At 34.5% G+C, this 72,089-nt stretch overlaps 2 protein-coding genes, 2 non-coding genes and 3 pseudogenes across 17 annotated transcripts; 2 read left to right on the top strand and 5 right to left on the bottom strand.

Annotated features, from left to right (window-relative positions):
* Nucleotides 1-3,357: 3,357 nt before the first annotated feature.
* On the bottom strand, nucleotides 3,358-3,464 carry LOC146955357 (small nucleolar RNA R71). Its single transcript, XR_015025117.1, has one exon. It is a non-coding gene; the product is annotated as a small nucleolar RNA R71 (small nucleolar RNA).
* Nucleotides 3,465-34,693: 31,229 nt separating this feature from the next.
* On the bottom strand, nucleotides 34,694-40,390 carry LOC146955356 (uncharacterized). 2 transcript variants are annotated; one of them, XM_085721257.1, is made up of 4 exons: nucleotides 39,914-40,390; nucleotides 39,563-39,694; nucleotides 35,687-36,794; nucleotides 34,694-35,160 (listed from the first exon to the last, which is right to left on the bottom strand). In XM_085721257.1, exons 3-4 carry the CDS (start codon nucleotides 36,134-36,136, stop codon nucleotides 35,158-35,160), a joined length of 453 nt encoding a protein of 150 aa, XP_085577383.1. In that variant the 5' UTR covers nucleotides 36,137-36,794; nucleotides 39,563-39,694; nucleotides 39,914-40,390; the 3' UTR covers nucleotides 34,694-35,157. The 2 variants fall into 2 exon arrangements, 1 of the variants encoding a protein (XP_085577383.1); XR_015016598.1 differs by having other exon boundaries at nucleotides 34,986-35,160.
* A 1,363-nt stretch (nucleotides 40,391-41,753) lies between these two features.
* LOC146955355 (uncharacterized) lies at nucleotides 41,754-43,331 on the bottom strand (annotated as a pseudogene).
* Nucleotides 43,332-45,518: 2,187 nt separating this feature from the next.
* Nucleotides 45,519-45,625, bottom strand: LOC146955354 (small nucleolar RNA R71). Its single transcript, XR_015025258.1, has one exon. It is a non-coding gene; the product is annotated as a small nucleolar RNA R71 (small nucleolar RNA).
* Nucleotides 45,626-55,725: 10,100 nt separating this feature from the next.
* On the top strand, nucleotides 55,726-59,276 carry LOC146955353 (helicase-like transcription factor CHR28). Of its 12 annotated transcripts, none has more exons than XM_085721217.1 (6): nucleotides 55,726-56,197; nucleotides 57,389-57,629; nucleotides 58,043-58,104; nucleotides 58,217-58,343; nucleotides 58,507-58,716; nucleotides 59,030-59,276. In XM_085721217.1, the coding sequence occupies exons 4-6, from the start codon at nucleotides 58,224-58,226 to the stop codon at nucleotides 59,036-59,038; spliced, it is 339 nt and encodes a 112-aa protein (XP_085577343.1). In that variant the 5' UTR covers nucleotides 55,726-56,197; nucleotides 57,389-57,629; nucleotides 58,043-58,104; nucleotides 58,217-58,223; the 3' UTR covers nucleotides 59,039-59,276. The 12 variants fall into 12 exon arrangements, with proteins under 12 accessions (XP_085577343.1, XP_085577360.1, XP_085577339.1 ...); XM_085721213.1 differs by having other exon boundaries at nucleotides 55,727-56,197; nucleotides 58,222-58,343; XM_085721194.1 differs by having other exon boundaries at nucleotides 55,730-56,197; nucleotides 57,389-57,463; nucleotides 57,558-57,629; nucleotides 58,043-58,343.
* Nucleotides 59,277-59,695: 419 nt separating this feature from the next.
* On the bottom strand, nucleotides 59,696-63,039 carry LOC146955352 (peroxidase 12 pseudogene; annotated as a pseudogene). The gene is made up of 3 exons (XR_015028058.1): nucleotides 62,724-63,039; nucleotides 61,770-61,964; nucleotides 59,696-60,302 (listed from the first exon to the last, which is right to left on the bottom strand). The product of XR_015028058.1 is annotated as a peroxidase 12 pseudogene (transcript).
* A 6,416-nt stretch (nucleotides 63,040-69,455) lies between these two features.
* On the top strand, nucleotides 69,456-71,053 carry LOC146955351 (uncharacterized; annotated as a pseudogene).
* The last annotated feature ends 1,036 nt before the right edge of the window (nucleotides 71,054-72,089 follow it).

Genomic DNA, 72,089 nt, shown 5'->3' with positions numbered 1-72,089 from the left:
CATTCTCATACTTCCAGTTTACCGATATTCAAACAAACTCGGCTTAAAAATCATGTTTCGCATCAAGGGACATCAAGGTACAAATTCAACCTTCTCATTTATCATTTTTGTAACCATAAATGCTAAAATATCATTTTCGGTACAAGAGTCATCGAGACACAATATGATAGTAGAGAAAATGCATGTGTTGAATTTACCAAATTTAAAACAAAAGAAGTTCAAATATCATGTTTCGCAAAAAGGGACGTTAAGGGACAAGTTCAAACTTCCCATTTATCAAACTTGTAACCATATAAGCTAAAATCTCATTTTCGCAACAAGGGTCATTTCAATAGTTTCATTTTACCGAATTTAAAACCAAATAGGTTCAAATATCATGTTTTAAATCAAGAGACATCGAGGGACAAGTTCAACCTTCATATTTATCAAAATTGTAACCATATAGGCTCAAATCTCGTTTTCACGACAAGGGACATTTCAATACTTTCATTTTACCGAATACGAAACCAAAAAGGTTCACATATCATGTTTCGCATCAAGGAACATCGAGGGACGTGTTCAGCCTTCGTATTTATCAAACTTGTAACCATATAAGCAAAAATCTCGTTTTTGCGACAAGGGTCATCTCATTACTCTCTGTTTACCAAATTTAAAGCCAAATAGGTTCAAATATTATGTTATGCATCAAAGGACATCGAGGGACAAATTCAACATTTATATTTATCAAGCTTTTAACCATATAGGCTAAAATCTCATTTTCCTGACATAGTCATTCCAATACTTTCATTTTACCGAATACAAAACCAAATAGGTTCTCATATCATGTTTCGCATCAAGGGATAAGTTCAAACATCCCATTCATCAAACTTGTAGGCATATATACCAAAATCTCATTTTCGCGACAAGGGTCATTCCAATACTTTCATTTTACCGAATACAAAACCAAATAGGTTCACATATCATGTTTGCATCCAGGGACATCAAGGGACAAGTTCAAACTTCCCATTTATCGAACTTGTAGGCATATAGACCAAAATCTCATTTTCGCGACAAGAGACATTCCAATACTTTCATTTTACCGAATACAAAACCAAATAGGTTCACATATCATGTTTTAAATCAAGGGACATCGAGGAACAAGTTCAACCTTCATATTTATCAAAATTGTAACCATATAGGCTCAAATCTCGTTTTCACGACAAGGGACATTTCAATACTTTCATTTTACCGAATACGAAACCGAAAAGGTTCACATATCATGTTTCGCATCAAGGAACATCGAGGGACATGTTCAGCCTTCGTATTTATCAAACTTGTAACCATATAAGCGAAAATCTCGTTTTTACGACAAGGGTCATCTTATTACTCTCTGTTTACCAAATTTAGAGCCAAATAGGTTCAAATATTATGTTATGCATCAAAGGACATCGAGGGACAAATTCAACATTTATATTTATCAAGCTTTTAACCATATAGGTTAAAATCTCATTTTTGCGATAAGGATCATTCCAATACTTCCATTTTACCGAATACATGATGAGTCATAGATAGTATTATTTATTGCCTTATTTAGTTTAGTTTTATTTTAGATTTGATTTTATTTTATTGCATTTTATTTTAGTTTAGAATATTTTACTTCAAATTGTGTTTTATTTTATTTTAGGAATAAATATATGGTGGAAGGTGCCTTGGAGCAAAAGAAAGAGGACTGGAGCAAAATACAGCGCAAGAATACGAAGATACGGGGCAAAAATACATTTCCCCTTACCAGAAGCTTGGCACGGCCCGTGCCAACATGTGGCACGGCCGTGCCCGTCCCCAGAACCACTTTTGCTGCTTTTTCTTCAAGGCCAAGTTACCCTGTTGCAGCTTTACCGTTTTATCCTTTTAGTTGCTTAGTTTCTAAGTCGAATGTAAAGCTATAAATAGAGTAGCTCTCCACCATAAACAATCATCCTTTACTTTGTTTATTTCAATTGCAATTTTAATAAAAGTCTTTTATTTCTCTTTTACTTTCTTTGCAATTTATTTTACCGTATTTCTCTCTTCTTCCTCCATGTCTACGATGAACATGAGTGAGTAGACTTCTTAGTCTTAGGATTATTGGGGAGTCTAATGACTCAGTCCTAAACAAAACATGTCTAAACCCTAATTTCTATGTAACCCTAATTTCTAATCTAGATTCACCGTCTTAACGTGGATTAACAATTATCAAACTGTGGAAGCGAAAGCGGAGGGTTTGATAATCGTTAATCCATCATCCCAAACATCAATTCATAAAGCGAGAGCGGAGTCTTGATGTTGGAACAAGTGAATCTAGACAATAGTTGCAAAACAGTGAAATAGTCTTTGCAACTATTGAGACAAAGAGTAGTTTCAATCCTCTATGCATCTTCTAGTAATCATGTCAGTGAAATAGGCTTGGTTGCTAGAAGTAAACTCTCACCGGACTTTCATCGGAAAGGTGAGGGGCTAAGGGAAACCGGTCTTTAGAAATTAGTGTGTAAACCATGAAATTAGAAGTTTAGGTTTTGTCTAGTGAAGGATTAGTTATTAAGATGAACCAATGATCCTAAGGCCCCTTTATTATTATTGTTTTTACCTTCAGCAATCAAACCCTTTCTAATCAACTTTCTCTCCTCTAATCATTCATTAAAAGTTAATTAAATTGACCAACTCCCTAGCGGAACGATACTCTACTTACTACTATTACTTCGATAGGCCGTGCGCTTGCGGTTTGGCTCTATCAAGTTTTTGGCGCCGTTGCCGGGGAGTTAACTAATTTGATTAGCTTTTTCTTAGTGATTAGAATTCTCTCTTCTTCTTTCTCTTTTCTTTTTCTTTTTATTTTTTTAAACTTTTTATTTTTCTGTTATCGTTAACTTCTTGGGTTCTCAACCTTGTATGCGAAGAACTAGAAATCAAGCGGTATTCATACCCGAGATCGAAAGGTTCTTACATAGAAGGAGGAGAGCAGCACAAAATAACACCGCCATGGCCAATCGCACTCTCAAAGAGTATGCAACGCCGTCTACGGCTGAGCCACAAGCTGTTATTGTGTACCCAACGGTTGAGGATGACAACTTTGAAATCAAGCCTGCCCTACTTAACTTGGTGCAGCAAAACCAATTCTCGGGATCCCCCATAGAGGATCCCAATCTTCACATCTCTGTTTTCCTACGAATTAGTGGAACCATGAAGGAGAACCAAGAGGCCGTAAGACTTCATCTCTTTCCCTTTTCCTTAAGGGATAGAGCTAGCGCTTGGTTCCATTCCCTCGAAGTCGGTTCCATTACTTCATGGGATCAGATGAGGCAAGCATTCCTTGCCCGTTTCTTTCCACCATCTAAAACCGCTAAACTTAGAGACCAAATCACACGGTTCAATCAAAAAGATGGGGAATCTCTCTATGAGGCGTGGGAGCGTTTCAAAGAAATGCTAAGACTTTGTCCCCACCATGGCCTAGAGAAGTGGCTTATAGTCCACACTTTTTATAATGGCTTGTCTTATACCACTAAGATGTCTGTTGATGCAGCTGCAGGTGGAGCACTTATGAACAAAAACTACACGGAGGCGTATGCCCTAATTGAAGACATGGCTCAAAATCATTACAAATGGACCGACGAGAGAGCCATCTCTAGTTCTTCATCCTCCAAAAAGGAGGCAGGTATACACGAAGTCTCTAACTATGATCACCTTGCCTCTAAAATTGATACACTAACTGAAAAACTTGAAAAATTCAATGTTAGTGCTATCAATTCTGCATCTACTCCTTCTTGTGAAATATGTGGTATAGCTGGTCATGCTGGTGTTGATTGCCAACTAGGTAGTGCTACTAATGGTGTTGAGCAAATGAATTATGCTCAATACAACCAAGGGATGCGACAAAATCAAAATTTTTATAAAAACCAAAATCTCTATGGACAAGTAGCACCACCCGGTTATGCAAACAACCAAAGATTCACTCAAAAATCCAATTTGGAAATTTTGTTGGAAAATTCTATTGCCAACCAAAACAAACAACTCCAAGAACTTAAAAACCAAACTGGATTTCTGAATGATTCTCTTTCCAAGCTCAATACCAAGGTTGATTCTATTGCTACTCACTCTAAAATGCTTGAAACACAAATCGCCCAAATAGCCCAACAAGTGGCTACATCTTCCCAAACACCGGGAATCTTTCCTGGTCAAACCGAAGCCAACCCCAAAGCCCAAGTTAATGTCATATCTTTTAGGGGTAGTAAGTTAGGTGAAACTTTTGCTAAGGTTAAAAACATTGGGAAAGAAAATGTCAAGCCCTTAGGTGATAAAGTTGTGATAGAAGAAGCTAAACCACTTGAAGAAAACAAAACTCCATCCCCCTTAAATCCCGAAAAGCTTAAACTAGAGGGTAAATTTGAAAAATTTGTTAACATACTTAGGAAGATTTGCATTAAACTTCCCTTTGCTGAAGCTTTGTCTAGGATGCCTCTTTATGCCAAGTTTTTAAAGGAAATTTTTTCAAAGAAAAGGGCTATAGAGCATAATGAGACAATAGCCTTGGCTAAGGAAACTAGTGCAATCATCCAAGAAGCACCCCCTAAGCTTAGAGATCCAGGTAGCTTTGCCATACCATGTGAAATTGGGAATGAATCCATAAACAAAGCCTTATGTGACTTAGGAGCTAGTGTTAGTTTGCTGCCTTTGTCCCTGCTTAAAAGGATAGGGATAGGAGAGTTGAAACCTACCGAGATGGAATTAAAAATAGCTGATCGTTCTACCATGAAACTTGGTAGGATCGTCTTTCAAGTGAGTGATAAGATGGTAGGATTTGAGTTGGAAAACGTTATGAAAGGTCCCGCTCTTTACTCTTGTTGCATGCTTAACGATCATGTTGTGAAAGAACGTTTTATAGCGCCATCTACACAACATGATATCTTTGATCCATTCTAAGGACTCTTTCTAACCGTCAAGCTAATGACATTAAAAGAGCGCTTCGTGGGAGGCAACCCACGCATTTAATTGTTTTTGTTTTGTTTTTCTTTGTTTTAATTTGTTTTGTAGGTAATTGTCCAAGTATGATTCGAGAAAAATCAAGAAAATGAAAAATTTTGAAGTCCCTCTGACCAGAGTGTTGGCACGGCCCGTGCTGGATCTGGCACGGCCGTGCCAGTGTATTTGAAGAAAAGAAGGTTGGGAGCCACAGAAAGTTGGCACGGCCCGTGCCAAGGTTGGCACGGCCGTGCCCGTGTTCTGGCCTTTTTAAACCAAATTTTTCTTCTTCTTCTCCATTCATTCTCAAACCACAAACCTCTCTCTACCTTCAAACTTCTCTCTAAACCTCCATAACCTTCAAACCTTCAAACCTCCATATCTCACTCAATTCTTCATCAATCTACTCCATTCTTTCACCAATCAATCACAAACTTCATCCAAAACAAAAATCACCAATCAAAAACAACTTTCATCCACCCAAACCCATAATTCACCAAAACCCTAATCCTTCAAAACCTAACCCAATCACCACAAAACCTCAACCAATCTCCATAACTAAACCCATAAACCTTACTCAAACATCAACCCCATTCCAAAACCAACCCTTTCCACTCAAATTCTCATCAAAACCCTAACCTTCACCAAAACCCCAAAGTCAAACCAAGGTCAAAGTTCTAATGGCTTCACGAAGGAGCGGCAAGGAACCGGCAACATCCTCCGGAGGACCACCGTCAAAGAAAAGAGCACCGGCAAAGAATCATGGCATCACCTTCAAGGATAACAACCAAAAAGAAAGGTATAAAATCCTTATCTCTAAACCTTTGCATCCTTGTAGGTACCCTCATCCTCCTACTATGAATACTTTAGGGATTAGGGACAATGCTTTTGAATTGCTGAATAGATTAGGATGGGGTGAGCTGCTTAGTCCTATGAGAGGGTATGAAAATTTTACTTATGAGTTTTTAAGTTCTATACAATTCACGAAAGATAAGTTGAATTTAGATGACCCCGATCATAGAGTCTCCTTCCGGCTTTTGAATATTGATTACGAGATGTCCCTTGAAAATTTTTGCAATGAAATGGGCTTCGCAAATGCGGGGTTCATCCATGACTCTTGGAATCAAGCTCTAAAGCCGGAAGACTATAACCCTGCTAGCTTTTGGACACGCATCACCGGTAGAAACCAATATGTTCCACGATCCAACAAGGCTAGTAACATCCACAACCCAGTCCTTAGGTACCTTCAGTGAGTAATGGCTTGTACCATTTGGGGTAGGAAAGAAGTAGGAACATGTAGGACGGATGAAATCTTTATGCTTTGGGCTATGCTTACTAATAATCCCGTGAATACTTGTTTTTACATACTTGACTACCTCGCATCAATAGGAACTAAGCCTAATCTTGTAGCTGACATAGTGGTGGGAGGTGTTATTACGTTCATTGCTAGGAAGTTTGGAGTAAGCGAGGAGGAGGGGATAAATGAAATTCAGGGCAACAATAGGCTTAACATAGAGACATTAATCTCTATGAAATTTATCACACATCATCCACCCATGCAATATGCCCTTAAACTCAATGTGCCTATTCTATTTTTGCTTCCTAACCCATCTCGGACTAACACCGCGGTGGAGGAGAATTTGTTGTATGTTGATAATGAACAGGTACCTGAGCAACATGATGAAGGAGAAGGTGCTAACTTGCACCATGAGGAGGAGCACCATGACCATAATGCCGGAGAACTTAATAATGATGAAAGATGGGCATGGATGCAAACTGAGGTGGAGAGGATAAGCACCGAGCAACAAAGGCAAGGTGTGGAACTTTTGGGGCTACGAAATGATGTCCAAAGAGGCAACCGCTTGTCGGAAGAAAACAATGAAATGCTCCGAAGGATGATGCACCAATTCAACCTCCAAGGTCCTCCTTACGGACCTCAATAAAATGTGAGCTTTCCTCTTCCCTCTCTTCTTTTCTCTTCACTCTTTCTCCCCCTCTTCTTCTACCTCTTCTACTCCATCTTCTTCTTACTTCTTCTTCTTCTTTTAATTTCTTTTTCTTTTGAATCATTGAGGACAATGCTTCCCCTAAGTGTGGGGGGGGCCTAATAAAGTGTCTAGAGTCGTAGTGTCCAAACTCCCTTGAACTTTATTCTTTTGTTTTGTTTTTATAGCAAGAGGCATGACTAAGTAGCTTGTTTTTAATATAAATATGGCATGAAAATTTTTGTTTTGTCTCTTCTCTAAAGGTTGCTTCTTGTACATGAAAATAGTTTCTTGTGTTTCTTATGTTCTTGCTATACCCATATCATGTTTTATTGTGAAAATTCTCCAATGAGAAAAGCACCCAGTTGCAATCCTTGAGTAAATGTATGAATAGGTATTTTAAGGAACACGTTCTATCTTTAGTGTTAACTTAGACCCTTTAAAGTCTTAAGAGTAAAAGTAGTATAAGTTTGTGTGGGAAAATTAATCAAATTGTTCTTAATTGTTATATTCTTATTAATTTGTTAATGTTAAATGGGGCGGGAGAATGGCACCAACATATGGGGGAAAGGACAATTACATCCTAACTTCCTAATTGTGGTGGTGACTCCTTAATTTGAACTTAAAGTGAAACAAATTCATCAATGCTAGGGGGAAAGGACAATTACATCCAAAAAGACTTCCTACGCGGAGATGAAACAAATAAATAATTTTGCAGCACTGCTTAGGGTGATTTTGAATCTAGGGGGAAAGGACAATTACATCCGAGAAGACTTCCTACGAGGATAGATAGCCCCTAAGCATCTGCAGCCCCTTTGTGCTTAATTGTTATATCTAATTTTAACTCAAATTCCCATCACTCTTATATGAAATCAAGAAAGGACTTTTCTCGGTTACTTTAGCACTAGGGATAGAACCTATTCCTCATAATATCTGTCTTATACAGGAGCAAGAAAAGGGTTGGACTGCACACACACACTCACTTGAGACTTGATGTTGGGTAGAATAGGTTCATGAGAAGTGTTTGAAATTGAAATTAGTGTACTTGAGGCAAAACCTTTCTTTGAGACTTATGTTCTTAATATTGCCATAAATCAATCTTCGTTGCTGCTATGCTTGCTGCCTTTTGCTTGAGGACAAGCAAAGATTCAAGTGTGGGGGAGTTTGATGAGTCATAGATAGTATTATTTATTGCCTTATTTAGTTTAGTTTTATTTTAGATTTGATTTTATTTTATTGCATTTTATTTTAGTTTAGAATATTTTACTTCAAATTGTGTTTTATTTTATTTTAGGAATAAATATATGGTGGAAGGTGCCTTGGAGCAAAAGAAAGAGGACTGGAGCAAAATACAGCGCAAGAATACGAAGATACGGGGCAAAAATACATTTCCCCTTACCAGAAGCTTGGCACGGCCCGTGCCAACATGTGGCACGGCCGTGCCCGTCCCCAGAACCACTTTTGCTGCTTTTTCTTCAAGGCCAAGTTACCCTGTTGCAGCTTTACCGTTTTATCCTTTTAGTTGCTTAGTTTCTAAGTCGAATGTAAAGCTATAAATAGAGTAGCTCTCCACCATAAACAATCATCCTTTACTTTGTTTATTTCAATTGCAATTTTAATAAAAGTCTTTTATTTCTCTTTTACTTTCTTTGCAATTTATTTTACCGTATTTCTCTCTTCTTCCTCCATGTCTACGATGAACATGAGTGAGTAGACTTCTTAGTCTTAGGATTATTGGGGAGTCTAATGACTCAGTCCTAAACAAAACATGTCTAAACCCTAATTTCTATGTAACCCTAATTTCTAATCTAGATTCACCGTCTTAACGTGGATTAACAATTATCAAACTGTGGAAGCGAAAGCGGAGGGTTTGATAATCGTTAATCCATCATCCCAAACATCAATTCATAAAGCGAGAGCGGAGTCTTGATGTTGGAACAAGTGAATCTAGACAATAGTTGCAAAACAGTGAAATAGTCTTTGCAACTATTGAGACAAAGAGTAGTTTCAATCCTCTATGCATCTTCTAGTAATCATGTCAGTGAAATAGGCTTGGTTGCTAGAAGTAAACTCTCACCGGACTTTCATCGGAAAGGTGAGGGGCTAAGGGAAACCGGTCTTTAGAAATTAGTGTGTAAACCATGAAATTAGAAGTTTAGGTTTTGTCTAGTGAAGGATTAGTTATTAAGATGAACCAATGATCCTAAGGCCCCTTTATTATTATTGTTTTTACCTTCAGCAATCAAACCCTTTCTAATCAACTTTCTCTCCTCTAATCATTCATTAAAAGTTAATTAAATTGACCAACTCCCTAGCGGAACGATACTCTACTTACTACTATTACTTCGATAGGCCGTGCGCTTGCGGTTTGGCTCTATCAATACAAAACAAAATAGGTTCACATATCATGTTTCATACTAAGGAACATCAAGGGACAAGTTCAAACTATATCAAACTTCTAACCATATAGGCTAAAATCTCATTTTCCTGACATAGTCATTCCAATACTTTCATTTTACCGAATATAAAACCAAATAGGTTCTCATATCATGTTTCGCATCAAGGGATAAGTTCAAACATCCCATTCATTAAACTTGTAGGCATATATACCAAAATCCCATTTTCGCAACAAGGGTCATTCCAATACTCTCATTTTACCGAATACTAAACTAAATAGGTTCACATATCACGTTTGCATCCAGGGACATCAAGGGACAAGTTCAAACTTCCCATTTATCGAACTTGTAGGCATATAGACCAAAATCTCATTTTTGCGACAAGGGTCATTCCAATACTTTCATTTTACCGAATACAAAACCAAATAGGTTCACATATCACGTTTGCATTCAGGGACATCAAGAGACAAGTTCAAACTTCCCATTTATCAAACTTGTAGGCATATATATAGACGAAAATCTCATTTTCGCGACAAGAGTCATTCCAATACTTTCATTTTACCGAATACAAAACCAAATAGCTTCACATATCATGTTTGCATCCAGGGACATCAAGGGACAAGTTCAAACTTCCCATTTATCAAACTTGTAGGCATATAGACCAAAAACTCATTTTCGCGACATGGGTCATTCCAATACTTTCATTTTACCGAATATGAAACCAAATAGGTTCACATATCATGTTTCGCATCAAAGGATATCGAGGGACATGGTCAACATTCATATTTATCAAACTTGTAACCATATAAGCTAAAATCTCGTTTTCGCGACAAGGGTCATCTCATTACTTTCAGTTTACCGAATTTAAAACCAAATATCATGTTTCGCATCAAAGGACATCGAAGGACAAGTTCAACCTTCAAATTCATCAAACTTGTAACCATATAGAACAAAATCTCATTTTCGCGACAAAGGTCATTCCAATACTTGGATTTAACAGAATACAAAACCAAATAGGTTCACATCGTGTTTTAAATCAAGGGACACGTTCAACCTTCCCATTTATCAAACTTGTAACCATAAAGGATAAAATCGCGTTTTCGCGACAACGGGTCATCCCAATACTTTATATTTACCGAATTTACAACCAAATAGGTTCAAATATTATGTTACGCATCAAGGGACTTCTAGGGACAAGTTCAAACTTCCAATTTATCAAACATGTAACCATAAAAGCTAAAATCTCATTTTCGCGGCAAATAGAAGACATAAATCAATAAAATAAAAAGAAAAAACTACAAAGTTATAAACCCAAAAGACAATCAATAAAAAATAAAAATAATAAGCATACGAAAGAGATTATATTTTGACGACAAAATTCAATATCTCGAAAACTAAAAAACAAATGGTAAAAGATGAATAGAGAGAGATGTTGCGGTGATTAAAGAAATTAAATTTACAAGAGTGACACGACTAACCTTGAGAAGACTGCATATTGAATGATTGATCCATCAATCAAGAAGCTTCATATTTCTTCCCATTTGTTGCATTGTCTTCATACATTGTTTGATCCAGACGATTAACAGGAAAGCCAAGAAAATACTTTGCTGCAGAGGGTGTCCCATTTTTTACACAACCTTACTACATCACTAATAATTAACGACAGATGATGTTCAGATTTCAAAAAATGAAAAAATAATGTATGTATTAAATAGTAACAAGAGAGTCACTAACATTCAAGGACTTCACATTACATTAGACATATTTCCTTAGTTGAAAAAAAACACAACGTGTTCACACAGAGGAGAAAATGATGTATACCTGGAGTGCAACAGTTGCGCCACGTTTTCTTCATGGTCGAAATATAATAACTGTGGAAAGATGATTATTCAACACCATTAAAAAAATATCATTTATAAATCTAACATACTTATAATTGCAGGACATTGTATTCCTTTCAGATACAAGGAGTTAAAAACCATAGCAGGAAAGAATTGGAAAGAACAAAAATTCTATACTAAGCAGACAAAAAGAAAAAAGGGTATAGATGCAAATGGGAAGAGAGGCAAATTAAGCATTCTTACCTAAAAACTGCAGCAATCATTGTAGCATCCAAACTTGAAAGATCCAAGTCTAACTCTTGACTATCAAATTCAAAGGCCTACAGGCAAGCTGAAATATTTAACCACTATCGATCGATTTTCGAAACAAGGGTCATTAAGGCACATTCTTATGCTTTCAATTTACCGAATTTAAAACCAACTAGCCTTAAATATCAAGTTTCGTATCAACTGACAAGTTCAACCTTCGTTATCAAACTTCAAAACAAGGGTCATAAACGCACATTGTCATACTTCCAAATTACCGAATTTAGAATTAACTATGCTTAAAAATCAAGTTTCACATCAACTGACATAGAGGGACAAGTTCAACCTTCCCATTTATCAAACTTATAATAAAGTTTTCAATTTTCGCGTCAAGGGTCATCAAAAAACATTATAATAGAAGACAAAACTCATACTTCCAAATTAAAGTTTAAAAATGTTTATGCTCAAATATCGCATTTTCGCGTCAAGTGTCATCGAAACAAAATATTATCTTTCCTATTTATCAAATTTATAATAAACTAGGTTCAAATAATTTTCGGATTGAGCATCTTTGAGCCACATTCTCATACTTCCAGTTTACCGATATCCAAACAAACTCGGCTTAAAAATCATGTTTCGCATCAAGGGACATCAAGGTACAAATTCAACCTTCTCATTTATCATTTTTGTAACCATAAATGCTAAAATATCATTTTCGGTACAAGAGTCATCGAGACACAATATGATAGTAGCGAAAACGCATGTGTTGAATTTACCAAATTTAAAACAAAATAAGTTCAAATATCTTGTTTCGCAAAAAGGGACGTTAAGGGACAAGTTCAAACTTCCCATTTATCAAACTTGTAACCATATAAGCTAAAATCTCATTTTTGCAACAAGGGTCATTTCAATAGTTTCATTTTACCGAATTTAAAACCAAATAGGTTCAAATATCATGTTTTAAATCAAGGGACATCGAGGGACAAGTTCAACCTTCATATTTATCAAAATTGTAACCATATAGGCTCAAATCTCGTTTTCACGACAAGGGACATTTCAATACTTTCATTTTACCGAATACGAAACCAAAAAGGTTCACATATCATGTTTCGCATCAAGGAACATCGAGGGACGTGTTCAGCCTTCGTATTTATCAAACTTGTAACCATATAAGCAAAAATCTCGTTTTTGCGACAAGGGTCATCTCATTACTCTCTGTTTACCAAATTTAAAGCCAAATAGGTTCAAATATTATGTTATGCACCAAAGGACATCGAGGGACAAATTCAACATTTATATTTATCAAGCTTTTAACCATATAGGCTAAAATCTCATTTTCCTGACATAGTCATTCCAATACTTTCATTTTACCGAATACAAAACCAAATAGGTTCTCATATCATGTTTCGCATCAAGGGATAAGTTCAAACATCCCATTCATCAAACTTGTAGTCATATATACCAAAATATCATTTTCGCGACAAGGGTCATTCCAATACTTTCATTTTACCGAATACAAAACCAAATAGGTTCACATATCATGTTTGCATCCAGGGACATCAAGGGACAAGTTCAAACTTCCCATTTATCGAACTTGTAGGCATATAGACCAAAATCTCATTTTCGCGACAAAGGTCATTCCAATACTTTCATTTTACCGAATACAAAACCAAATAGGTTCACATATCACGTTTGCATCCAGGGACATCAAGGGACAAGTTCAAACTTCCCATTTATCAAACTTGTAGGCATATAGACCAAAATCTCATTTTCGCGACAAGAGACATTCCAATACTTTCATTTTACCGAATACAAAACCAAATAGCTTCACATATCATGTTTTAAATCAAGGGACATCGAGGAACAAGTTCAACCTTCATATTTATCAAAATTGTAACCATATAGGCTCAAATCTCGTTTTCACGACAAGGGACATTTCAATACTTTCATTTTACCGAATACGAAACTGAAAAGGTTCACATATCATGTTTCGCATCAAGGAACATCGAGGGACATGTTCAGCCTTCGTATTTATCAAACTTGTAACCATATAAGCGAAAATCTCGTTTTTGCGACAAGGGTCATCTTATTACTCTCTGTTTACCAAATTTAGAGCCAAATAGGTTCAAATATTATGTTATGCATCAAAGGACATCGAGGGACAAATTCAACATTTATATTTATCAAGCTTTTAACCATATAGGTTAAAATCTCATTTTTGCGATAAGGATCATTCCAATACTTCCATTTTACCGAATACAAAACCAAATAGGTTCACATATCATGTTTCATACTAAGGAACATCAAGGGACAAGTTCAAACTATATCAAACTTCTAACCATATAGGCTAAAATCTCATTTTCCTGACATAGTCATTCCAATACTTTCATTTTACCGAATATAAAACCAAATAGGTTCTCATATCATGTTTCGCATCAAGGGATAAGTTCAAACATCCCATTCATTAAACTTGTAGGCATATATACCAAAATCCCATTTTCGCAACAAGGGTCATTCCAATACTCTCATTTTACCGAATACTAAACTAAATAGGTTCACATATCACGTTTGCATCCAGGGACATCAAGGGACAAGTTCAAACTTCCCATTTATCGAACTTGTAGGCATATAGACCAAAATCTCATTTTTGCGACAAGGGTCATTCCAATACTTTCATTTTACCGAATACAAAACCAAATAGGTTCACATATCACGTTTGCATTCAGGGACATCAAGAGACAAGTTCAAACTTCCCATTTATCAAACTTGTAGGCATATATATAGACGAAAATCTCATTTTCGCGCCAAGAGTCATGCCAATACTTTCATTTTACCGAATACAAAACCAAATAGCTTCACATATCATGTTTGCATCCAGGGACATCAAGGGACAAGTTCAAACTTCCCATTTATCAAACTTGTAGGCATATAGACCAAAAACTCATTTTCGCGACATGGGTCATTCCAATACTTTCATTTTACCGAATATGAAACCAAATAGGTTCACATATCATGTTTCGCATCAAAGGATATCGAGGGACATGGTCAACATTCATATTTATCAAACTTGTAACCATATAAGCTAAAATCTCGTTTTCGCGACAAGGGTCATCTCATTACTTTCAGTTTACCGAATTTAAAACCAAATATCATGTTTCGCATCAAAGGACATCGAAGGACAAGTTCAACCTTCAAATTCATCAAACTTGTAACCATATAGAACAAAATCTCATTTTCGCGACAAAGGTCATTCCAATACTTGGATTTAACAGAATACAAAACCAAATAGGTTCACATCGTGTTTTAAATCAAGGGACACGTTCAACCTTCCCATTTATCAAACTTGTAACCATAAAGGATAAAATCGCGTTTTCGCGACAACGGGTCATCCCAATACTTTATATTTACCGAATTTACAACCAAATAGGTTCAAATATTATGTTACGCATCAAGGGACTTCTAGGGACAAGTTCAAACTTCCAATTTATCAAACATGTAACCATAAAAGCTAAAATCTCATTTTCGCGGCAAATAGAAGACATAAATCAATAAAATAAAAAGAAAAAACTACAAAGTTATAAACCCAAAAGACAATCAATAAAAAATAAAAATAATAAGCATACGAAAGAGATTATATTTTGACGACAAAATTCAATATCTCGAAAACTAAAAAACAAATGGTAAAAGATGAATAGAGAGAGATGTTGCGGTGATTAAAGAAATTAAATTTACAAGAGTGACACGACTAACCTTGAGAAGACTGCATATTGAATGATTGATCCATCAATCAAGAAGCTTCATATTTCTTCCCATTTGTTGCATTGTCTTCATACATTGTTTGATCCAGACGATTAACAGGAAAGCCAAGAAAATACTTTGCTGCAGAGGGTGTCCCATTTTTTACACAACCTTACTACATCACTAATAATTAACGACAGATGATGTTCAGATTTCAAAAAATGAAAAAATAATGTATGTATTAAATAGTAACAAGAGAGTCACTAACATTCAAGGACTTCACATTACATTAGACATATTTCCTTAGTTGAAAAAAAACACAACGTGTTCACACAGAGGAGAAAATGATGTATACCTGGAGTGCAACAGTTGCGCCACGTTTTCTTCATGGTCGAAATATAATAACTGTGGAAAGATGATTATTCAACACCATTAAAAAAATATCATTTATAAATCTAACATACTTATAATTGCAGGACATTGTATTCCTTTCAGATACAAGGAGTTAAAAACCATAGCAGGAAAGAAATTGAAAGAACAAAAATTCTATACTAAGCAGACAAAAAGAAAAAAGGGTATAGATGCAAATGGGAAGAGAGGCAAATTAAGCATTCTTACCTAAAAACAGCAGCAATCATTGTAGCATCCAAACTTGAAAGATCCAAGTCTAACTCTTGACTATCAAATTCAAAGGCCTACAGGCAAGCTGAAATATTTAACCACTATCGATCGATTTTCGAAACAAGGGTCATTAAGGCACATTCTTATGCTTTCAATTTACCGAATTTAAAACCAACTAGCCTTAAATATCAAGTTTCGTATCAACTGACAAGTTCAACCTTCGTTATCAAACTTCAAAACAAGGGTCATAAACGCACATTGTCATACTTCCAAATTACCGAATTTAGAATTAACTATGCTTAAAAATCAAGTTTCACATCAACTGACATAGAGGGACAAGTTCAACCTTCCCATTTATCAAACTTATAATAAAGTTTTCAATTTTCGCGTCAAGGGTCATCAAAAAACATTATAATAGAAGACAAAACTCATACTTCCAAATTAAAGTTTAAAAATGTTTATGCTCAAATATCGCATTTTCGCGTCAAGTGTCATCGAAACAAAATATTATCTTTCCTATTTATCAAATTTATAATAAACTAGGTTCAAATAATTTTCGGATTGAGCATCTTTGAGCCACATTCTCATACTTCCAGTTTACCGATATCCAAACAAACTCGGCTTAAAAATCATGTTTCGCATCAAGGGACATCAAGGTACAAATTCAACCTTCTCATTTATCATTTTTGTAACCATAAATGCTAAAATATCATTTTCGGTACAAGAGTCATCGAGACACAATATGATAGTAGCGAAAACGCATGTGTTGAATTTACCAAATTTAAAACAAAATAAGTTCAAATATCTTGTTTCGCAAAAAGGGACGTTAAGGGACAAGTTCAAACTTCCCATTTATCAAACTTGTAACCATATAAGCTAAAATCTCATTTTCGCAACAAGGGTCATTTCAATAGTTTCATTTTACCGAATTTAAAACCAAATAGGTTCAAATATCATGTTTTAAATCAAGGGACATCGAGGGACAAGTTCAACCTTCATATTTATCAAAATTGTAACCATATAGGCTCAAATCTCGTTTTCACGACAAGGGACATTTCAATACTTTCATTTTACCGAATACGAAACCAAAAAGGTTCACATATCATGTTTCGCATCAAGGAACATCGAGGGACGTGTTCAGCCTTCGTATTTATCAAACTTGTAACCATATAAGCAAAAATCTCGTTTTTGCGACAAGGGTCATCTCATTACTCTCTGTTTACCAAATTTAAAGCCAAATAGGTTCAAATATTATGTTATGCACCAAAGGACATCGAGGGACAAATTCAACATTTATATTTATCAAGCTTTTAACCATATAGGCTAAAATCTCATTTTCCTGACATAGTCATTCCAATACTTTCATTTTACCGAATACAAAACCAAATAGGTTCTCATATCATGTTTCGCATCAAGGGATAAGTTCAAACATCCCATTCATCAAACTTGTAGGCATATATACCAAAATATCATTTTCGCGACAAGGGTCATTCCAATACTTTCATTTTACCGAATACAAAACCAAATAGGTTCACATATCATGTTTGCATCCAGGGACATCAAGGGACAAGTTCAAACTTCCCATTTATCGAACTTGTAGGCATATAGACCAAAATCTCATTTTCGCGACAAAGGTCATTCCAATACTTTCATTTTACCGAATACAAAACCAAATAGGTTCACATATCACGTTTGCATCCAGGGACATCAAGGGACAAGTTCAAACTTCCCATTTATCAAACTTGTAGGCATATAGACCAAAATCTCATTTTCGCGACAAGAGACATTCCAATACTTTCATTTTACCGAATACAAAACCAAATAGCTTCACATATCATGTTTTAAATCAAGGGACATCGAGGAACAAGTTCAACCTTCATATTTATCAAAATTGTAACCATATAGGCTCAAATCTCGTTTTCACGACAAGGGACATTTCAATACTTTCATTTTACCGAATACGAAACTGAAAAGGTTCACATATCATGTTTCGCATCAAGGAACATCGAGGGACATGTTCAGCCTTCGTATTTATCAAACTTGTAACCATATAAGCGAAAATCTCGTTTTTGCGACAAGGGTCATCTTATTACTCTCTGTTTACCAAATTTAGAGCCAAATAGGTTCAAATATTATGTTATGCATCAAAGGACATCGAGGGACAAATTCAACATTTATATTTATCAAGCTTTTAACCATATAGGTTAAAATCTCATTTTTGCGATAAGGATCATTCCAATACTTCCATTTTACCGAATACAAAACCAAATAGGTTCACATATCATGTTTCATACTAAGGAACATCAAGGGACAAGTTCAAACTATATCAAACTTCTAACCATATAGGCTAAAATCTCATTTTCCTGACATAGTCATTCCAATACTTTCATTTTACCGAATATAAAACCAAATAGGTTCTCATATCATGTTTCGCATCAAGGGATAAGTTCAAACATCCCATTCATCAAACTTGTAGGCATATATACCAAAATCCCATTTTCGCAACAAGGGTCATTCCAATACTCTCATTTTACCGAATACTAAACTAAATAGGTTCACATATCACGTTTGCATCCAGGGACATCAAGGGACAAGTTCAAACTTCCCATTTATCGAACTTGTAGGCATATAGACCAAAATCTCATTTTTGCGACAAGGGTCATTCCAATACTTTCATTTTACCGAATACAAAACCAAATAGGTTCACATATCACGTTTGCATTCAGGGACATCAAGAGACAAGTTCAAACTTCCCATTTATCAAACTTGTAGGCATATATATAGACCAAAATCTCATTTTCGCGACAAGAGTCATTCCAATACTTTCATTTTACCGTATACAAAACCAAATAGCTTCACATATCATGTTTGCATCCAGGGACATCAAGGGACAAGTTCAAACTTCCCATTTATCAAACTTGTAGGCATATAGACCAAAAACTCATTTTCGCGACATGGGTCATTCCAATACTTTCATTTTACCGAATATGAAACCAAATAGGTTCACATATCATGTTTCGCATCAAAGGATATCGAGGGACAAGGTCAACATTCATATTTATCAAACTTGTAACCATATAAGCTAAAATCTCGTTTTCGCGACAAGGGTCATCTCATTACTTTCAGTTTACCGAATTTAAAACCAAATATCATGTTTCGCATCAAAGGACATCGAAGGACAAGTTCAACCTTCAAATTCATCAAACTTGTAACCATATAGAACAAAATCTCATTTTCGCGACAAAGGTCATTCCAATACTTGGATTTAACAGAATACAAAACCAAATAGGTTCACATCGTGTTTTAAATCAAGGGACACGTTCAACCTTCCCATTTATCAAACTTGTAACCATAAAGGATAAAATCGCGTTTTCGCGACAACGGGTCATCCCAATACTTTATATTTACCGAATTTACAACCAAATAGGTTCAAATATTATGTTACGCATCAAGGGACTTCTAGGGACAAGTTCAAACTTCCAATTTATCAAACATGTAACCATAAAAGCTAAAATCTCATTTTCGCGGCAAATAGAAGACATAAATCAATAAAATAAAAAGAAAAAACTACAAAGTTATAAACCCAAAAGACAATCAATAAAAAATAAAAATAATAAGCATACGAAAGAGATTATATTTTGACGACAAAATTCAATATCTCGAAAACTAAAAAACAAATGGTAAAAGATGAATAAAGAGAGATGTTGCGGTGATTAAAGAAATTAAATTTACAAGAGTGACACGACTAACCTTGAGAAGACTGCATATTGAATGATTGATCCATCAATCAAGAAGCTTCATATTTCTTCCCATTTGTTGCATTGTCTTCATACATTGTTTGATCCAGACGATTAACAGGAAAGCCAAGAAAATACTTTGCTGCAGAGGGTGTCCCATTTTTTACACAACCTTACTACATCACTAATAATTAACGACAGATGATGTTCAGATTTCAAAAAATGAAAAAATAATGTATGTATTAAATAGTAACAAGAGAGTCACTAACATTCAAGGACTTCACATTACATTAGACATATTTCCTTAGTTGAAAAAAAACACAACGTGTTCACACAGAGGAGAAAATGATGTATACCTGGAGTGCAACAGTTGCGCCACGTTTTCTTCATGGTCGAAATATAATAACTGTGGAAAGATGATTATTCAACACCATTAAAAAAATATCATTTATAAATCTAACATACTTATAATTGCAGGACATTGTATTCCTTTCAGATACAAGGAGTTAAAAACCATAGCAGGAAAGAATTGGAAAGAACAAAAATTCTATACTAAGCAGACAAAAAGAAAAAAGGGTATAGATGCAAATGGGAAGAGAGGCAAATTAAGCATTCTTACCTAAAAACTGCAGCAATCATTGTAGCATCCAAACTTGAAAGATCCAAGTCTAACTCTTGACTATCAAATTCAAAGGCCTACAGGCAAGCTGAAATATTTAACCACTATCGATCGATTTTCGAAACAAGGGTCATTAAGGCACATTCTTATGCTTTCAATTTACCGAATTTAAAACCAACTAGCCTTAAATATCAAGTTTCGTATCAACTGACAAGTTCAACCTTCGTTATCAAACTTCAAAACAAGGGTCATAAACGCACATTGTCATACTTCCAAATTACCGAATTTAGAATTAACTATGCTTAAAAATCAAGTTTCACATCAACTGACATAGAGGGACAAGTTCAACCTTCCCATTTATCAAACTTATAATAAAGTTTTCAATTTTCGCGTCAAGGGTCATCAAAAATCATTATAATAGAAGACAAAACTCATACTTCCAAATTAAAGTTTAAAAATGTTTATGCTCAAATATCGCATTTTCGCGTCAAGTGTCATCGAAACAAAATATTATCTTTCCTATTTATCAAATTTATAATAAACTAGGTTCAAATAATTTTCGGATTGAGCATCTTTGAGCCACATTCTCATACTTCCAGTTTACCGATATCCAAACAAACTCGGCTTAAAAATCATGTTTCGCATCAAGGGACATCAAGGTACAAATTCAACCTTCTCATTTATCATTTTTGTAACCATAAATGCTAAAATATCATTTTCGGTACAAGAGTCATCGAGACACAATATGATAGTAGCGAAAACGCATGTGTTGAATTTACCAAATTTAAAACAAAATAAGTTCAAATATCTTGTTTCGCAAAAAGGGACGTTAAGGGACAAGTTCAAACTTCCCATTTATCAAACTTGTAACCATATAAGCTAAAATCTCATTTTCGCAACAAGGGTCATTTCAATAGTTTCATTTTACCGAATTTAAAACCAAATAGGTTCAAATATCATGTTTTAAATCAAGGGACATCGAGGGACAAGTTCAACCTTCATATTTATCAAAATTGTAACCATATAGGCTCAAATCTCGTTTTCACGACAAGGGACATTTCAATACTTTCATTTTACCGAATACGAAACCAAAAAGGTTCACATATCATGTTTCGCATCAAGGAACATCGAGGGACGTGTTCAGCCTTCGTATTTATCAAACTTGTAACCATATAAGCAAAAATCTCGTTTTTGCGACAAGGGTCATCTCATTACTCTCTGTTTACCAAATTTAAAGCCAAATAGGTTCAAATATTATGTTATGCACCAAAGGACATCGAGGGACAAATTCAACATTTATATTTATCAAGCTTTTAACCATATAGGCTAAAATCTCATTTTCCTGACATAGTCATTCCAATACTTTCATTTTACCGAATACAAAACCAAATAGGTTCTCATATCATGTTTCGCATCAAGGGATAAGTTCAAACATCCCATTCATCAAACTTGTAGGCATATATACCAAAATATCATTTTCGCGACAAGGGTCATTCCAAGACTTTCATTTTACCGAATACAAAACCAAATAGGTTCACATATCATGTTTGCATCCAGGGACATCAAGGGACAAGTTCAAACTTCCCATTTATCGAACTTGTAGGCATATAGACCAAAATCTCATTTTCGCGACAAAGGTCATTCCAATACTTTCATTTTACCGAATACAAAACCAAATAGGTTCACATATCACGTTTGCATCCAGGGACATCAAGGGACAAGTTCAAACTTCCCATTTATCAAACTTGTAGGCATATAGACCAAAATCTCATTTTCGCGACAAGAGACATTCCAATACTTTCATTTTACCGAATACAAAACCAAATAGCTTCACATATCATGTTTTAAATCAAGGGACATCGAGGAACAAGTTCAACCTTCATATTTATCAAAATTGTAACCATATAGGCTCAAATCTCGTTTTCACGACAAGGGACATTTCAATACTTTCATTTTACCGAATACGAAACTGAAAAGGTTCACATATCATGTTTCGCATCAAGGAACATCGAGGGACATGTTCAGCCTTCGTACTTATCAAACTTGTAACCATATAAGCGAAAATCTCGTTTTTGCGACAAGGGTCATCTTATTACTCTCTGTTTACCAAATTTAGAGCCAAATAGGTTCAAATATTATGTTATGCATCAAAGGACATCGAGGGACAAATTCAACATTTATATTTATCAAGCTTTTAACCATATAGGTTAAAATCTCATTTTTGCGATAAGGATCATTCCAATACTTCCATTTTACCGAATACAAAACCAAATAGGTTCACATATCATGTTTCATACTAAGGAACATCAAGGGACAAGTTCAAACTATATCAAACTTCTAACCATATAGGCTAAAATCTCATTTTCCTGACATAGTCATTCCAATACTTTCATTTTACCGAATATAAAACCAAATAGGTTCTCATATCATGTTTCGCATCAAGGGATAAGTTCAAACATCCCATTCATCAAACTTGTAGGCATATATACCAAAATCCCATTTTCGCAACAAGGGTCATTCCAATACTCTCATTTTACCGAATACTAAACTAAATAGGTTCACATATCACGTTTGCATCCAGGGACATCAAGGGACAAGTTCAAACTTCCCATTTATCGAACTTGTAGGCATATAGACCAAAATCTCATTTTTGCGACAAGGGTCATTCCAATACTTTCATTTTACCGAATACAAAACCAAATAGGTTCACATATCACGTTTGCATTCAGGGACATCAAGAGACAAGTTCAAACTTCCCATTTATCAAACTTGTAGGCATATATATAGACCAAAATCTCATTTTCGCGACAAGAGTCATTCCAATACTTTCATTTTACCGTATACAAAACCAAATAGCTTCACATATCATGTTTGCATCCAGGGACATCAAGGGACAAGTTCAAACTTCCCATTTATCAAACTTGTAGGCATATAGACCAAAAACTCATTTTCGCGACATGGGTCATTCCAATACTTTCATTTTACCGAATATGAAACCAAATAGGTTCACATATCATGTTTCGCATCAAAGGATATCGAGGGACATGGTCAACATTCATATTTATCAAACTTGTAACCATATAAGCTAAAATCTCGTTTTCACGACAAGGGTCATCTCATTACTTTCAGTTTACCGAATTTAAAACCAAATATCATGTTTCGCATCAAAGGACATCGAAGGACAAGTTCAACCTTCAAATTCATCAAACTTGTAACCATATAGAACAAAATCTCATTTTCGCGACAAAGGTCATTCCAATACTTGGATTTAACAGAATACAAAACCAAATAGGTTCACATCGTGTTTTAAATCAAGGGACACGTTCAACCTTCCCATTTATCAAACTTGTAACCATAAAGGATAAAATCGCGTTTTCGCGACAACGGGTCATCCCAATACTTTATATTTACCGAATTTACAACCAAATAGGTTCAAATATTATGTTACGCATCAAGGGACTTCTAGGGACAAGTTCAAACTTCTAATTTATCAAACATGTAACCATAAAAGCTAAAATCTCATTTTCGCGGCAAATAGAAGACATAAATCAATAAAATAAAAAGAAAAAACTACAAAGTTATAAACCCAAAAGACAATCGATAAAAAATAAAAATAATAAGCATACGAAAGAGATTATATTTTGACGACAAAATTCAATATCTCGAAAACTAAAAAATAAATGGTAAAAGATGAATAAAGAGAGATGTTGCGGTGATTAAAGAAATTAAATTTACAAGAGTGACACGACTAACCTTGAGAAGACTGCATATTGAATGATTGATCCATCAATCAAGAAGCTTCATATTTCTTCCCATTTGTTGCATTGTCTTCATACATTGTTTGATCCAGACGATAAACAGGAAAGCCAAGAAAATACTTTGCTGCAGAGGGTGTCCCATTTTTTACACAGCCTTACTACATCAGTAATAATTAACGACAGATGATGTTCAGATTTCAAAAAATGAAAAAATAATGTATGTATTAAATAGTAACAAGAGAGTCACTAACATTCAAGGACTTCACATTACATTAGACATATTTCCTTAGTTGAAAAAAAACACAACGTGTTCACACAGAGGAGAAAATGATGAATACCTGGAGTGCAACAGTTGCGCCACGTTTTCTTCATGGTCGAAATATAATAACTGTGGAAAGATGATTATTCAACACCATTAAAAAAATATCATTTATAAATCTAACATACTTATAATTGTAGGACATTGTATTCCTTTCAGATACAAGTAGTTAAAAACCATAGCAGGAAAGAATTGGAAAGAACAAAAATTCTATACTAAGCAGACAAAAAGAAAAAAGGGTATAGATGCAAATGGGAAGAGAGGCAAATTAAGCATTCTTACCTAAAAACTGCAGCAATCATTGTAGCATCCAAACTTGAAAGATCCAAGTCTAACTCTTGACTATCAAATTCAAAGGCCTACAGGCAAGCTGAAATATTTAACCACTATCGATCGATTTTCGAAACAAGGGTCATTAAGGCACATTCTTATGCTTTCAATTTACCGAATTTAAAACCAACTAGCCATAAATATCAAGTTTCGTATCAACTGACAAGTTCAACCTTCGTTATCAAACTTCAAAACAAGGGTCATAAACGCACATTGTCATACTTCCAAATTACCGAATTTAGAATTAACTATGCTTAAAAATCAAGTTTCACATCAACTGACATAGAGGGACAAGTTCAACCTTCCCATTTATCAAACTTATAATAAAGTTTTCAATTTTCGCGTCAAGGGTCATCAAAAAACATTATAATAGAAGACAAAACTCATACTTCCAAATTAAAGTTTAAAAATGTTTATGCTCAAATATCGCATTTTCGCGTCAAGTGTCATCGAAACAAAATATTATCTTTCCTATTTATCAAATTTATAATAAACTAGGTTCAAATAATTTTCGGATTGAGCATCTTTGAGCCACATTCTCATACTTCCAGTTTACCGATATCCAAACAAACTCGGCTTAAAAATCATGTTTCGCATCAAGGGACATCAAGGTACAAATTCAACCATCTCATTTATCATTTTTGTAACCATAAATGCTAAAATATCATTTTCGGTACAAGAGTCATCGAGACACAATATGATAGTAGAGAAAACGCATGTGTTGAATTTACCAAATTTAAAACAAAATAAGTTTAAATATCATGTTTCGTAAAAAGGGACGTTAAGGGACAAGTTCAAACTTCCCATTTATCAAACTTGTAACCATATAAGCTAAAATCTCATTTTCGCAACAAGGGTCATTCAATAGTTTCATTTTGCCGAATTTAAAACCAAATAGGTTCAAATATCATGTTTTAAATCAAGGGACATCGAGGGACAAGTTCAACCTTCATATTTATCAAAATTGTAACCATATAGGCTCAAATCTCATTTTCACGACAAGGGACATTTCAATACTTTCATTTTACCGAATACGAAACCAAAAAGGTTCACATATCATGTTTCGCATCAAGGAACATCGAGGGACATGTTCAGCCTTCGTATTTATCAAACTTGTAACCATATAAGCAAAAATCTCGTTTTTGCGACAAGGGTCATCTTATTACTCTCTGTTTACCAAATTTAAAGCCAAATAGGTTCAAATATTATGATATGCATCAAAGGACATCGAGGGACAAATTCAACATTTATATTTATCAAGCTTTTAACCATATAGGCTAAAACCTCATTTTTGCGACAAGGATCATTCCAATTCTTCCATTTTACCGAATACAAAACCAAATAGGTTCACATATCATGTTTCATACTAAGGAACATCAAGGGACAAGTTCAAACTATATCAAACTTCTAACCATATAGGCTAAAATCTCATTTTCCTGACATAGTCATTCCAATACTTTCATTTTACCGAATACAAAACCAAATAGGTTCTCATATCATGTTTCGCATCAAGGGATAAGTTCAAACATCCCATTCATCAAACTTGTAGGCATATATACCAAAATCTCATTTTCGCGACAAGGGTCATTCCAATACTTTCATTTTACCGAATACAAAACCAAATAGGTTCACATATCACGTTTGCATCCAGGGACATCAAGGGACAAGTTCAAACTTCCCATTTATCGAACTTGTAGGCATATAGACCAAAATCTCATTTTCGCGACAAAGGTCATTCCAATACTTTCATTTTACCGAATACAAAATCAAATAGGTTCACATATCACGTTTGCATCCAGGGACATCAAGGGACAAGTTCAAACTTCCCATTTATCAAACTTGTAGGCATATAGACCAAAATCTCATTTTCGCGACAAGAGACATTCCAATACTTTCATTTTACCGAATACAAAACCAAATAGGTTCACATATCATGTTTGCATCCAGGGACATCAAGGGACAAGTTCAAACTTCCCATTTATCAAACTTGTAGGCATATAGACCAAAAACTCATTTTCGCGACATGGGTCATTCCAATTCTTTCATTTTACCGAATATGAAACCAAATAGGTTCACATATCATGTTTCGCATCAAAGGATATCGAGGGACATGGTCAACATTCAAATTTTTCAAACTTGTAACCATATAAGCTAAAATCTCGTTTTCGCGACAAGGGTCATCTCATTACTTTCAATTTACCGAATTTAAAACCAAATATCATGTTTCGCATCAAAGGACATCGAAGAACAAGTTCAACCTTCAAATTCATCAAACTTGTAACCATATAGGCCAAAATCTCATTTTTGCGACAAAGGTCATTCCAATACTTGGATTTAACAGATTACAAAACCAAATAGGTTCACATCATGTTTTAAACCAAGGGACACGTTCAACCTTCCTATTTATCAAACTTGTAACCATAAAGGATAAAATCGCATTTTCGCGACAACGGGTCATCCCAATACATTATATTTACCGAATTTACAACCAAATAGGTTCAAATATTATGTTACGCATCAAGGGACTTCTAGGGACAAGTTCAAACTTCCAATTTATCAAACATGTAACCATAAAAGCAAAAATCTCATTTTCGCGGCAAATAGAAGACATAAATCAATAAAATAAAAAGAAAAAACTACAAAGTTATAAACCCAAAAGACAATCGATAAAAAATAAAAATAATAAGCATACGAAAGAGATTCTATTTTGACGACAAAATTCAATATCTCGAAAACTAAAAAACAAATGGTAAAAGATGAATAAAGAGAGATGTTGTGGTGATTAAAGAAATTAAATTTACAAGAGTGACACGACTAACCTTGAGAAGACTGCATATTGAATGATTGATCCATCAATCAAGAAGCTTCGTATTTCTTCCTATTTGTTGCATTGTCTTCCTACATTGTTTGATCCAGACGATAAACAGGAAAGCCAAGAAAATACTTTGCTGCAGTGGCATCCGTCCCATTTTTTACACAGCCTTACTGCATCAGTACTTATTAACGACAGATGATGTTCAGATTTCAAAAAATGAAAAAATAATGTATGTATTAAATAGTAACGAGAGCCACTAACATTCAAGGACTTCACATTACATTAAACATATTTCCTTAGTTGAAAAAAAACACAACGTGTTCACACAGAGGAGAAAATGATGTATACCTGGAGTGCAACACTTGCACCACATTTTCTTCATGGTCAAAATATAATAACTGTGGAAAGATGATTATTCAGCACAATTAAAAAAATATCATTTATAAATCTAACATACTTATAATTGCAGGACATTGTATTCCTTTCAAATACAAGGAGTTAAAAACCATAGCAGGAAAGAATTGGAAAGAACAAAAATTCTATACTAAGCAGTCAAAAAGAAAAATGGGTATAGATGCAAATGGGAAGAGAGGCAAATTAAGCATTCTTACCTAAAAACTGCAGCAATCATTGTAGCATCCAAACTTGAAAGATCCAAGTCTAACTCTTGACTATCAAATTCAAAGGCCTACAGGCAAGCTGAAATATTTAACCACTATCGATCGATTTTCGAAACAAGGGTCATTAAGGCACATTCTTATGCTTTCAATTTACCGAATTTAAAACCAACTAGCCTTAAATATCAAGTTTCGTATCAACTGACAAGTTCAACCTTCGTTATCAAACTTCAAAACAAGGGTCATAAATGCACATTGTCATACTTCCAAATTACCGAATTTAGAATTAACTATGCTTAAAAATCAAGTTTCACATCAACTGACATAGAGGGACAAGTTCAACCTTCCAACTGATAATAAAGTTTCCAATTTTCGCGTCAAGGGTCATCAAAAAACATTATAATAGAAGACAAAACTCATACTTCCAAATTAAAGTTTAAAAATGTCTATGCTCAAATATCGCATTTTCGCGTCAAGTGTCATCGAAACAAAATATTATCTTTCCTATTTATCAAATTTATAATAAACTAGGTTCAAATAATTTTCGAATTGAGCATCTTTGAGCCACATTCTCATACTTCCAGTTTACCGATATCCAAACAAACTCGGCTTAAAAATCATGTTTCGCATCAAGGGACATCAAGGTACAAGTTCAACCTTCTCATTTATCATTTTTGTAACCATAAATGCTAAAATATCATTTTCGGTACAAGAGTCATCGAGACAAAATATGATAGTAGAGAAAACGCATGTGTTGAATTTACCAAATTTAAAACAAAATAAGTTCAAATATCATGTTTCGCAAAAAGGGACGTTAAGGGACAAGTTCAAACTTCCCATTTATCAAACTTGTAACCATATAAGCTAAAATCTCATTTTCGCAACAAGGGACATTTCAATAGTTTCATTTTGCCGAATTTAAAACCAAATAGGTTCAAATATCATGTTTTAAATCAAGGGACATCGAGGGACAAGTTCAACCTTCATATTTATCAAAATTGTAACCATATAGGCTCAAATCTCGTTTTCACGACAAGGGACATTTCAATACTTTCATTTTACCGAATACGAAACCAAAAAGGTTCACATATCATGTTTCGCATCAAGGAACATCGAGGGACATGTTCAGCCTTCGTATTTATCAAACTTGTAACCATATAAGCAAAAATCTCGTTTTTGCGACAAGGGTCATCTCATTACTCTCTGTTTACCAAATTTAAAGCCAAATAGGTTCAAATATTATGTTATGCATCAAAGGACATCGAGGGACAAATTCAACATTTATATTTATCAAGCTTTTAACCATATAGGCTAAAATCTCATTTTTGCGACAAGGATCATTCCAATTATTCCATTTTACCGAATACAAAACCAAATAGGTTCACATATCATGTTTCATACTAAGGAACATCAAGGGACAAGTTCAAACTATATCAAACTTCTAACCATATAGGCTAAAATCTCATTTTCCTGACATAGTCATTCCAATACTTTCATTTTACCGAATACAAAATCAAATAGGTTCTCATATCATGTTTCGCATCAAGGGATAAGTTCAAACATCCCATTCATCAAACTTATAGGCATATATACCAAAATCTCATTTTAGCGATAAGGGTCATTCCAATACTTTCATTTTACCGAATACAAAACCAAATAGGTTCACATATCACGTTTGCATCCAGGGACATCAAGGGACAAGTTCAAACTTCCCATTTATCGAACTTGTAGGCATATAGACCAAAATCTCATTTTCGGGACAAAGGTCATTCCAATACTTTCATTTTACCGAATACAAAACCAAATAGGTTCACATATCACGTTTGCATCCAGGGACATCAAGGGACAAGTTCAAACTTCCCATTTATCGAACTTGTAGGCATATAGACCAAAATCTCATTTTCGCGACAAAGGTCATTCCAATACTTTCATTTTACCGAATACAAAATCAAATAGGTTCACATATCACGTTTGCATCCAGGGACATCAAGGGACAAGTTCAAACTTCCCATTTATCAAACTTGTAGGCATATAGACCAAAATCTCATTTTCGCGACAAGAGTCATTCCAATACTTTCATTTTACCGAATACAAAACCAAATAGGTTCACATATCATGTTTGCATCCAGGGACATCAAGGGACAAGTTCAAACTTCCCATTTATCAAACTTGTAGGCATATAGACCAAAAACTCATTTTCGCGACATGGGTCATTCCAATACTTTCATTTTACCGAATATGAAACCAAATAGGTTCACATATCATGTTTCGCATCAAAGGATATCGAGGGACATGGTCAACATTCAAATTTATCAAACTTGTAACCATATAAGCTAAAATCTCGTTTTCGCGACAAGGGTCATCTCATTACTTTCAATTTACCGAATTTAAAACCAAATATTAAAACCAAATATCATGTTTCGCATCAAAGGACATCGAAGAACAAGTTCAACCTTCAAATTCATCAAACTTGTAACCATATAGGCCAAAATCTCATTTTCGCGACAAAGGTCATTCCAATACTTGGATTTAACAGATTACAAAACCAAATAGGTTCACATCATGTTTTAAACCAAGGGACACGTTCAACCTTCCTATTTATCAAACTTGTAACCATAAAGGATAAAATCGCATTTTCGCGACAACGGGTCATCCCAATACATTATATTTACCGAATTTACAACCAAATAGGTTCAAATATTATGTTACGCATCAAGGGACTTCTAGGGACAAGTTCAAACTTCCAATTTATCAAACATGTAACCATAAAAGCAAAAATCTCATTTTCGCGGCAAATAGAAGACATAAATCAATAAAATAAAAAGAAAAAACTACAAAGTTATAAACCCAAAAGACAATCGATAAAAAATAAAAATAATAAGCATACGAAAGAGATTCTATTTTGACGACAAAATTCAATATCTCGAAAACTAAAAAACAAATGGTAAAAGATGAATAAAGAGAGATGTTGTGGTGATTAAAGAAATTAAATTTACAAGAGTGACACGACTAACCTTGAGAAGACTGCATATTGAATGATTGATCCATCAATCAAGAAGCTTCGTATTTCTTCCTATTTGTTGCATTGTCTTCCTACATTGTTTGATCCAGACGATAAACAGGAAAGCCAAGAAAATACTTTGCTGCAGTGGCATCCGACCCATTTTTTACACAGCCTTACTGCATCAGTAATTATTAACGACAGATGATGTTCAGATTTCAAAAAATGAAAAAATAATGTATGTATTAAATAGTAACGAGAGCCACTAACATTCAAGGACTTCACATTACATTAAACATATTTCCTTAGTTGAAAAAAAACACAACGTGTTCACACAGAGGAGAAAATGATGTATACCTGGAGTGCAACACTTGCGCCACATTTTCTTCATGGTCAAAATATAATAACTGTGGAAAGATGATTATTCAGCACCATTAAAAAAATATCATTTATAAATCTAACATACTTATAATTGCAGGACATTGTATTCCTTTCAGATACAAGGAGTTAAAAACCATAGCAGGAAAGAATTGGAAAGAACAAAAATTCTATACTAAGCAGTCAAAAAGAAAAATGGGTATAGATGCAAATGGGAAGAGAGGCAAATTAAGCATTCTTACCTAAAAACTGCAGCAATCATTGTAGCATCCAAACTTGAAAGATCCAAGTCTAACTCTTGACTATCAAATTCAAAGGCCTACAGGCAAGCTGAAATATTTAACCACTATCGATCGATTTTCGAAACAAGGGTCATTAAGGCACATTCTTATGCTTTCAATTTACCGAATTTAAAACCAACTAGCCTTAAATATCAAGTTTCGTATCAACTGACAAGTTCAACCTTCGTTATCAAACTTCAAAACAAGGGTCATAAACGCACATTGTCATACTTCCAAATTACCGAATTTAGAATTAACTATGCTTAAAAATCAAGTTTCACATCAACTGACATCGAGGGACAAGTTCAACCTTCCCATTTATCAAACTTATAATAAAGTTTTCAATTTTCGCGTCAAGGGTCATCAAAAAACATTATAATAGAAGACAAAACTCATACTTCCAAATTAAAGTTTAAAAATGTTTATGCTCAAATATCGCATTTTCGCGTCAAGTGTCATCGAAACAAAATATTATCTTTCCTATTTATCAAATTTATAATAAACTAGGTTCAAATAATTTTCGGATTGAGTATATTTGAGCCACATTCTCATACTTCCAGTTTACCGATATCCAAACAAACTCGGCTTAAAAATCATGTTTCGCATCAAGGGACATCAAGGTACAAGTTCAACCTTCTCATTTATAATTTTTGTAACCATAAATGCTAAAATATCATTTTCGGTACAAGAGTCATCGAGACACAATATGATAGTAGAGAAAACGCATGTGTTGAATTTACCAAATTTAAAACAAAATAAGTTCAAATATCATGTTCAAATATCATGTTTCGCAAAAAGGGACGTTAAGGGACAAGTTCAAACTCGCCATTTATCAAACTTGTAACCATATAAGCTAAAATCTCATTTTCGCAACAAGGGTCATTTCAATAGTTTCATTTTACCGAATTTAAAACCAAATAGGTTCAAATATCATGTTTTAAATCAAGGGACATCGACGGACAAGTTCAACCTTCATATTTATCAAAATTGTAACCATATAGGCTCAAATCTCGTTTTCACGACAAGGGACATTCCAATACTTTCATTTTACCGAATACGAAACCAAAAATGTTCACATATCATGTTTCGCATCAAGGAACATCGAGGGACATATTCAGCCTTCATATTTATCAAACTTGTAACCATATAAGCAAAAATCTCGTTTTTGCGACAAGGGTCATCTCATTACTCTCTATTTACCAAATTTAAAACCAAATAGGTTCAAATATTATGTTACGCATCAAAGGACATCGAGGGACAAATTCAACATTTAATTGGTACACCATGTTTGTTGTCGTGAAGAAAGTTTCAGATACAAGGAGTTAAAAACCATACCAGGAAAGAATTGGAAAGAACAAAAATTCTATACTAGGCAGTCAAAAAGAAAAAAGGGTAAAGATGCAAATGGGAAGGAAGGCAAATTAAGCATTCTTACCTAAAAACTGCAGCAATCATTTTAGCATCCAAACTTGAAAGATCCAACTCTAACTCTTGGCTATGAAATACAACGGCCTACAGGCAAGCGTGAAATATTTAATCACTATCGATCCATTTTCAAAACAAGGGTCATTAAGGCACATTCTTATACTTTCTATTTACCGAATTTGAAACCAACTAGTCTTAAATATCAAGTTTTGTATCAACTGACAAGTTCAACCTTCGGTCTCAAACTTCAAACCAAGGGTCATAAAGGCAAATTGTCATACTTCCAATTTACCGAATTTAGAATTAACTATGCTTAAAAATCAAGTTTTAATATTATACCCTAAGAAACTTGGAGAGTAAGCTAAAATATATTTACAACATAAATATAATTATTTACTATATATTGATATATCAACAACATCAACTGACATAGAGAGATAAGTTCAACCTTCCCATTTATCAAACTTCTAATAAAATTTCAAATTTTCGCGTCAAGGGTCATCAAAAAACATTATAATAGAAGACAAACTCATACTTCCAATTTATAGTATAAAAACGTCTATGCTCATACATCACATATTTGCGTCAAGTGTCATCGAAACAAAATATTAACATTCCTATATATCAAATTTATATTAAACTAGGTTCAAATCATTTTCGGGTTGAGGATCATTGAGCCACATTCTCATACTTTTACCGAAATCCAAACAAACTCGTCTTAAAAATCATGTTTCACATCAAGGGACATCAGATACAAGTTCAACCTTCTTATTTATCATTTTTGTAACCATAAATGCTAAAATATCATTTTTGGAACAAGAGTCATCGAGACACAATATGATAGTAGAGAAAACGCATGTGTTCAATTTACCAAATTGAAAACAAAATAGGTTCAAATATCATGTTTCGCATAAAGGGACATTGAGGGACAAGTTCAAACTTCCCATTTATCAAACTTGCAACCACATAGGCTAAAATCTCATTTTTCATAACAAGGGTCATTTCTATACCTTCATTTTAGCGAATTTAAAACCAAATAGGTTCAAATATCATGTTTTAAATCAAGGAGCAGGTTCAACCTTCATATTTATCAAAATTGTAGCCATATAGGCTAAAATCTCGTTTTTCACAACAAGGGACATTCAAATACTTTCATTTTACCAAATACGAAACCAAATAGGTTCACATATCATGTTTCGCATCAAAGGACATCGAGGGACATGTTAAACCTTCAAATTTATCAAACTTGTAACCATATCTGCTAAAACCTCATTTTCGCATCAAGGGTAATCTCATTACTTTCTATTTACCGAATTTAAAACAGAATAGGTTCAAATATAATGTTACGCATCAAAGGACATCGAGGGACAAATTCAACAGTCATATTTATCAAACTTTTAATCATATAGGCTAAAATCTCATTTTTGCGACAAGTGTCATTCTAATACTTTAATTTTACCGAATACAAAACCAAATACTTTCGCGACAAAGTCATTCCAATACTTTCATTTTACCAAATACAAAACCAAATAGGTTCACATATCATGTTTCGCATCAAGGGACAAGTTCAAACTTCCCATTTATCAAACTTGTAGGCATATAGATCAAAATCTCATTTTCGCGACAAGGGTCATTCCAATACTTTCATTTTACCGAATACAAAACCAAATAAGTTCACATATCATGTTTGCATCAAGGGACAAGTAAAAATTTCCCATATATCAAACTTGTAGACCAAAAACTCATTTTCGCTACATGGGTCATTCCAATACTTCAATTTTACCGAATATGATACTAAATAGATTCACATATCATGTTTCGCATCAAGGGATATCAAACTTGTTACCATATAAACTAAAATCTCATTTTTGCAATAAGGATCATCCCGTTACTTTCAAGAGTTGCACGACTAACCTTGAGAAGACTGCATATTGAATGATTGATCCATCAATCAATAAGCTTCGTATTTCTTCCCATTTGTTGCATTGTCTTCCAATATTGTGTGATCCAGATGATAAACACAGGAAAGCTAAGAAAATACGTTGCTGCAGAGTCATCCTTCCCATTTTTTACATAGCCTTACTACATCAGTAATTATTCAGAATTCAAAAAATGCAAAAATAATGTGTATTAAATAGTAACAAGAGAGTCACTAATAGGAATTGATGAATAATATTAGTAACAAGAGAGTCACTAATATTAAATAATGTTCATTGCTTCTCAACGTGTGACGTGAAAGCACCAAAGCATAAAACATATCAATACCTACTGTTCTGGTTTTGTATGAATAATATAGTATGCTAAAATCTCTATACTTAACTGCTGCTTGAGTGTTACAAAAACAGAAAAGGTTCCGGGAATTAATGCGATACAATGTGTATCATTTCAATATGGTATGAAATCACAGTTCCAAATAGAAACAGAAGTGTTTGCATCTTGCATGTGCAGTAATGCTAGAGAATAGATGGAAAGAGAGTAAGCAGCAACCTTTACATTTGCTGCAATACTCCAACGTCTCTTCAAAGCCTTTATCGCCACACAGCAAGTATTCATAAAAAGAGCAGTATAATTTGAAACTTCCATTTGAAAATCAAAAAACGAGAAATACCTGAGGCAAATTAGTTTTGTCGCACTCAGCTGTGAGAACATCCATCTCCACTTCGCCTTGAGAGCTTCCGTCTGTAGTTTCGGTTTTAGCACTGTCCTTTAAAACGGATTCATTATCCAATAAGGCGGATAGTAGCAGTTCAATACGATGTTGGCTGTCATAATATGCTAAGGCTTCTGATTCTTGAGGTTCAATTTCAAAACCTGATGAGGCATTAAACTCCATAGAGATTGCATGTTGCTCATCATTTTTTTCTACATAATGATTCTGAACTTCTCTCTGTGAATCAATATGATTTTTGGGTTCAATACTTGACCTCACTGCTGGTGGTGGTGAGAGTTCCGAAGAAGTTACAGGGACTTGTGGTACTGCAAAATCAGTCCTCATAGATTCTGTCCTATTAGAGCCAGAGTTTGACAGAGCACTGACCTCATGTTTTGATGACTTCATGAGGCTTGTTATCCCAACTTTTTTTCCATGTATTTACCTTCTTCGGCTCCTCTAATATCACGCCTGAAGCCATGATCCATTGGCACCATTGTAATACTTGACTTTTCTTTCATACCTTTCATCAGGAACTATCTTGTGCTTAAAAATACGAGCTTCATAACTCACATTTTCTAAATAGTACCAATTTTTCTTAGATTTCGGTAGTACTGGATTTATTTGAGAATTTGGAATCTTCCTACTCTCTTGTCCATTTGAAGTTTTCTTTGATGGCTCGCGCAGTTCTAGTAATATTCGGGGTCTCTTCTCATTATTTGATCGTGGACATAGTATTGGGGCCACAACAGAAATAGTTGATTTCAACCTTTGATGTGGTAAGCTCTTTTTATCAGCATAGTCTTCCATTGTTTGATTTGGTATTTATCAGCATAGTCTTCCATTGTTTGATTTGGTAAGTGCCACTCATCAGCATAATGCTCCTCCCTTTGACGAGGCAAGTGCCTGTCATCAGCATACCATGGCAAGTGCCTCTCATCGGCATAGTGTTTCTCCCTTTGACAGGGTAAGTGCCGCTCAACGACATAATGCTTCTCCCTTTGACAAGGCGAGTGCCTCTCATCGGCATATTGCTTGTACTTGGTGGATCTTGACCATTTGGCTGCTATAGAAATAGATTATACATAAGTGATTATATGGTATAAGCAGCAAATAAGCTATTTATGGAAACAAGGCCTAAGTCTCTCTGAGAGAATTACAACCAAATACAGTCATGTTATATGTTATAGCAATACATTAAAAAACCGTAATTTCAAAATCCTACTTGGATCGGCTGATTTGAGCTTATCTACTGACATGAGTTTTGTAAGTCTTTGGAAAACTTGTAAACACAGCTTATCAAATAAGTACTAACATTGTCCATTAGCAATTTTTAGCTTATTTTCACCAGTTTACCGAAATAGCTTATGAAAACAACTAATAGCTTATATGAAAAATAGTTTAACTTTATTTTATATTTTCCTATAGATATAGCTTATACATAAGCGCTTATCATGATATAAGCAGCAAATAAGCTTTTTATCCAAACAGGGCCCACACCTCTATATATGTGAGAGAATTACAACCAAATACGCTCATGTTATAGCATCATCATCACTTAAAAGGAAGAATAAAAACAATTTTCAAACACAAATATTCTCATAAACAAAACTCGACACATTACATAATACATATCAGAACTTAAACTATACACTATCTTCATTTTTAAAACAAAACCCTTGTATTATCTCCCTAATTACTGCCGTGCCTATTTCAAAGACAACCAGGTTAGATAAGTATCATTCAATACTAATTAGCATTAACCTTATCGAATTTAGATGAACTATAATATGAAGCATTTAAAACTTCAGTCAACGCCTACGCAGATCATAAAACCTATTAACCAGGTCAGATTAATTCTGGGTCAAGAATCTCAGAAAACCTGTCAACGGATAGGTATGGTGGGGGAAATCATAAAAATGGGAGCACACCCACACAAATTATAAACTCCCCTAGAATTAACTAACAAACAAAGGAAAAGATCTTCAAGGGACCATGCATCTTTGTGTTGAAATACTAGTCAGACACATCTCAGTGTTCAACACCGACATGACACCAACAGATATATATTATGTAATGCCAGTGTCCTGCCAGTGTATAGTTTAAGTTCTGATATGTATTATGTAATGACATTAGTGTCATTACATATTAGTGTCATTACAAATACATATTAGTGTCATGCCAGTGTTTGTACTTCGTGGGTCTTGACCAGTTGGCTGCTTTAGAAATAGATTATACATAACTGATTATATGGTATAAGCAGCAAATAAGCTATTTATGGAAACATGGCCTGAGTCTCTCTGAAAGAAGTAGTTATAAGAAAATTTTAGACATGGCACTCAACTACCAACATATAAGAAATTTTAGACATAGCACTCAGCTACCTACAAAGTGGTTATTTTCTGTCACGGAAAAAAGTAACAACACTGATTTAACTTTTAGTAAAGTATAGATGTTTAATTGTTGTTAGCAAAAGGTGATCAAATCTAACATCTAAATCACATATTAGCCAGAAGTGATTAAAAGCTTTTTTATTAAGCTGCAAAATTTAGACTACATAACAAAAATAACACCAGTTCAAATTCATTACAGACCAAAGCAATTTTACAAAATCAAGTTTATTCTGAAACACATTTGCCAAACACTCGCCCAAACATACACAAAGCAGGCCAACTCATTAATCTCTATTTTCTTTCTGTTCAATTTACACGCACCATTTCCCATTTACCCTGCATGTGAATCAAGCATTGATTGACAGCCATGCAACTTCACTAACTACACCATGGATATTGAGATATATATAGAGAGAACCTCAATGAAAGGAAGATCAGACACAGCACACATTTCTCCTTGGCATTATAAGGATATTTAGGTTGATCTAGTTAAACTTTATATTGAATTACTTAATCTTCTGAACCCTGCAAATCTTCCTAATATTGGAGGAGAGTCTCACTTAAGTGAGAATGAAGTTAACTCCCCTCCAATCCCTCCATCTTCCTATCCCTCCAAAACAATAAACCAAAAAACAAAATTTAAAATAATTCCTTTCATCCCCTCTCTCCCCCATCCTATTCCCCACATCCCCTAAACAAATACTATGTAACGATCCATATTTGCTCATTGTGGATGATAACCTTGCATTTTCCATAACTCATTACCGAATTATTCTTTAATCAGCCCCAACTTTCAATGATTGTCCCGTCTAAGTAAATGAAAAGCGACAACTATACAGCTAATATGCATTAAGAGATCACATCCCTAAAAGCCTAATATTCTATTAGAACTTAGAATGTAGATCCTCGTTACCTAAACAAATTAATATAAATGTAGTGGTGACGGTGTCCTATGTTTTTTTACATTAGCAATGTTGACCATTCATCATGTTTGCACAATGTAAAACATACCATTATAATGGGCGTACATGTAAAACAACAATAACAAGACGGTATGTTTTGGAATGAAGATATTTGATTGATCCTAAAGTAAGTAGTATCTATGATTAAAAACAAACAAAAAAGTTAAAACAGGAACCTGATTACTAATCATTAATCATTGCGGTGTCTTTCATAGACATCTTTGACCATTTTCAAGACGGTATCAGCCTTCTCAGCAATGTTAGGCAGTTTATAATTTTGAGCGACGTAAACTCCGGCAAATAAGCTATTTATGGAAACAAGGCCTAAGTCTCTTTGAGAGAATTACTACCAAATACAGTCATGTTATATGTTATAGCAATACATTAAAATACCCTAATTTCAAAATCAAAATCAACATTAACCTCATGAACCATAACACACGAAATCGAAGTCAAAAACAAAAATCAATGAAACATACTTGATTTCAGTAGAATTCCGTGAAACGCCAAGGACTTCATACGCGTCTTGTGGGAGTTGCATCTTTCTTCTCCGACTTCGACCATCTTAAAAGGACTACGTATGGTATTCGTGGGTCTAGACCATGTGGCTGCTATAGAAATAGATAATACATAAGTGATTATATGCTATAAGCAGTAAATAAACTAAAACCACACACTATCAAAATCAAAATTAACATTAATCGACATTAATCAAAATCAAAGTCAAAAACAATTTCAAAAAACCAATTTCAAAACTAATTTCAAAATCAAATTCAACATTAATCAACATTAATCAAAGTCAAAGTCAAAAACAAAAACAAAAATCGAACCAATTTCCGGTAGAATTCCGTTAAACGCCAAGGACTTCATACGATTCTCGCTGGCACCACCGGCTTCATCTCTGAACCCCTCTGCTTACACCACCACCACCACGAAAAAACTCTCCGCTTCTTCCCTATCTCCTTCCCTTCCTCCACCTCACGCTATCTCATTCGCACCTCCTTCCTTCGAGTTTCCGTTGGCGGCACCGTCGTCATCTCCTTGCCACAAAACCTCGCCCGTGACAGCGCATACTCCACCGCCACCGATTACATGTGCTCGTGACGGCGTCGGCGTCGCTTCGTTCTTCTCCGATTACGACCGTTCGAAAACGACGTCGTAATACAAAACCGTAATTCGTTTTCAACAAAAATCGAAGAAAAAGAGTTTGTTGAAATTCAAGTTGAGAATTTGTGAAGGTGAAATCGAAAATGAAGAGAGAGAGAGAAGAGAGAGAGAAGAGAACGTTAATACTCAGAAGAAATAATTTGGATTTTGAATTTTTATTTTGTTTTTATAGGTAAAAATAAACTATAGTTACTAGGTTGGTTAATTAGGGAGTTAAGTGGTGTTTGTTTGGCCCATGTTATTTTTAACTTCTCTTTCTTCACTTAAAAGGAGTAAAAGGAGAACTAGGGACTAGGGTCAAATACTCTTTATAAAAAGGTCTAAAAATAATAAGGACCTTAATTTTATAGAATTCATTTAAAAGGAGAACTAGGATCAAATACTCTTTATAAAAAGGTCTAAAAAAATAAGGACCTTAATTTTATATAATAAAGGGAAATGTTAGTTTGTGCCTTTGAGGCACAAAAGTTTAAAATTTTATATTTTCAATGCAAAAATTATCTTTTAATTTTATTTTTAATTTCTTAACGTGTGTTCTATGACCCTAGAATAAAATAGAACAAAAAGTAAATTTGAAAAAAGTTAATAACATCGAATTACAGCATTAAATAAATCAATTATTTTCAAACAATATCGAAACCTCTCTAATAGTCACACGAATGGATGTATTATTAACTCTTTTTTTATTTTAAGAAATCAATATAAAAATGGTGTGCCTATTATTGGTAAAAAAAATAGTGAGTTTCACATGATTAATTTGTACAAATATAAAATTTATATTCTTAAATCAAAATAGTAAAAAGAGTTTTTTTGATGAAAAAAATCTTGGTAAAGAAAATGACAGTTCGTTTAATTTGACATTTTTTGTTAAATATTTATCAACTTAATTACTTATTTAGGTGAATGGAAGTATGCTAAAATATTTTAAAAAATAATTTTGTGTTGATTTTAAATTAAACTAAAATTTTTATAAAATTATTCTACAAATAGTTTTGTGTTTTTAAGGATTCATATGATTTTTACCTTTGTAATTATTTCGATAGGAATATTTATTTGACTCGTCTGGATTTTCAGTATCAGTGGTGGCACGTTTAGTAACATTGTTGCTAGTGTTGCCTTTCATCACATTGTTCTTTCCGTATCGAACATTTTTATGGGTCAATTGAACCCATTTCTGCACAGGTGCCTTAGAACATAATTAGTGGTCGAAGAGTTATTGATGAAAGGGATGTAACTTTTAGTGAAAGAGAATTTTGGCCTATGATCAGCACACCATTTTCCCCTATTCTTGGATTCTGGAACAACATCCTTAAGGCTTTTGGTAGCCTTTTTGTCGAATATTAAACTACATATGGGGCACAACATTACCTCAGAGTTCTTCAATCTACAACGATTGAGGAAATCAATCAGCTCCTCTTCAGCCATGGGATAAGTTGCTTTTGTCTTCTCATCGAACTGAAGTTCTGAAATGATTTTGTCAGCATCTTTGGGATTTCCAGAAACTTATACCATCTGACATTCAGCAACATTATCTTTTGCTTCGACAGATAGTTTTTCAACACCATTTGCAATGGCTTCCACTACGTTGCAACTTGCAACTTCTGCGTACATTGCGTCGACATCTTTTAGAGAATCGACATCCACTTGCATTTGAAGCTTTGTTTTGTCTCCAAACTTTAGTCTGCCTTCATTTAGACCTCTTTGAACTAAGTCCTTGAAAAGTACACAATCTGAAGTCTTCTGACCCAAAAAATTATGATATTTACAAAACCCTCTCTTTTTACGTTGTCCTAATGGTGAGATTTTTAAACCGTTAGGTACCTCCACTTGACCATTAGCAACTAAGAGATCAAAAATCTCATCATATTTGGTTACATCAAATGTGGAAGTATTCGGAGTGTATTCATCATTTTGTGTTTCGACGGGATTTTTCCCATCAGATGGCCTCAACATTTTGCATGTATAAGGAGGCCCTGGTTTCAATTCAGCAAAGTTTATTTCGCCGTCTTCAACATCTTCATAAGCTATGTTGAATTCTTAATTGCTTTCATGTGTATCAACATAAGCAACCTTTTCCTTTTTGAACTTATGAGTTCTAGCTTTTTCAGCCTTTAGTCTTTCGATCTGTCGAACTCTATCTGCCAACTAGGTCATATCTCTCAACTATTGAGTGTCTAATTTCTTCCTAATGGAATATTCTAGGCCACCAGCGGCCATTTCGACTAACTCATGTTCAGGCACTTGAGTGAAACATCTTTCCTTTAACAACCTGCATCTATTCAAATAATCTTCAACAAACTTAGTCGATCGTCTCCTAACACTTTCTAATTCCTTTAGACTTATCTTAGATTGGCCCATGTAAAAATGTTCATGAAATAGCCTCTCTAATTGAGTCCAATGCTAAATGGAATGCGGTGCAAACGTGGTGAACCACGCAAAGGCATTCTTTGTTAGAGAATTTGGGAAGAACTTTAATCTCAAATTCTCATTGTTTAAAAATATCTCCAGCGTCCGTTAAGTAACGTGTTATATGTTCGACAATAGATTCACTAGTATCACCAGCAAACGTTGTGAACTTAGGAATTTTATAACCCCTAGGAAATTCAGTTTGTAGAACTTATTTTGACAAAGGAGATACGAAGTTTGGCCTATGTAAACCCACATTTAAGCCATTCTGAGCCATGAAATTTTCAGCCAAATTGGCCATGTTATTATGTGCTCCAATATTTTGTTGTTGGACATTTCTATCAACTTCACCTGAATCATGATTTCTACCCACCAAAATTACTTCTGGTTGTGCTTGTACCATTGGTTCGACTGGTTGAGGTTGAGGTACAGGTTGTTGTCTTTGAACTATAGGTTCGACAATTTGCACAGGTTGAGTATTTTGGATTTGAGGGATATTCTGGATTTGAGGGATCCGTTGATAGACAATTTCTGGACGGTCAAAGAAATCTGTTATTCTCCCCATTTGAGTGGTTAATGCTTGGTAACTCTGATTCCAGTTTTGAATTAAAGGGTTAAACACCGTGCCAAATTGTTGTGTCAAAAATTAACCATCTCATGATTGATCTCATCCATTTGTTGCCTAAAAAACATCATAGATTTTGTAGTTAAGGCTGGTGGGGCATTTCTGCCAAAAACACTAGAACTTGAAGGACTATGTGAGTTAAACTGTGTAAATGGATTTGCATGTTCTGTAAATGCATGGTCGTTATGCAAATTTTCCATCATCGAAGCAGGCATAATGTATGGTTGGTCCTTAGAAAAAATCTGCATATTTAGGACCCTATCATCAAATCTGGTCCTAACTTGAGGGTTAGGAGAAGTTGGGACACTTGTAGACACGGGTACACCAGTAGTAATTGGTGGCACGAATGTTCCTATTTCTGGTTGTGTCATTTGAGCAGTTACAGTAGGTGCGGTTGTTGATGACATTCTGTCATTACGTAATATTAGGGACTTATTGTGACATTTTGATAGAGTTCTCATGCAATTTATACTGTTCTGGAGTGCAAAAAGCTTAAAATTTGAAGTCTGTTCGAAGGAAATCGCGCCACGCCAATTTCAAGCCGTGCTGCGATTTTTGAAGCAAAAATACACACTTCCTGTAAAGGGGAAATCGCGGCACGCCAATTAACAAGGCGCGGCGCGATTTTGATGGGTCAGGCCCATGACTTCTATAAATACTGCACTCAATCTGAAGAACAAGGGTTACGATTTTGGAGAGCAAAGTGCGATTTTGAGACATCGGAGACGGCTAGAAGGGCGATTTCTTCATCCTTTTACCAATTCATGTATGTTTTAATTATTTCATTGATTATGCTATTTGTAAACTCGATTATGAGTAGCTAAATCTCTTAGAGATTAGATCCGAGATGAATCTTTGTAACCCTAATTGACACATGTTGCTGTGAAACTCTATTTTGTTTATGAATTCAATTCTAGTTTATTCAATTCAATTGTTCTTAATGCTTTTTATATCTTGATCACATATAACTTGATTTCGTGAGAATGAATGACCACTGACCATGGCTTTCAACTTAGACCTAATTGAATTGTTCTAATAAACAGGGTTAGTCTAGGAATAGATAATCGTTTGTTAGTGATAATAGGTTAACGTTCGGTAAAACCTTCAAGAATTATTAGACCACCTAAGGAATTAGGGGCTGTAGTTTAAGAAGAGGGTCCTAACTCAAGGGATTGATTAGGGCTAATTTGTTAATCATCGTAAACTAGAAGAGGGTTCATAACAAATAGGTGCAGTAGACCAATTAGGGGAACTTAGAGGATTCGACGGATCTGATCTCATCTTTCTCTCCTATTTTCTTAATCAAATCTTTTCTGTTTCTTGATTTAATTAAAATCAAACCAAATCTACCGCCTAGTGGCAAAACAAAATAAATTTTATACATCCTAATTATATAACGAAATTGAATTATTGAAGTTAAAAACAGTCCTCGTGGGAACGATATTTTTACTACTTCGATAGTATTTGGTGCACTTGCCAGAGATCTATCAAGTTTTTGGCGCCGTTGCCGGGGACTGTTGAGTCATTTCAACAAGGCAATTACGTTATAGTTTAGGGTTTTTGCAATTTAATTTTCTGTTTTTAATTTTTATTTTTCTGTTTTCATATTCACTTGATTACTTTGCGTTGTGCAGTGCTACTAAGGTATTTTGCTGTTTATGCGAGGTAAACAGAGCTCTGACGACCTAGAGTACGATCCGGAGATTGAAAGAACTGCTAGAGCACTTCGGAAAGCTGTCCGATCGCAAAGGTTAGCTCAATCCGTTCCACCGGGTGTTCGAGAACAAGTACCGGAGCAACTCTCAAGTGAATCTGAAACAATCTCTTCTCCTAAATCTGCAACTATGGAAGGAGAAGGAGTTGTACCACCAAGACCTAAGCTTGGAGACTACGGGTTAGCCACTCATCGCGGTCAACTGACCCACACTTTTCAACCAGCTAACCCCGTAGCGTTCGACATCAAGACAACTGTCCTCAATGGTTTGAGGGACAAGCAATTCGATGGGACTGAAGCTATGAGTCCTCATGAACACTTGAGCCGTTTTGCTGAAACCTGTGAGTTTTGTGTGCAACCAGCCACCGTGACTGAAGCACAAAAGAAGTTAAGGCTGTTTCCTTTCACCTTGACGGGAAGAGCAAAAGATTGGTTGCTAACAATTCCAAACGGGACTGTCCAAACATGGGAAGAGTTAGAGCTGAAGTTCTTGGAGAAATACTTCCCTATGTCTAAGTATTGGGACAAGAAGATGGAGATCTCTAACTTCAAGCAAGGAGAAGGTGAATCATTGTACGATGCTTGGGAGCGATTCAACTTGCTTCTCAAGAGATGCCCTAATCATGAGTTCACCGAGAAGCAATACCTCCAAATCTTCACTGAGGGGGTAACACCAAACACTCGAATGTTCTTAGATGCTTCCGCGGGAGGTAGTCTCAAAAGTAAAACTGATCATGAAGTTCAAGCTCTAATTGAAAACATGGCTGGCAATGAGTATCGTGATCAAGCTAAAAAGAAAGAAAGAGGAGTGTTTGGGGTAAGTGAACAAACTGCTATCCTTGCTAACCAAGCAGCTATGAACAAACAAATCGAAGCTCTAACTAAGGAGTTTCAAGGCTTCACTTTGGCTCATAAGCAACAACAAGTAGCTGCAATCAAGTGTGACTTATGTGGTGAAGAACATCCAAACGGTGAATGTGTTCCGGAAGGATCAAGTGAAGAAGCTAACTTCATGGGAGGATATCAAAGGCAGAATCAATACTACAATTCAGGCATTAATAAGCATCCAAATCTAAGCTACTCAAACAACAATGCTTTGAACTCTCAGATGCTAACTCCTCCTCAACAACAACAAAGGAAGCCATCAGCTCTTGAGGAAACTATGATGAACTTCATGAAGATGACTCAAGGCAACTTTGAAGAGATGAAGAAGAGTCAAGAAGCTGAAAGAAAGAACAATGAAGCTTCTAGGAAGATGCTTGAAACTCAACTGGGGCAATTAGCTAAGCAGTTGGCTGAACAAAACAAAGGCGGATTCTCAGGTAACACTAAAGATAACCCTAAGAATGAGTCTTGTAATGCTATTGAACTGAGGAGCAAAAAGGTTTTGACACCTTTAGTTCCAAAAGCTCCAAAGAAGGTTGATGAAGTAGTTGAGGTGGAGGAGAATGATGTAGTTGAAAAGAATGATGAGGGTGTAGTTGAAAAAGAAAATGATCATGGAGTAGTTGAAAACGAAAGGAAGAAAAAAATAGAGGGAGAAAAAAGTGAGAAATTAATTGATGAAGATTCAATCTTGAGGAAGTCGAAGAGTCAAATTTTGAAAGATGGAGACAAACCACAGGTTATTCCATCATATGTGAAGCTTCCATACCCTCACCTTTCGAAGAAGAAAGAAAAGGATGAAGGCCAATTCAAGAAGTTCATGCAACTTTTCTCACAACTTCAGGTGAATATTCCTTTCGGTGAAGCCCTTGATCAAATGCCGTTGTATGCTAAGTTCATGAAAGACTTGTTGACTAAACGAAGGAAGCCTAAGGATGATGAGAACATAGCACTTTCTGAGAATTGTAGTGCTATTCTTCAAAAGAAGTTGCCACCTAAGCTGAAGGATCCTGGTGCTTTTACTATCCCTTGTTCAATTGGACCGGTAGACATTGGAAGAGCTTTATGTGATTTGGGAGCAAGTATAAATCTGATGCCACTTTCAATGATGAAGAAGCTTAAATGTGGGGAACCGAAACCAACAAGAATGACCATCACTTTAGCTGATCGGTCAATCTCTTACCCTTTCGGTATACTTGAAGATGTGCTAGTCAAGGTTAATGACTTGGTATTTCCAGCAGATTTTGTGATCTTAGATATGGCTGAAGATGAGGATATGCCACTCATTCTAGGAAGACCTTTCCTTGCAACTGGCCGTGCTTTGATTGACATTGAGAAAGGAGAGCTAATGTTGAGATTCCATAAGGAGCAAGTAGTGTTTAATATATTTGAGGCCATGAAGCACAAAGATGAAAATCCCAAGTGTTACCGGATTGACATTGTTGAAGAAATAGTTAAAGATGACTCTTGTGAACATCAACCAACACACCCTCTTGAACGTGCAATTGTGAATTCTATAGAAAAAGGTGAAGATGATGAAGATCTTGAAGTAAGTGATTGTGTGAAGCAACTAGCAGCAAGCAAGCAAGAGTTGGGTCCGGTAAAAACAGAAGAATTAATGGGTAAGCACTCTATAGATGCCCCTATTTTGAGTGGAGAAGGAGAGAAAAATCCAGAATTAAAAGAACTCCCTTCTCACTTGAAATATGTTTTTCTCACTAAGGATGCCTCTAGACCAGTAATCATCAGCAATACCTTGACACCTTTGGAAGAAGAAAAATTGATGAGGGTGTTAAGAGACAATCAAGGAGCTTTGGGGTGGAACATTTCTGATTTAAAGGGTATTAGTCCAGCTTATTGCATGCATAAAATACACATGGAGGCTGAATACAAACCGGTGGTTCAACCTCAAAGGAGACTTAACCCAACAATGAAGGAAGTAGTAAAGAAAGAGGTGCTGAAGTTACTAGATGCAGGTATGATCTACCCTATCTCAGATAGCTCATGGGTAAGTCCAGTTCATGTGGTACCCAAGAAAGGAGGAATGACGGTGGTAGCAAATGAAAAAAATGAATTGATACCTACCCGCACCGTCACTGGTTGGAGAATGTGTATAGACTACCGGAGGTTGAATACCGCAACAAGGAAAGACCACTTTCCATTACCATTCATGGATCAAATGATCGAGAGATTGGCTGGCCAAGCTTTTTATTGCTTCTTGGATGGGTATTCAGGGTATAATCAAATTGCAGTGGCTCCGGAAGATCAAGAAAAGACTGCCTTCACTTGTCCATTCGGTGTGTTTGCTTATCGAAGGATGCCCTTTGGGCTGTGTAATGCGCCAGCAACCTTTCAAAGGTGCATGCTTTCCATCTTCTCTGATATGATAGAGAAGAACATTGAGGTATTTATGGACGACTTTTCTGTTTTTGGTAAGTCTTTTGATCAATGCTTGTTCCATTTAAATGCTGTACTTAAAAGATGCACTGAAACTAACCTTGTTTTGAATTGGGAAAAATGTCATTTTATGGTAACTGAAGGTATAGTTTTGGGGCATAAAATAAGTGCTAAAGGCATTGAGGTGGACCAAGCTAAGATAGAGGTTATAGAGAAACTTCCTCCACCAATCAATGTTAAAGGAGTGAGGAGTTTCCTGGGGCATGCCGGTTTCTATCGGCGGTTCATAAAAGACTTTTCTAAAATTTCCAAACCCCTCTGTAACCTCTTGGTCAAAGAAAACGAATTTAATTTTGATTCTGAATGTCTAAATGCTTTTTCTTTGATTAAAAACAAGTTGGTGACTGCACCAATAATCATTGCACCCGATTGGGATTTACCTTTTGAACTTATGTGTGATGCAAGTGATTATGCTGTTGGTGCAGTCCTAGGCCAACGCAAGAACAAATTTTTCCATGCAATTTACTATGCAAGCAAGGTTTTAAATGAAAATCAAGTTAACTATTCCACAACTGAAAAGGAATTGCTTGCTGTAATCTTCGCATTGGAAAAATTTCGTTCTTATCTAATAGGCTCCAAAGTCATTGTTTTTACAGATCATGCAGCTCTCAAATATCTCTTAACTAAAGGGGATTCAAAGCCTCGACTGTTGAGGTGGATCCTATTATTGCAAGAATTTGATCTTGAAATTCGTGACAAGAAGGGAGTCGAGAACGTGGTAGCTGACCACCTCTCAAGGCTGGAAAATGATGAGGTAACAAAGAAGGAGAAGGCCATCAAGGCCGAGTTCCCTGATGAACAGCTGTTTGCTATTGGAGAAAGACCTTGGTTTGCTGACATGGCAAACTTTAAGGCCGGTAACATAGTTCCTGATGATATGACCTATCCTCAGAGGAAAAAGTTCTTCAAAGATGCGAACCACTACTTGTGGGATGACCCTTATCTGTTTAAGATAGGTACTGACGGTTTGATTAGACGTTGTGTTGCAGGTGAGGAAGCACATAGTATCATGTGGCACTGCCATAGCTCAGCTTATGGAGGCCACCACAGTGGAGAAAGAACAGCTGCAAAAATTTTGCAAAGTGGATTCTGGTGGCCAACCCTTTTCAAAGATTGCCACGACTTTGTCACAAGATGTGACAGATGCCAAAGGACAGGTAACATATCAAAGAGGAATGAAATGCCCCTAAAAGGAATCATTGAAGTTGAACCATTTGATTGTTGGGGTATTGATTTTATGGGACCATTCCCTTCCTCTTACTCTTATCTCCATATTCTAGTCTGTGTTGATTATGTCACAAAGTGGGTTGAAGCGATACCATGTGTTGCTAATGATGCCAAGACGGTTGTCAATTTCCTTCAAAAGAATATTTTCACTAGGTTTGGAACCCCTAGAGTATTGATCAGTGATGGGGGGAAGCATTTTTGCAATAATTTTCTTGAAAATGTGCTCAAAAAGTATAACATTAAGCACAAAGTTGCAACTCCCTATCACCCACAAACTAGTGGTCAAGCAGAGGTTTCAAACCGACAGCTGAAACAGATTCTGGAGAAGACAGTTGCGTCAAATAGGAAAGATTGGTCCAGGAAGTTAGATGACGCACTGTGGGCATATAGGACAGCCTTTAAGACCCATCTTGGGTTCTCACCCTATCAGTTAGTATATGGGAAGGCATGTCATCTTCCAGTCGAGCTAGAACATAAAGCTTATTGGGCCATTAAGGCCTTAAATTTTGATCAAGTAGCCGCTGGTAAGAAAAGAATTTTGAAACTTAATGAACTTGAGGAGATGAGGCTTAGAGCGTATGAAAATGCACTCATCTATAAAGCCAGGACAAAAAGGTATCATGACAAAAACTTAGTGCCTAGGGATATTAACTGTGGACAACTAGTTTTGTTGTATAATTCCAGGTTGAAGCTGTTTCCTGGGAAGCTCAAGTCAAAATGGTCTGGACCATTCTTGGTCAAAAGTGTGTCACCATATGGAGCTGTTGAACTAGTGACACCTGAAGGAGATCGAAGTTTCAAAGTAAATGGACAAAGAGTTAAACCATACCTAGGTGGCGACCTACCTAAAGGAAGGGTGGCACTCATTCTGAAGGACCTCTAAAGATCCTTAGCAGTCAAGCTAGTGACGATAAAGAAGCGCTGGGTGGGAGGCAACCCACTAGATTTACTTTGTTTTTCAATACATTCAGTTTTTATCTTCTTTTTAATGTCGAAGTCCATTGAACTTATTTCCCTATTGTAATTACTCCTGCACTTGTTTATTATTAATGAATTTGTTTTGTTTCATGTGACCTATTCCAGTTTAGTAACAGTTGTTTGATGAAACGGTATTCCAAAAGTTCTAAAGGAGGGGTGACTTGATTCAAAGGCGAAGTGTACGGCGTTGCTAGGTAGTCACATACTCCCAGAAATCTCAGCCATAAGGTTCATTGCCAAATCTTGTTTTTCAATTTACTTATATTTAGATTAGTTTTCCATGCAGCTACATTTCTAGAACTTGCATTGTTTCTCTATTATTGATTGGTCTTTGTCAATTACACACTGAGGCAAAAGTGCTTGGTCCTGTGAGCCTTTTTGAAGCCTACCCTGTTTTAATTTGCTGAATTTATCCTTTCTTAACCAATTGTGAGCCGGTAGGATTAGAACTTTTTGTTCGGTGACAAACTACATTACAAGCCTAGAGACTTTTTAGGACTTATCCCTTAATGAATTTCTGAGTTAAGGCATTGTAGAATGTTGCTAAAGATTAAGTTTGGGGTTGCTATTGGAATTTGCAACCAACTAAGTTTGGGGTGGGGGTACTAGAGAATAAGAGAACAAAAATGAAAGAAATATGAGATTGTCATGCAAAATATACACAAAAATGGTGTATCAAAAAAAAAAAAAAAAAGAAATTGAATGATGAAAAAGGGACAAAACATTTAAAATCCGAGTAACTTCAAACTCGATTGTCCCTAAATGTTAAAAATATTCTCTAGTACCTTTGCATTGATTGTTATTCCACAAGGTGAATGATTGAAGGATTGAATTTTGTGCTATAACTTCCGTAGGAAGGCCTAACTCAAATTTTGTGTAGCCTACTTATCCAAATATATCCCACCTTTCACCTAAGCCCCGTTATAACCCTAAAGACCTCAAAAGTGTGTAATGATATTGACTTTGATTGATGTTTAGAAACTTTTCAAGCGTATGGTAATATGTAGACCTGCATGTCGACTGGTAGAACCCTGTTTCAATTTGATGCGAGGAGTTGTGAATTGGTGGATGCGAACAAGTCAAACTAGCTCATCTTTAGCTAGAAGGAGAATGAACTTTTGGGTACTATCGTTTTGTCAGGTAACTGTTATTTTACTGTCGTTTGTCACTGTTGCAAGCAAATTCCTTGAGGACAAGGAATGGTTTAAGTTTGGGGTTGTGATGACATTCTGTCATTACGTAATATTAGGGACTTATTGTGACATTTTGATAGAGTTCTCATGCAATTTATACTGTTCTGGAGTGCAAAAAGCTTAAAATTTGAAGTCTGTTCGAAGGAAATCGCGCCACGCCAATTTCAAGCCGTGCTGCGATTTTTGAAGCAAAAATACACACTTCCTGTAAAGGGGAAATCGCGGCACGCCAATTAACAAGGCGCGGCGCGATTTTGATGGGTCAGGCCCATGACTTCTATAAATACTGCACTCAATCTGAAGAACAAGGGTTACGATTTTGGAGAGCAAAGTGCGATTTTGAGACATCGGAGACGGCTAGAAGGGCGATTTCTTCATCCTTTTACCAATTCATGTATGTTTTAATTATTTCATTGATTATGCTATTTGTAAACTCGATTATGAGTAGCTAAATCTCTTAGAGATTAGATCCGAGATGAATCTTTGTAACCCTAATTGACACATGTTGCTGTGAAACTCTATTTTGTTTATGAATTCAATTCTAGTTTATTCAATTCAATTGTTCTTAATGCTTTTTATATCTTGATCACATATAACTTGATTTCGTGAGAATGAATGACCACTGACCATGGCTTTCAACTTAGACCTAATTGAATTGTTCTAATAAACAGGGTTAGTCTAGGAATAGATAATCGTTTGTTAGTGATAATAGGTTAACGTTCGGTAAAACCTTCAAGAATTATTAGACCACCTAAGGAATTAGGGGCTGTAGTTTAAGAAGAGGGTCCTAACTCAAGGGATTGATTAGGGCTAATTTGTTAATCATCGTAAACTAGAAGAGGGTTCATAACAAATAGGTGCAGTAGACCAATTAGGGGAACTTAGAGGATTCGACGGATCTGATCTCATCTTTCTCTCCTATTTTCTTAATCAAATCTTTTCTGTTTCTTGATTTAATTAAAATCAAACCAAATCTACCGCCTAGTGGCAAAACAAAATAAATTTTATACATCCTAATTATATAACGAAATTGAATTATTGAAGTTAAAAACAGTCCTCGTGGGAACGATATTTTTACTACTTCGATAGTATTTGGTGCACTTGCCAGAGATCTATCAGTTGTGGGAGCGGTTACTCTTATTTCCGTCAAAAACGGCATGGCCATGGTTGCCCCCACGACCGTCGATACACTAGCACCCACTGCAAAAGCGGATGCCCGTGTAATTTGTGCTTGTGAAGAGGATTATGATAATTGTGATGACATAAAAGCACCAGTATTGGCGGATTTAGTCATTGTTTTAAAAGTTTTACCACTTCTTAAATGCATGCACAAAAATACGAATTCTTCCTTAGAACAAGTTCACTGAAAATAGTTGCTAATCTTTAGAATAACTGTTTCCACAAGAAGGGTTTTTAGAAAAAAGGTTTGTTTTGTAGAAAAAAGTTTTGAATTTTTTTGGATGATTATGGCAATCTCTTCCAAAGGTTTTTGTTTGAAAAAATGCACAATGGAAATTGCTTCCGAAGTTTTTTAAAAAGTACAATGGAAATTTCTTTCCAAGATTTTTGAAGAATACAACAGAAATTTCTTTCCAATGTTTTTGAAAAAGTTTTTAAAAAAGGTGCACAAGCAGGGTCCATCAGGCGTGCCAATTTGTGTAACGATGTTTTTGGTAAACAATATGAGCTGGTTTTGATTATTACGAGCAGGTCCAAACTAGATATCCTAGGACATGTTGTGCATTTGTTTTTGTGTGTTCATCGAGTTCGTAGGTTGCTTAACGAACGGGATGAGACCGTGTGGCGTCTTTCGACAGAAAAAGGGTTTTAAATGAAAAGTAAAGGCAATAAGTCTAAATTGCATAAACTTAAAGGAAAGGTAAAATACAATACATTAAAAATAAAGGTGGTTCGACAAATCCTTTACGTACATTCTTTATGACTCTTTTTATCGCACCGGTACTTCAAGTGTTTTAGAATTATGTATAGGTAATTTGCGACCCATTTTCCCTATGGAAAATTCTTATTTATACAAAGAAAATAACTTGGAAAGAAACTAATCACACGATCAACACTCCTTCCATGTAGACAACCGCTTGTCTGCCACGTTCTCCTTTGAGGAAACCGCTTCTCGTTTGAGATTTGAATCTTCCCACTTCAAAGGCAGTTGCTTGACTTTGACGGATTTACTTCTTGACTCGTATCTTGTCGAACCTTAAGGCTTCGAGACTTTTCATAAAACCATTTAGTGATTGATGAATATAGACGTCTTCTTTCATAAAACCATTTAGAAAAGCTCTTTTAACATTCTTTTGAAATAGTTTGCATGCACTTATGATCAACATATACATGTTAAATTATAATTTCTTATAACCTTGCTACTTGTGTAAAAGTGTCATCATAATATATACCATCATGTCAATTGTAGCCTTGTGCCACAAGTCTAGCATTGTTTCTGATCACTTTATCTTTTTCAACAAATTTGCTTTTGGCACCCATCTTGTTACGATGATGGTTTAACTATGAGGATTAGAAACAAGGTTCCAAACTTAGATAACTCTTCTTTCATTGTCTTTATTCATGATTCATCTATGATGACTTCATCAATGGATTTTAGTTCAGAATGAGATATCATGGACATGTTTGACTCATATATGAAAGATCTTCGGTTTTCGATCTTATAATTAGACTTTCTATGATTTTCTCATGCGGATGATAATCTACCAATCTCCAACTCTTTGAAGGGTTTTTAGAAGTTGACGCAAGATATAGTGTTTTTATTTTACAAAGTTGATGCAAGATTATGATTATCCTTTTTTGGAAAATGTTTTCGATAAAAATTATTCACTATAGTTTTAAATTTAAGACGGTTGTGAATTCATTAATGCAAAATTTTGAGTTATTAAAAAAAATGCCTAATTGTATTTTCCCCTATCTTTTGCTAATTGTGTGATTTTACACCCCCTCTTTTTTTGAGCGATTTTGCACTCATCTTTTGCCAATTGTGTTTTGTTCAAAATCATCATTAAAAGAGGGGAAAGGGGGCAAAAGATGGGGTGCAAAATCGCTCAAAAAAATAAGATGGGGTGCAAAATCGCACAATTGACAAAAAGATAGGGGGCAAAAATGCAATTAAACACAAGAAGGTCCATTTAACAAGAAAGATGGCAAAAAGATGGAGTGCAAAATCGCTCAAAAAAGGGGTGCAAAATCATACAATTAGCAAAAGATAGGGGGAAAAGTGCAATTAAAAAATGCACCTTTCCTATTAAAAATCAGGGTGTTAGATAATACCACCGTAAAAACGAACATATTTTAATCCCAAGGATTAAAATATTTTAATCAAGAAGATATATTAAGGAGATGCATCTTGAACTCAAGACATTCAAAAAGAGGTTATTAAAAGGTAAATGAAGTACTAAATTTATAAATAGACTTGTGTGCACAATGTGGCTTTCCATACTCCCCTTATCCACTTATTGCATAGTTCAGACATCACAACTTATAACAACACAAACAATAATTTTAATGGGATTGCTTAGTTCAGACATCACAACTTTCAACACTCTCTTAGCTGGTAGGATTTTTTAATGGGATTGCTTGAAAGAATTATTAATAACGGTGGAACTAATAACTGTCAAAAAAAAAACGGTGGAACTAATAATAATTTTTTGATTAATCTACATGTTTGCTGCAATTTCCACCACCTCTTCCACCACAGACACTACAAGAATTCCCCAATTTACTAACCAATTCAAAATTGCATTACTGGGGGATTTAGGCCCTCAGTAAATACTGGCGGAATAAACCTTCAGTAACATTAAAAAAACCCTCAATAACGTTACTGACGGATAAATCCGCCTGTAATATCAATAAAGAACCTACGATGTATTACTGGCGGAAATATTCCGCCAATAATGTAAACGCACATGTTTTTGCGTTACTGAGGGACATAAGTCCGACAGTAATAGTATAACGGATTAAATATTCCGCCAGTAATGCAATAAATCCGTCAGTAATGTGACTTTGCGTTAGTGAGGGATATAAATCCGACAGTAAAAGTATAACGGATTAAATATTCCGCCAGTAATGCAACATATCCGCCAGTAATAATAATCCGTCGGTAATGCACAAATTCCGCCAGTAATTAAAGCAATTAATCCGTCAGTAATGGTCCGCATATCCGTTAGTAATGGTCGCATATCCTTGAAAAACAAAACCCAATGTCTCTTGTTCTTCAAACAAAACCCAGTATCGTAGAAGAGAAAGAAAAGAGTGACCGCCACCGTATCTTTCTCTCTGTCCACCCTCTATCATTCTCTTCGATCCTCCAACCTCTCTCTCTCTCTCTTCTTCACCGATTCTCCATTTTCGATTCCTAATCCCTCTAATCAAGGATTCTTGGTCGCGAGCAGTGTGACTGTGTGAAAGGGGTTATGGTGATTCTCCGTTTTCGATTCTGGTAAGTCATCTCACCTTCTTCATCGCTAATTTCTGATTCGTATAGGATACATGCATGTGTATTTCTGATTCGTTAGTTTTGGTTTAGAACCAATTTCTGATTCGTATACGGTACATGTGTATTTGAGGTTATTAGGGTTTAGATTTTCGTTTGCTCTTGTGTTTTTCAATTCACTGTGATTGTGGCTGACTGTGGTTTTGTTCATTGTTAATTGTGGATTCAAATTGGTCTTGTCAGTATAATCGTTTCTTGAGACAGTGGAAATAATTCGATACCTCAATCTGTTTTATCCGTATCTTCTCATGTTGTGGACTTATTGTTGGTCATTTCAATTGAATTTGCAGCTTGAAAGATCGAACTTATTTGTATCTTCTCACAATTTTGATTATCAATTTACTATGGACTTATTGTTGTTTGTTAGAGGTTCAAGAAGCACCTTTATTAGTGTGAACATATTTATCAAAATCAATTTGGTTAAATTTTATTCATTGAAAGATCGAACTTATTTGTATCTTCTCACAATTTTGATTATCAATTTACTATGAACTGTCAAAGATACAGTTTTGCGGTTAACTGTCAAATTTAATTTTTTCTGATTAGTGGTCTAATCCGCTTGTTTGTTTTCAAACTGTTTAAAGTTTGCCTTTCTACGGAGATTTGTTGGCTGTTGATTTAGAATTTGAGTTGGCTTTGTGGTTTGTTGCTTTTGACAGTATCTAGAAGGTGTTTCTATGGAATTGTTTGCTGCAGAATGTAGGGGACTTTTAGTTTTTCTGGTTTAGTAGCAGAGGGAATACTGTGTTGGCTTAGCAGATTTTGTTTTAAATAAAGGGGGAGCCATGTAGTGGTTTCCAATATAGTTTAGCCGCTTATGTGCAATTTGTTTTGGATTAATGGTAGCGTGTTTTGTTATTCCTTAAAGTTGTAATCTGGTTTGGAGCGGCTTTTTCACGCCATGTGCCAGTTTACTCTATACCGAAAAAAACACTAAATTGGAAAGAGAGTGATACTTTATAGACTAAATTGATTGTTTATTGTATAAGAATCTAACAAGTCATAATCACAATTACAATACTTTTAAAGAAAATTGTTTCCAGTACTAACTTAGCTTTGGTCATAAAATAAAAGGAACAAAAAATCTTCCACAGTATGTATTTGCGATTTAACTTGTGTCAATTCATGTAACTGCAGGGATTTGTCCTTTAATAAAGGTTTAATGGGTTCTATCTCTCCACAATTGGGGGACTTAAGCAAGCTAAATATTATGTAAGTTAGCTACACAGAACCAGTTAATTTCCCAATGTCCTTTCAAGAGAAACTTTTAGTAATTTTCATAAGGATTTAAACTTCATTGATTCAGGATTTTGGCTGGTTGCAGCTTCAGTGGCAATATTCCAGATACATTAGGGGATCTTTCAGAGCTATCCTTCTTGTAAGAATGATCTTGAAAGAAGCATTTTTACATGCATATTAACAAATACAAAAAATAATATTTTCATACACAAATTTAACAGCAAAATAGACAACAATTTGCTGTCCTTATTGTTGGTCATTTCAATTGAATTTACAGCTTGAAAGATCGAACTTATTTGTATCTTCTCACAAATTTGATTATCAATTTACTATGGACTTATTGTTGTTTGAGGTTCAAGAAGCACCTTTATTAGTGTGAACATATTTATCAAAATCAATTTGGTTAAATTTTAACTTAAATCATTGATGATTGTTTAAGTTGTAACTTTTTTGCTCCATGTAGCTTATGTTTTACCTGCAATGCAATGATGTTCTGATCTAATCCTAAAGTACAACAAAGGACCATTTTAATTTCTTTATTTGATTTAAAAGACAGAGCATCTTGGGCACAAGAATATAATTGAAAGGAAATCATCCTATCTGTGGAGCTAGAGGTACAAGTATCCTATCTGCAAGAGCTCGACCTGGTTCTGGATTTGAAATTGCACTTGACTATAATTACTTAATTTTGTAGTTTTAGTTTATGTTTGGTAACTAATTGTATAGGACAGGCATGCTAGATTTACTTGAAACATGTCTTAAGGATTCTTCAATTCAGTATAGAAGACTTGACGGAACAATGTCAGTCCTCGCTAGAGATAAAGCTGTTAAAGATTTTAACACACTCCCTGAGGTTTGTAAAGTCATAGATAATAATATCAATGACTGAAGTTCTTGCTTTTTCATGTCATAAGTTTTGTGAGTGAGCCAACCTCACCTAGAAAATGATAATATATGGTTCTTTTTGTGTCTTGAATAAGTATATATTTTGGTAAGTTGGATCTGTTGTCTTTCAGGTATCTGTTATGATAATGTCTTTGAAGGCTGCTAGTCTTGGTCTGAACATGGTGGCAGCCTGCCACGTTCTCATGCTAGATCTATGGTGGAATCCCACAACTGAAAATCAAGCCATAGACAGAGCTCATCGAATTGGACAGACTCGTCCGGTTACAGTTTTGCGGTTAACTGTCAAAGATACAGTTGAAGACCGTATTTTAGCTCTGCAGGTATTTTTCTTGGTTCCATGAAGCTGCTATTTTCATTTTCCTGATGAATGTAGTTTATATTGTCGCAGTTTTATATAGGATGGTGCACACTTTCTAAATTTATAAATTATCGAGTAGCAGATATATGAATATTTTGATATGGTTGGTTTTTTGACTTTTACAATTTTGAGAAACAAGTTAAAAAGGTAACGTTTTTGGAAGGAAGTTTTAATGCTGAAGATCAGTGTTTGAATGTTTCTGTTTAACCTTGTTCTGGTTTCTTTTGAATTGTTTAATTAATGTTAATTTCTCGTTTCACTTTTTTGCTTTCCAGAAGCTTTGATAACACGTTAATTGACATTTAAGGGTCAAGCAACATCTAATACTCAAGAAGCGTTGAAGGATTTGCAAGGATTTTGAGTTTGGAGGGAGATCAAGATCGAATTTTCCCGAATATTATGATAATTAGTTTATTATGTTAGTTTTTAGATTGTACGAATATTATTGATGTATTTATGGTTTTGTACGAAAATGATTTATGGATTGTACGAATATTATGATGATATATGTCGTTTAATTAATGTGTCTTATTAATTAAAATTGTATTTCATTAATTTATTTGCGTTTAATAAATTCTATTTCTTTAATTAAAATTAAAAAGTAGAAAGGAATAAAAAAAAATGTGTGAAGTACATTACTGGCGGAAATTTCCGTCAGTAATGCATATCTGTATAAACATTACTGGCGGAATTTTTCCTCAGTAATGGAGAGGTAGTTTAGACAAAGCATTACTGAGGGATTATTCCGCCAGTAATTACTGACGGATTGCAATCCGTCAGTAATTACTGGCGGAATAATCCCTCAGTAATGCTTTGTCAAAACTAACTCCCCATTACTGAGGGAAAATTCCGCCAGTAACATTTCTGACGCTCATATTACTGAGGGACTCGAATCCGCCAGTAATGCGTATTACTGAGGGATTTTTTGCATTACTGGGGGATTATTTCCACCAGTAATAAGGAAAATTCTTGTAGTGAGATGCCACCTTAGATTTCCTATTATTTGGAGCAAAACATGACTTACGAATTTCTCCTTGATTTCCAGTCAAAACATCCAATTGACTAACCTTAACAAAAGCATTAGCAAATTTGTTAAAAAACTCTTTCTGGTTAGAAGCAAAGTGGTTCACAATCTCCTTAGTCTTAGGATGACTTGCCAAGTCTTGATCCGATGTAAACATACCCTGGTGATTCAAGAGGTTAATGTAGTACATATTATCGAATGTGTTTGGTGTTCGAAGATCCAAATTAACGGCGTTGAGGGATTCCTCATTCGGACATGTAGCTTCGAGTTGTTTCTTGAAATTTGGTTCGATTGGCGGGTCGGAATCAATGATTCGGTTGAACATTGTAGGACAATGAGCTTGACCAAAAGTGTGAGCACCAGATAGAGCAACTACATCGGTTGCATCGAATTTTTTTTGATCCGAAAACGGTTAATAGTTCATCTGTTCGTGCAAATGGTACTGGGAGATTATCTCATGCGTTTACACTGAAGTTTAGGCTGTCTTTTCTTCCCAATGGCACGTCAAAATCTGGGCCTCCAAACTGTACAAATTCAAGGAAGCAATTAAGTGACGTAATCTGGGCCACCACTGCATATCATGTCATTTGTCATTCTTTTTTGTGTGCTGATTTCCGGTGGGCCGGTTAATTTTGCTTCAAGATCGGGAGTCGGTGTCTAACTGCAATTTTGTTTGGCGTGATTTGGTGTTTCTCTGGTGTACCGGAAGTGAGGGGTGCCCTTCTGATTTGGTCATAAAGTCCGGCGAGCCGATCACTTTTGATTCAAGATCGGGAGTCAGTTCTTTGGCTCAAGTTTGAGGTTTTGGGCTTTTTATGGTTTCTTTCGGTGGATCGGAGGTCGAGAGGTGGTGGAAGTTGAATGGTCTTTCGGTTAGGAGCTTTTCGATTGTGGCTCAACTTTGGTGTTCAGGACGGGAGGTTTATTTTTTAGGGGTGTTTATCTTTGGGGGTGAGTAGTGACGATGGATGGTTGGATATCGTTTTTACAGTGGTGGTTTCGTGAAGGAGTCTGTTTTAGGTGGTGACGAGTATTTTGATGGTGTGGTCCTCATGGGCGTTTTTAGGGTGTTTATTTTCGGGTGTTCCGCCTATATACGGCGCCTTTTGTTTGTATTCTCAATCACCGGTCTCTGATCGTCTTGAGCAGGGATTAGGCTGTTTAATAAAATTTGTTTTTTCAAAAAAAAAAAGTGACATAATGTTAAATGTGGCCAAAAAAGTATGAATGATGTTCTAAATATATATGCTTAATTGCATTTTTAGGTTCAATATATTGTTTTAGTTAAGGATCATTCAATTAACTCCGTATAAAGTGAAAATAATACATACCCTGTCAGTGTAAATAATTTTATAATAAAGACTTAAAATAATTTTTTTTTGGTGTAAACCGGTATCCTCCACGCGCAACTGCAGAGACTAATCCCTCGAGCATTGTGGGACCTAAATGGATAACAAGCTCTCCCTCAGAGTTTTAACGCTGTTGCATGCCAAGGCTGGATTCGAACTCAGGATTTTAAATATAATTAACTTCAATTATTTAGCTTAGCTATTCTGCATTTCGATCAAATCAATTAAGTGACTTTTATTTTAAAAACTATCCAAATATTTTGATACTATAAATTTATTTCAAGGGGGTATAAGAATGGTTTTGTGCCTAGACAAGGGAGTTAACAAACCAGGTGATAAATAGGTTGAGAGCTATCTACTCGTAACATAATATAGTAACATTAGTCGTTTAAAAAAAAAACTATAATTTTATCTCACGTGAAATTGTTTAGTGTCTTTGCGATTAAAATAATTGAGGCATGTAAGATCAAGGTTCAAATTACAATGTTTTTTAAATTAATATGTAGAAGAATTAATACACTATCAAATAAATAGTTTTTATAGTTTCAACCAATTATAAATGTCATATATATGAGATCTATAGTATTTTAAATAAACAGAAAGAAAAAAATAAAAGAGAGAGAACACATAAATATAAATTACTTGGCGAACAGCTTCACGTGCGGCGATGACAAGGATATATGCGCACGAGACAACTCGTGGACATTGCTTACGGATTATAGCACGAAGGTTCTCAATGGTCTGAAGAGCCTCCTCCTTCAAAGCGAAGTTGGCATCATGTTGTTTTTCGTCCTCTTCTCCGTTAACACCATTCAACAAAATAGATGCATCGCATCCATGTTTCAATCCAAAAATCAACATTTAATCTTTTTTAACTACACAAATCAACATTAAATATTTTCGATTACATGTAAATAAAAAGATTGTGTAGGATATTTAACCACGAGATGTCAACTCAATTATAAAAGTTTGACTTCAAGAAAAAATTTAAATCACATGTGAAACAAATGCAGTCACAAAAATATTCATGGAAATAAATGGGTACATATAGTATGAACTCTGAAGAAAAAAAAATTAAAGGCAAATTATTATTCTTTTTAATAAAAGATTATTGTTTTTCTCTATTACTAATAGGCTTAACTTGGTTTTGGATCTCCTTTTTGTTCAAAATTAACTTTTAATCCTCCATTCAAAAATCGAGTTTTTGTCATTTGTTTTACCACTTGTGAAATATGTTGTGACTACTCTTGGATTTTGTTTTTCTTATGTGTTGGGTTGATATCGCCGATATGTTTTGGCGCATTTTGTTTATTAACTTATATATGTATCCTTTCAATCTTAGCACTTCTTATGGTTTGATTGTTTTGTTGAAGTTAATTCTATTTCAGCCTCTTAAAAAAATATAAATCCACGTTAATACTTTTGCTCTCCTCCATTCTTTTGTTATACGATTTTCAAAACCATTTAATAAAATATGATCTGTCTAATTTAGACCTGATATAACGGTGGATCACCTATTGAATCATTTTTTAGAGGTTCATAATAGACACGTTGATAAAAAGAAAGTAAGGTTTTGAGAAGAATCTTAAGTCATACCTGGGAAAAGCAATCATGGAAAAAGAGTCTGAGTATGCCAGGAGCTTGACCACTATCCTTTTCAAAAACATCTTCAAGATGTTTCCTTACAATCCTTTCAATCCTTGGACATGACAACCAATAGAAATCATAGTCTAGTCCCCTCACAGCAGGAGGCCTTGCTACTCTCTCAGAGGAAACAAGGATTAGAGAAGCTAATAGAAATAAAATAAAAAACAATGAATGTGATCTACTTGCACTAACCATAGCCATTTTTGGTTTACCTAGAGTGACTTGATATCAAAGTAAAACATATGCATCGTATATGGAGATTGAAGACTTGTGGTCTCTTTGCACTAGTTTTCCATGATAAAATATAACCTAGACGTAGGGGCACATGTGTTTTAAGATTTGGATCATACACCAACTAAGATTTAAATTAAGATTTTGCAAATCAATGATGATATATCATGAGGCTGTTAACTTACACCCACCTAAACACATTAAGGTGCAAGTTAGCAAGCTGCACCCACTTATAATTTACTAAAACACCCTTTTGTTTATATTCTAATTAATTTTAAATAGAAGGACAATTTTGTAACTAGCTTAAAAAAGATTCTTAAAAAAAGAAACAAAAAAGACAATGACATGCTTAAGGTACAAAACATGTAATAAAGACAAACTTTTAAGGAAACAATATTTGAAATGATGAAAGTGAGTGTAAATTAGTGAAGGTTGCTATCTGGCACCTTAATAATACTTATAAAAATGAGTGTAAATAATCAAGTGGGTGTAGGTTGCTAACTTGCACTTTAGTGTTTTTAGGTGGGTGTAAGTTAACAGCTCCCATATATCATATATTTATACGCTTAATTTTCATATGCCCGTTTAACACTTTTTTTTTTTTTATCTCACTTCCCATTACATTATTAACATATTACTTCTTTTACTTCTATCACTTCATCTTTCTTTTATTCTCTCTAAGGTGTAGAATAGATATGGATGTCTATGAAGCATTTCCTTTGCAAATTAAGTAAACTCAGAAAACTACTATAAGACTACCCAATCTCATATCAATTGTTGTTTAAAGCTATGCATACTTTTATAAAAAATAAAATAAAACCATGAGTAGTATGCCATGCCGATTTTTATGATAAAATAAGCTTTAGGACTTATTAACAAAATAGTTAATGATTAGTAGAAGAAAAGTTAATGAAAAGCGAAGAAGGTAATTAGATTGATATTTTTTTTTTTGGTAAAGTTAAGATTGATTTAAATACAATAAATTAGTTTTTTTTAAGGAAAATACAATAAATTAGTGAAAGGCATTGTTTTTAAAAGAAAATTAGTGAAAGACATGATTGATATATTTATTTGTTTAAAAAAAAGATTCATATATTTATTTGTAAAAAAAAGTTAATAATATATTTTTTGATATGTACATTGTTTGTTTTAGAGTGATAAGGTGACATAAATATTGGGTCTTGTTCACCAATGCCCTCAGGGCAATGGTTAAGAAATCTACAAATAAAAATTTTGTCTTGAAAATTTAAGATGTTACCTTTGATCAAGTAATTATTATACAATATTTTCATAAAAACTTACTTGTTTTGGATGCTTAACCAATGCACTTGGGTCATTGGTTAGCATTCTCCATATTATATTCAAGAATTTAAAAATGACATTCTTACATGAGCGTCATTTAATTTTCCTTTTACTTTTCTATTTTTCTATTTTACTGGTTAGGTTTATATCCTTGTGACTTTGATTTTTTCTCCCATAAATAACTTCGTGCACTTAGTTAAAAAAGAAGAAGATAAGCCTTGATTTTTGTAGTAAAAAGAGTTATATGTCAACGTTATTTGTGAGAGTGATTGTTTGAAAGCAGTTAAACTGATTATTGCTAGTCGTGATCATACCTTGCACATGTATGCTACTGTCATCCTTCACATTAGAGATATTTTACATGAAAATAGAAATACAACATTGGTGCATGTTCTTAGGGAACAAAATATGTGTGCATATTTTATGGCTAAGGAATAATCACATTGAAGCTACGCTGCTCACTGAAATTGTCATCCGCCTAGCATGGAATCTCTCATTCAAAGAGATAAGCTTGAAACTTAATTTCGATTGTCCTTCTTTTTTTCTTTTTCTTTCTGCCTCGTTACAATGTAACAATACCAAAAAAGAGTTAAAAGAAAAATATATTAATATGATCCGAATAAATATTCTAAATGAAACACTTGCTATGAGACGGTGGGAGTGATAGGTTGCACGTTGTTTGGTCCAATTTGGTGGCGCTGAGTTGTTCTATGATGCATGGCAGATCAATGAGATTTGTACTAATTATTATATTATTTGTTAGGGCATATGCATAATTAGTTAATTGCTCTCCCCAATAATATTTATATGATAAGGTAAGATATCTCTTTTAAAATCCAACCATGAATGAAAATGCAATAATGTTGAACTTCTTAATGAATTTTATCATCTATAAAAGTATTACTCGACTAAAAAATTAGTCTTTTTTTTTTTATCAAGTAGTCTAGTGGTTGTAGTTCACACATTTTCAATATGGAGAAGTGGTTGTATTACCCCTACATATATCATGCATTGTTCATACCTACTGAGTTAAGCTCACAGGGACAAAATATTAATCTTTAAAGTTGCATACATAAGATACATAGTTCACATTAAAAAAAATCAGACGAGGGACTTCTTAGAATAGTCATTTTTTGGCCAAACATTTTAAAATAGTCTTGTCTACCCCCAAAATGACATTATTTTGCATATATTAGTATACATTTTTTTTTTGGTCCAGTATTAGTATACATTTTTAAAAGCTCTTCAATTGATCATCTCAGCTTATTTTAATTTCTGATTTGTCAGCAAAGCATCCATAACGTGCATGTATACATACATTAATCCATGATACTATTATATTCATCCTCGCCAAACACACTTTGAAATTTTATTAATTATTAATAAAGCGACCCCAATAATCAATGATCTGAGAAATTTTACTCTATACTTTATATTTAAACTTTCACCCCTACATTTTTACCGGAACTATCTATTTTCTTCTCGAATATAAAATTAAAATATTTATATTTTTTTCATTTCTCTATCAATTTTTTCTAAGATTTCTGGTTTTCAAGCAAAAGAACAAGAGAAAGTCTGAAAAACACACCGAATAAGTTCGTTTAAGCTATTCATTATCTGAAAATTGTTTTAAACATTTCTAATTTTATGATTTATAGCGGAGAGCTCTCTATTGCCTTTTTTATTTACATAATTCTATTGAAAACTCTATGCCACATGCAACTTGAAGAATCAAAATCCTAAAGCATTTAAAGGATTAAGGTGAGCTTCAATTCTCTTTTCCTTTTTTATCCGATTTCCCCTCTTCCTCTCTAACCTTCGAAGATCTAAAAACTCAAAACGCAATAATTTAGCTCATGTAGTTAACTATATATGAGTTTGATTGAGATAAAATTCAGACATGAGTATAGTTTCTCGCTACATAAAAGTGACATCATTCTCATATGTTTAAAAATATACATTTTTTATGGTGTCATATGTGTGTGATAAGATCAAAGCCACAACTTTTAGTAACATCTCATTGTGACTCCAAAAATGTAAATAATCTATCAAAAAATGCCAAAAAATGTAAATAAATTTATATATAAGCATCTAAGATCATTGACTTGTTTCCAAAAAAAAAAAATCATTAATTTGAACAAAACTATTAAATAGCGACAATTATCATAGACATTTTGGAAAGTTTTTTTTTTTTGAGAGAAGACATTTTGAAAAGTTGAAACACAATAATTGCTTACGAGTTATATAAAATGAAAACTCAAACAGATTCAACTCTAAACACGATCTAAAGCATACTTTAAGTAAGATACCTTTACGCAAAATTACTATTGAGATCGTTGATCTTACAAACTTCCCTGACTCCCTTCCATCACCACCCACATCTTCCTCTAATGCACCCGATCATGTTTCTACAAATCCTAATCTTAACCACTCTGCCCAACCCCAAACTACTTTGTTGGTACAAGAAGCTCAAAGACACACCCATGAGTCCCCTAAAATCATAATATTAATGCCTAATATGATTACTAACAATGGTCCTGCTAAGGAAATTCTCACTCTTTTTCCAGAGAAAGCTCCTTTTTATTACAGTGTTCCAATATATTATGGAGGAGAAGCTAATTGTAACAGCAATACCAATTACAACTATGAAGAAGCACTTACATGGCTCTGCCTAGTTTTTTTATTATATTATGCATGTTGCATCTTGCAAGTTTTTCCTCCTTTGGTAACATATGGATCATATATTCATATTCTTTTGGAAATGTTTTGTTTCAATACATTCTCTTGAATAATCGTCTTTTATGGCAAAAGGCCATAATATTTTAGGCAACATTTTATTTTTGTTCATTGCTCTGCGATCCTTGATATTATAAAAAATCGGAGTCAAATATTTTTGATGTGGTTTTCTATGTCTTTTGTTTCATCCGAATAATGATATTTGGATACCATAACTCTCCAACATCTATTTAACACATCATTTGCTCTCCATCCCTCTCTTCATATTACATCACCTATACATTCATATGTCACATCACTCTTTGATTTCTTTCTCTCTCAATATGTGGATTGTGTGTTTGGGTGTCCATGGACTAACTTCCTTTGCCTTTCGTGCAAGAGAAAGTGTTTCAATGAGTCTACATAATTGTCCTAATAATAATATAAACTGAAAAGGTGACCATCAAGAGTGCGCCAGAATTTGTTGGTTTGCAAATCATCATTTGACGTTGTAACTCTTGGATATCATTTTGGTTTTCGCTTATAGAAATCAGAAAAATCATCTCCAACAATTTTCCATTTATTATTCCACTTAATTGGTCCACTAGAAATGATACTGACTTCATCTCGAAATTACCGTTGCTTTATATTAAAATTTGGTTCTATAAATGCCATTTTACTTTTACAATGCAATATTAATTCTCTCTCTCTCTCTCTCTCTCTCTCTCTCTCTCTCTCTCTCTCTCTCTAATTCTACCCATAGATTATTGAGTTTGATTATCATGCATTGTCCGTGTAAAATATTTTACACTGTCAACATATCACAACCAATCATGTGTTTCAATTTTAGTGATTAAAATACAAGTCAAATTTCTAATATTCTAATGATTATAATTGATTGACTTTATAAATACTCTTTACATGGTTGATATATTTGAATTTAATCTTATACGACTTTATAAATTTCAAGTCATTATAATGATTATTATAATCATATATGACTTTATAAATTTCAAGTCATTATATCTCATTTTATATATTTTTTACAACGAAAAATAGTCATAGTTAATAAATATAATATTGGGAAATTGCAACATTCTTTAATTTAATTTTTATTTTTCTTTAGCTATATGAAGAAAAAAAACCCAAAACATAATATTTATTTTAAAAATAAGGGAGTCTAATGACATAATCAAAAGGACAAAAAAATGAGGAGTGATAGAAACATTATTTTCTTCAATGTTTACTCTCTTTTTTTAGTCAAATTTATGTGACTCCGGCACTTAAAAAATTGGTCTCAAATAAAATGGTGAGATCCATATGAATTAATCCAATAAAAAAGTAAGTGGTAAAATGAATATTGAAAAAAGAGTTTCATAACTGTCCTCATATTTGAATTTTTATCGAATAATAGATGTGGGTCAAAGAAAACAGATGAAACCTCCAAGAGTTCCAAGATTAATATGATGATTGCATTTTTGAACTAACTCACAAAAGATGGGTTATGGAAACTCGTATTGTCACATAAAATACGCAAGTCAAAAGATGATTTTAAATTTATGAGTGTACTTTTATCAAAGTTAAAAAACGTATTGTCCACCTAAGATATTCCTAATTCATTGGTTGCAAAATATGTTATTGAACTGAAATTAGCAAAAAATTAAACATAAATTCAATGTCTATTACGATTAAAGTTGAAAGACAACAACACTTACAATTTTGGATTCACTCACAAAGAGGATCTTCAAAAAGAAAGTCATGTTGTCACACACAAAACATCTTGGACATATACGTCCAGCTCAACTTTTTCAGTTTCATTGTGGGAAAAGAAAAAAAAAAAAACACACACACACACAGATATATATATATATATATATATATATATATATATATATATATATATATATATATATATATATATATATATAAAGGTAAAAAGCATTTGTTGGAAAATTTAAAAAGAAAACTTTATTTTGGAAATTGTGTATTTAAAACTTTGAAATCATAGAAATTGACTTTTTCTACATAATACGTATGATTTGCTTTCATTTTTTATTTCTTAGCAAATGTCCTTAAAACACTTTTTAACATGACTCTTATATAAAATATTTAGTTTTACGGAAATGCCCATTAAAAAACCACTTTTTCGTCACCATCTCACCCCGACTCCAAACATGCAAATAATTCATCAAAACTATGCTAAAAATACAAATAAATTTATATTTAAGTGGTCACTATCATTAATTTGTTTTCACCCAAAAAATTCATTAATTTGAATAAAAACTATAAAATTGTGACATTTTTTTTTTGCACATTTTGGTAAATTGAAACACAATAATTGCTTAGGAGTTCTATAAATTAACGCTCAAGAAGTTTCAACTCTAAACACACTCCAGGGCATAGTTTGATTAACCTACCTTTGCTAAGAAAAAAATGCCTGTTAAGACCACCGATCTTACAAACTTCCTTGACTCCCCTCCATCACCACACATATATTCATCTAATGCACCAATGATCCCTAATTTTGACCATGTTTCTACCAATCCTTATCTTCACCACCATGTCGAACACCACCGATACCAAACAACTTTGTTGGTACCACCAACTGCTCAAGGACACACCCATGAGTCCCCTCGAATCACTACCAGTTGGCCCAAACCTGCCACGCATGGTGGTAGCCTAATTGCTAGGGTTCTCCGACCGTTACCTGGATCATACACCATGCCATTCCCAAATGGATCTAGGCGCATGGTGTCTTGGAGTCAATTAGAGCATGAGTAATTTCTTCTCTCAGCCTTAAATCTTTTTTTTTATTGTTATGATATCACTTTACTTCTGCAAAAAATTAATTTTTTAAAGATAGAAAAATGCAAAATTTGTCTCTAATTTTTCAGTCAAATGTTAAAGAACCCCAATTTTTTTTTTATTTCTCTAGTATTGGTAATTATTTTAACTTCTTTGTTGCACTTTTTACACTCTCACTTCTACACCATATGTTGGCCATACGCTCATTTCTACTTATTTTTTTAGTAGAAAAAGTTGAAATAGAGACGTCAAATTTATTGATCATTTTTTATTTTCGTCTCTAATACTCGTTATTTCAACTTTTTAATGTAATGCTTTCTTAACTCTCATTTCAACTCCAATTAAACCTTCGTAGGTTATTAGATAATAAATTTTGGTCAAAAAAGGTTATTAAATAATGTGCAAGCATTGATTATTGATCTCCCCTTAAAATTTATTATTCAAATTTGTATTTAATTTTAAAAGCTTTGTGACCAAACTCACAATTTATCATAGATATTTAATTAATACATATGTTTATTTTATTTTTGTCTTAGCTTATTAGTGATGGGGATGATTAAGTATGGAAAAGGGAAATGGAGTGAAATTGCTAAGAACTTTGTGTGCAACAAGACTCCACAACAAGTTCAAAGCTATGTTACTAGCTTCTTCAGGTACCTACCAAACACATATGTGCATGGTTTAAGGAAAAGGAAAAGGAACAACATGATTGTTAACAATGATCTTGCAAAGGAAACTCTCACTCTTTTTCCAAAAGTTCCAACATTTTATGGAGGAGAAGCTAGCAGTAGCAAGAACACCAACAACTATGAAGCAAAAGCACTTCCATGACTCTTCCTGTTGTTTATGTTGGTCATGGAGAAGTTGATTTGGAACTTCGTTTAGGTTTAAATTAGTGAGACTTTGAAGCATAGGTATCATGCATGGTAAAATTAAGCTAGAATCTCTCAACAACTAGCTCCAGTATGTCCCCATAATATGTGTCTTGTCATTTTGTAACCTTTTTCTTTTTTTCTGTTTTGTTTTGAATTTGGTTGTTATGATGTTGCAGTTATTATTTTATGTTATAATATCATGCATGTTGTGTCTTGCAAGTTTTCCTCCTGAATATTGTGTTCAGTTACCTTTATTTCATAAAAAATCTTAGTCAAATGTTGTGTTTAGCTACATTGTGATCATGATATTATAAAAGAATCGTAGTCAAATATTTTGTATGCAGTTTTGTATTTTTTTTCCTTTGGATTATGATATTTGTAACGCCTTATTATTATTCATTTCTCTTCCAATTACATCATCAATATATCATATATATCATATCACTTTCTTTAATTCCTTTTATGTCAAGTGTAGAATGAGTGTTTGGGTGTCCATGAATTATCATCTTTCTCTATTTTACTACGAGAGAAAGTGTTTCAAGGAGTCCACCTAATTGTTCTAATCTATAATAGAAACTGAAAAGGTGTGACCACTAAGTCTACCACAATTTGTTGGTGTGCATATCATTATTTGACGTTCTAAACCCATAAATATCTAGTTTGATTTTTACTTATAAAAAACAGAAAAATGATACCCCTCAATTAGACCATCTATTATTCCACTTAGTTGGTCCACTAGAAATTATGCTTACTTATTTCAACATAAATTTCTTTTTGCAAGGTTAATTGATATGATGATTGCATTTTCTTGACTTGCTAACAAAAGATGAGTTATGGAAACTCATGTTGTCACATAAAATATGCAAGTCACGAGATTATTCTAAATCTATAGTTGCACTTTTCTCAAAGTTAAAAAACGTACAGTCCACCTCAACTTCTTCCATTTCATGGGAGAGAATTTAGTTTCTACTCAACTAATGTTCAGGGCACAAATTTCCTGAAATGAAATTACCTTAACTTTCACCAATGGTCTAAAGCCACAAACTTGAATGCTCTTAGACACATCAACATAAAGTACTATGAAGAATGAAACCTTAGGATAAATCTGATAGCTAGTCGATAACATGTCCTTAAATGAGTACCGCTCCCAAAGCGAGGAAAGGTCTGTTCAAAAGAAGCAAGGGGTACTAAGCTTGGAAACACATGATGTCTTACGAACAAGCAACAAACTCCTAAGCATCTAATTGGAAGCAATAGCTAGAAAGTTGGAAGCACAAGAGGTGGCGAACATATCATCCAATGGTGAAATTTACGATTTTTGTGAGAAAGCTTATGAAAGTGGTGCATGTCTTCCAGAAAGTTATGGGTTATCTGAAGATCAAGTCAA

This window comes from Medicago sativa, chromosome 1 (assembly GCF_051527215.1).
Source record: "Medicago sativa cultivar Bolivia chromosome 1, Bolivia_mono, whole genome shotgun sequence".
Classification (NCBI taxonomy): Eukaryota; Viridiplantae; Streptophyta; class Magnoliopsida; order Fabales; family Fabaceae; genus Medicago; species Medicago sativa.
Note: the sequence above shows the minus strand (reverse complement) of the source record. Positions and strands in the feature narration are given on the sequence as shown.

What these genes read in the sequence shown, in the direction of transcription:
- LOC146955356 (XM_085721257.1), bottom strand. Translation starts at nt 36,136, where the DNA reads ATGAAGTCATCAAAACATGAGGTCAGTGCTCTGTCAAACTCTGGCTCT.
- LOC146955353 (XM_085721234.1), top strand. Translation starts at nt 58,224, where the DNA reads ATGCTAGATTTACTTGAAACATGTCTTAAGGATTCTTCAATTCAGTAT. An exon ending in ATTTTAACACACTCCCTGAG is followed by an intron (nt 58,344 to 58,506) that starts GTTTGTAAAGTC and finishes GTTGTCTTTCAG; the next exon opens with GTATCTGTTATGATAATGTC.